At 43.3% G+C, this 72,089-nt stretch overlaps 1 protein-coding gene across 1 annotated transcript; it reads left to right on the forward strand.

Moving 5' to 3' along the window:
* Positions 1 to 15,094: 15,094 nt before the first annotated feature.
* Positions 15,095 to 31,667, forward strand: LOC140848600 (WD repeat and SOCS box-containing protein 1-like). Its single transcript, XM_073232870.1, is given in 9 exon segments — positions 15,095 to 15,316; positions 15,456 to 15,556; positions 15,775 to 15,912; positions 22,197 to 22,465; positions 23,617 to 23,748; positions 25,367 to 25,467; positions 27,690 to 27,862; positions 29,471 to 29,578; positions 29,897 to 31,667. Coding segments are annotated over 9 exon segments (1,401 nt in total). The 3' UTR covers positions 30,054 to 31,667.
* The last annotated feature ends 40,422 nt before the right edge of the window (positions 31,668 to 72,089 follow it).

Here is a 72,089-nt window from a genome sequence, read left to right on the forward strand (position 1 = left end):
ACTGCCAGGCATTTGCAGGGGCATAGGAAACAAGAGGGAGTGACTGGCTTTGCAAGTGAGGCAGGGGGTGATCAGGAACACTTCCCAGAGGAGGCAGTTTGAGGGGTGAGTGCCCTGGGAATAGCTGGGAGGGGCCGTTCCAGGCAAAGGGCGCAGCAAGTGAAAAGCAGTTAAACAGCATGATGTGTTCAGAGAACACAGTCCTCTGTGGCTAAAGCATAAGGTCAAACATGGAGGAAAGGAGTGAGGGAGGGAAATGAGGGTACAAAGCCAGCAGGGGACATGTGTTTCACGGTTGCTCTGCTGTGTCCCTCCCTCCACCAATGGAGGTGTTCTTGGTATGAAAACATGAGAGACAGGTTGTCTTGCTTGGGAGCTAGAGATCTTGGGAGCTCCCCTAGCAGAGCCCGGGTCCAACCAGGCCTCCCACCTGCAGCCTCTGCTCCCTCCTAGCTTCATGCTTCCTCGTAGCTTGTGCTTGCCATGACCCCTTAAGGCTCTGACTCTGCCTCATTTTTCTGGACTCTTTCATGTACTCTAGGCCCCTGTAGCCTTGATTTGCCTACCCTTATGTTAGCAGAAACCTAGGGGGGGTGCCTGTGGCTGCCTCTTCAGCAGGGACTTTGCTGGGATGAGGTGCATGAGGGCTGCGGGTGGGTCGGGGTGATGTGAGCAGCCCAGCACCTTCAGGTCTAGTGCTGAAGCAGCTCCACGGGGCCTTTGTGGAAGCACCTGGACTCTATTCAGAGGAATGGGAAGCCACAGAGGGCCCTAAAGAGGGAAGTGATCATGTTGGATGTGTGAATTAAACAGATGATTGGAGGAGGTGAGTGATGGCCCCATGAGCGCTTGGCCCTGCAGGGCCTGCTGGGACACCCAGCAGGGGGGAGAACCTAGCCCTCCTGCACATAAGGCAGGGGCTTTGGGGCACAGAGAGCACCGATGGGAGCCAGTTGTTGAGGAGGTCCATTTCCCAGACTCACAGGAGGTAGAGCTCACCCATTCCCACCTCTTCATGTGCACAAGGAGCCAGGGTCTTGCTCGAGGTCATTGTGTGGATTGGTGCCCGAGCCCAGCTTGAGCACAACCTCCAGTCCACTGCTGCAGAGCCTCTGTGGCTGACAGCTGACAAGGAAGCCTTGCAGGAGGAAAGAAGCCATCTCCAATTCTCTGCAAGGGAGTGGGGAGCCCCAGTAGGCCCCCACCCCAGCTCCCTTATGAACATAAGCTAAACCTATAACCCCACTTCCACCATATCCGCTTTTCTGGGCTTTCTGTGCCAGGTAGAGGCAGCCAAACCAGCAATCCCACTGCCGCAAGGACCAGACTATAAGGAGGTAGAAAGACCCAAGAAGAGTCCCAAAAATCCTTCCCAGTGTCCAAACAAAAGAATTCTGAAACCTGCAACTCAGTGCATGGAGACACCCACACAAACACATAACACCCAGGAGCTGCTGAGGCTGCACGGACTGTCTCTTCTTTAGGCAGCTGTGCCTCTGATGCAGGTCAAGGGCCCTGGGAGAGACCACCAGCAGAGCAGTAGCCACCTTATCCTGCTCTTCAACCAGGTTTTGGCCTCTTAAGTCTCCTCTGACACTTTCTCAGTCCCTTTTCTGCTTTCTGTCTCTGTCCCTATTTCTGGTATCTTCTTGGATTTTACTGAGTCTTTCAGCTAGGTCTTCCTAGGTCTCTCTGGGTCTCTCTCTTAGTCTGTGTGTGTCTGTCTCCATGTCCTCTCTTTTTCTATCTCTTCCATTTCCATAACTTTTTCTGTGACAGCATCACAGACTAAAAGACTAGAAAGAACCCTTAGATTTCATCAGGCCCAAAATGTACTTGTGGAAATGAGATTGGAGCTTGACAAAGGGAAGGGACGTGCCCCTGGGCATACATCAAGGCTTGAACTTCTATGGCTAAAGCCTCCTTGGCTTATTAAAGCTAGAGCCAGTTCATGCTGGTGGCAAGTGGAAGAGGAGAAGCAGGAGACAGGAATGGTGACTCCACAGCAGCAAGGGGGAGTAGGAAGAGCTTTGGGACAGGGGACAAAAGCTCAGCCCTAGTAATAGCTGGTCCGTGAGCAGCTGTTTAACCTAGGGCTTGTCGCTTACCGTCAAGGAGCCTCAGTTTCCTCTGCTATGAAATGGAGATAATCAGAGCAACCCCACCTGCTTCACAAGACTCTGATTAATTTATTAGACAATGGATATGGAACTGCTTTGAAATAAATTATAAGACATCAGGCAAGAATGGAGGGCAGGATGAGGACAATGACTGATGACTGGTGATAATGATGACTTTGATGATGATAGTGATAATGGTGGTGGTGGTGGTGATGGTGGTAGTGGTGGTGGTGGTGGTGATGGTAACATGATGTGATGATGGTGGTAGTGAGAGTGGTGACAATGATGGCAATGAAAGTGATGATAGTGGTGGTGATGGTGATGCTGTGATTGTGTTCACTGTAGCAAAATGGAAAGCCCTGGGTGTAGCCTTCTGAGGCTGATGTAGAACAGTGGATATACCTTGGAGACAGCGGCCCCGGGGACTTCTCTCCACCCCCTGCCAGCCTTCCCCTTCAAGTTACTCCAAACCCCAGATCCAGACTTCAGACCCCCCATTTCCTCCAGCCCTTCCCCTGCGGCTGTCACCCTATCCCAAGTCCATGTGCCACACCTCTCTCTGCACCCTTAGCTCCCTTTGCCACCCACCTCCCCAGCCTGTTCTTTCCCTCAACTCACTCCTACAGCCAGGCAAGGAGCGTGAGCACACTCACCAGAGCGATGTATACCCAGGAACACCTCACATTCCCCTGCCTTGGCCCCCTTCCACCCAGCACTGCGCTGCAGTCCGCTTTCTACAACAGGAGGATGGATGGGGCTGTCCCTCCCTGCTCACCTACCCCTTCCTCAACTCCTAGGACAGGACCACTGTGGAAGGTAAGAGGGCTGCTCATGGCATGGCACCAAGCACAGCTCTCTGCCTCAGTTTCCCCCACATGGTAGTGACCTCTTAGGCACTGGAGACTATGGGAAGAGTTTCCTGCCCAGCACAGATAAGGGTAAGTGACTTCTAAACTCTATTGCTACGTGCCCGCCCTCAGCAGGCTGGAGCCGGAGGCAGAAGGGAGCCCAGAGCCTGGGCCGTTTCCTGTCTGTTTCATGGGGCAACCCCACCCTCTTCCACAGCCCTCCTCTCAACATGGGGAGGAGTCAGGGCTGGTCACAGGAAGCCAAGGGTTTGAGAGCGGGTGGGAAACAGAGCTGTCAGCCAGAATTGAAGACCGAGGTTTGTGGCTCTGGCATCCCAAACTCATCCCAGCAATGCCTTTCATCACAGCACTCTCCCTCCTTGTGCCTCAGTTTCCACAGCAGGAGGCATAGCCACTGACAGCTACAGAGGCCTGTTGGGTACTCTCACTGCAGAAGTGGACAAAGGCTGCCAGCCTTCCAATCCACTGGCCTCCCCAGGGTCACTCAGCATCTCCCGCACACCTCCTCCCCACCAGGCTGCGCTTGGACAAGCTCCACGGGGGAATCAATCACCCCAGCAGAGCCAGGCCCTGGCCCCAAACATTCCAATTAAACACTTTTTCTGATCTTGCTTGCATCATCTGGGCTTGGAATAATGTCATCTATCTTCCCCAGATGGGGGGGACCAGAAGCCCCCCACTACAGGGACCCATTTCAATCAAGAGCAACTGAGGCACTCAGGAAGAAAAGCCATCAGCCTTCCCAGGGACAAGCATTCATCTCCATGGGAGGAGAAACACAGCCTTGGTCCCCGCCAAGGGGAGACCCCTGTTTATGCCTCTGCCCTTCCCATTAGTCAGCTGTTGCCGGCCAGCCAGGAACTCTGGAATCCCAGGGAAACAGCAAACAGGGGTAAGGGAGATCAAGGGCAGGGTCTGCTGAGACTGGATCTGAGGAGGGTGAGGGCCCTAGTCGGGGAGCCCTCATCTAATGGAACAGTGTGAGCCCTTCCGTGAGGAAGCTCCCAGTCAGAGAGGAGAGAAAGGAGCCTCTTCCAGATTGTGGGGGGAGGTCGTCTTACTTGGGGAAAGTCCCAGGCTGAGGGGGTTCTTGTCCTTGGGAATCCCCTTTCTGATGGAGGAGAAGCCCTGACTTCGATGAAGTCCAGTCTGAGAGGCACAGTCCCTGCCTAGGGAACCCCCAGGGCTTAATGGGGAGTCAGCCCCTCCCTGCCGGCAGAGACACCGCACTTTGGGAAACATCATCTGAAGAGCGACCATGGCCTCCATCACGTGCTGAGCATCCCCCCGGCACCCTCGCCATACCGGTCCTGGGGAAGAAAGACCCCTCAACTCAGGGCTTCCTAAAGGAATGTCTGTAACCTTGAGCATCAGGCAGATCTGACCTGAGTTCAAATTCCTGCCTTGCTTTCTTCCTGTGTCTCCTTGAACCAGTGACTTAGACTCTCAGCACCTCCTTCCTTTACCTGGAAAATGGGACCTTCCTGAAGGAGGAAGCGGTGAGGGTGTGCATGTGAAGCACCTAGCAGAGCGTCTGGCACACAGAGACCCCCTGTGGAGGGCAGCGGCTTCCCAGTGAGGCAGACTCACAGGATGGGGCAGAGGGGTAGCCCGCCAGCTCAGGGATCCTAGCCCTCAGGAGGCAAAAGGGAGCTCAGGTCGCACAGGGTGGTAACCAAGCCGGCAGGGGGACCGGGAGGGGCACTCCAGGCTGCCCCAGCCCTTCTTGGGTGACCAGAAGATGGCACCAGGCCAGATGCCCAGGGGGCATACTGCAGATGAACTAGGAGCCTAGACTGTGGGGACAGGGGATGAGACCCACCTCCCAAAGCAACTCCAGCTTTAAAAATCATAATCAATGGCCCCAGAACAACAGAAGAGGTTCCTTGGATCCCCTACCTCCAAAGAACTGCTTCTGAGAGGGCACTGCTTCCTTTGGGGTTATTTTTAGCTTGTTTTCCCAGCAATGATTCTTCTGGGTGGATTTCAGGGTTGTAGCTATGAGCTCTCTGGGAGACAGGAGCATTATCTATACCAAAAGAAAAAAAGAGTGCTGTTATTCATAGTAATTCAACTGGATTTGTAAAGTTCTTATTAAGCATTTGTCACCACAGAAGTAACTTGGATTTGGCTTTCCTTGGAGCTGTTCTCCCTGCCCAATTTTGCTTCCTTATCATATACAGGAGGCCTAGAGAGGGTAGAAGGCCCATCAGAAACCAACAGAACAACTTGGAGACCACCCTTCTCAGAGAGACAAGGGGGAAGGTCACCCCTTTGGGGCTTGCATGTCAGAGGAGAAGCATGATGTGGACAATAATGAGAGCAAACTCACACAGGGTATCTACCGTGCACCAGTCACTGCCCCAAAGTGCTTTGCAACAATTTGAGGTAGGTACAACTGATAGCCACATTTTACACAAAAGGAGCTGGGCATAGAGAGGTCAAGTAAGCTGCCCTAGATCACACAGATAGTAGATAGCAGAGCTGGGATTTGAACCCAGGCAGTCCAGCTCCAGGAATTAGATTTCCAAACCACCCACTGGACAGCCCCTGGTAACTGCTTGTGAGGGTCTGAGAGACAGGTGGTGAGGTAGAAACAAGGATGTGCCCATTTATGGTGAGGAGGAGAGTGGGATCTCCAGGTGAGGAAGACACGGTAGTCACCCCAGACTCTCTGAGTATCCTCTGCTGAGGGACTTGGAGGTGGGCATGAGAAGTCTTGGGAAGGTCAGCCTCAAAAGGAATGTATACTCAGAGGTTCTCTGGGCAGGTGAAATGAACGAAGGCTTTAGAGGTAGACAGACCTGGAATTAAATCCCAGATCTACCACTTTCTAGCTGTGTAACTTAAAAGGAAATTACTTTGCCTCTCTGAGCCTCAGCTTCCACATCACTAAGTGGAGATCACATGTAAATACCACTCAGGATTATAGTGAAGATTGAAAAGGTAATAGATATGGAGTACCTGAGACACTGGTGTCCAAACAATGGCCTCCTCTGTCCTTTAGTCATTCATTCATTTGTTCAACAAGCGGTTATTGAACACTAAAATGCACATACAGAACTGTGTTCAGTGTTGAGGGAGATTTAAAGATGAATAAGATATAATCTTTGTTCTTAAGGATTTTACAAGTGAATAGGGGCAGCTGAAAGATCAGGTGAATTCTAGCTAGAAGGCAGGCAGTGACTGATTCTAGGGTGATGAATAAGACTTCGCAGAGAAGGCTTCACATGGAGGTGGGGAAAGAGGAACAAGTCTTCCAAGCAGAGAGAACAGCAGGCAAAAGGCACCAAGGCAGAGAATTGTACAGCCTGTTAGGCAGAGAGTGGCTAAAGGTGGGGGGAGAAAGTATGTCAAGCACTAAATGCTAGTCTGGGAAATTTGGAATGAATCCTGTAGGCAGTGGGGCACCATAGATGATTTATAGCAAGAGTGCTATCTCAGAAAGCTGAGAATCAGATTTGGGAGGTGCATGGAAAACTAAGGAAGGAGAAGATGGGTTTTGATTCCAGCTGGGAAATGAGCTCCCTGTTTTCAATCAGTCAAATTGCCCACTGCTCTGGGTCTCACATTCCCACCTGTACCACTCATGGATTTCCCAGATGCCCTCTTATGGTCATACAAGTGCATGTTGTAAGGGCTTCCCAGGCCTTAGCATCCCTGGCTTCCCCCTCTCCCCATCTTCCCAAAGCAGGAATCCCAGGCATTGCCAACCCCAGGAGCCAGGCAGAGCTGGGTGGACACCTCTGGGGTCACAGGCGGCAGCTGGGAGGCTCTGGGGAGAAGTTGAGCTCCAAGCTCTTCCCTTCCACCTGCACCTGGGAGCCAAGCTGGCTAACAAAAGAAAAGCTGAGTAAGTCATAGGATCAAGAGTTTACTGCCATTGAGCCGCTGGGCTGTGGCAATGGGAGCATCCTTGTTCACTGCATTTCTCTGGCTCTAGCTCTCTATTCCCTTGCTTTGCATTTGACCAGAGCTTTGCCCTGGAATTAAGTGAAGCTGTGGGGCGGGGGGGGGGAGGGGAGGGAAAGACAGGAGAGTAGAGCCCAGCACCAGCCTGCATGGCCCGAGTTCAAATCCTCCCTTGGCTGGGTGCCCGGGGGTGGTCCTAGCTCACTCTCCTCTCTTCTGGGGATGTGCCAGAGGGAGGAAGGGAGGGGGAACAGCTAGAGTCAGGGTCGGCAGAGGGTGGGGGTGGGAGGGAGTGCGCTGCCTGATGAGGAATTAAAGGTGAACTGCTCTAGGAAAATGAGAGTGGGGAGACGGTAAACAGATGGTTCAGGGGGCAACTCATTTTGCAGAGAGTAGGTGTGTGTGTGCACGTGTGTGTGACTGTGCATACACATACGCTGATAAGATTCTTTATAAGCATCTCAGTGTCTTTGATCATGCATGTGTGAAGCTGTGTGTAACTGAGTATAATAACCCTGGGAGCGGATGTCACCACAGACATATACCTGTGTGCATAGGGGTAGATGCCTGCTGGCCTCTCCAGCCTCCCTTCCCAGCACCACCCCAGCTCTCGGGGCTCCAGCCACACTCTTCCCTGATCACACTCTAGCCCCACTGGCTCCAGGCCTTTTTAAAAGCTGCTCCCTCTTCCTGCAACAGCCTCCTCTCCTCTCTCTTCTCCACACTTCCCTGGCCCATACCATCTTGTCTTTCATTCTGTGCAGCTCAAAGCTCACCTCCTCCAGGAAGTGCTCCTTTTTCCTGCAACACCCATGACCTAGACTGAACTAGGTGCCCCTCTTTCCATCCCCCACAGCCCCTCTATGTCAGCACTCACACCCTACATCATAGTTCCGTGTGTCTGCCCACTTACCTCTTCCACACAATCAGGAGCTCCTTGAGGGCAGAAACTATTTTATTGTGCTAGCATAGCTCCAGACACATAGCAGGTGATTTATAATTCATTTATTCAATAACCATTAACTGAGCACCCAACAGATGTCAGGCAAGGAGCATACAGTGGGAACAACACAGATAGTGCCTGCCTTCCTGCATCTCCCCTTTTTAGTAGGAGACAGCAAATCACCACAATTGGATGCAGTCTTAGATGCCGGAAACAGGGTCTTCTAGGTGCACAGAATAGGGACAGGGTACAGACAGCGTTGGGGAAGGCTTCACAAAGGAAGAAATGTCCAAAGTGAAACAGAATGAGTGAATGAGAACATAAAGTGCATGAGTGAATGGACTCAAACTGAGCTGAACCAGTGGGTACACCAAATCAGGGCTGAACCCCAAATTGATGACCTGGGGAGACTCATTCCCTTCATCAAAGAGAAAATTGGTTCCAAGTCCACTGTAGGACTGAGCCAGATGGTGAAACTTTGGAGATGGGCAAACTGTGGGGCCAGGAGCCAGGCCCATCTTACATGGGGTTATATTCTTGTCTGTGTCAGTAACTGACTGTGTGACCTTGAGCCAGTCTCTAGCTGTCCCTGGGCCTTGGGTTTCTTATCTATACAATACGAATGGGATGGATTCTGATCTGTAACCCTAATTGAGAACATGACCCCATCCCAGCGAGGATTTACTGTGTAGTGATGACTGCATGTTCAAGATGCAGTCAGAAACTGAGAAGAGGCTCATGTGAACCCTGACTTATTCCCTTATTTCAGCTGGGTCTTTTCTTCCATGAGGCCAGGTAACAGTATCACATTGAAGAAATCTGGGAAGACTTCATAGAGGAGACCCTTGAGCAGGAGTTTAATGGTGGTGAGGAACATTAATGAAGCAGGGGTAGAGTACGAGCAAAGGTGTCGGGGAGAAGAATGAGCCTGGCATGAAGGGGACACCCCGGGACTGGGAGTGGCTGGCCTGGCTTGCTTGGTGCAGAGCATTCACACTGGGGAAGAGTCGGAGTACTGATGGCTCTGTCCTGCAGGCTGTTGGGTCCCAGCCCAAGTCCTGCCAGTTAGGGTGAGGTTGGCACGGCAGCTGAAGGAGCTCAAGCTTCCATGAGGAATAGGGCCCAGTAAGAACTGAGACAACCAAGACAAGCATCAGGGGTGAAGGTGGCCTCGGCAGTAGCCTCCCAGACTCTGGGAGTTCAGGGCAGTGAGGTACCAGGTAGGGCCTTTACGTGAACTCAGACTCAAGACCTGATTATAAAGGACTGGGTAAAATCAATGACCTAATCACCAACATAAATGAATATGGACAGGTAATCCTGTGAGTCTATTTTATGGAGCACATGTGCCAGGCACCAGTCTGGGCACTGAGGACACCCTGGGGAATGGCTCATATAGAAGAATCCTGGCGTCCAGGAATCTTACATTCTATCAGTGGACACAGATTAAATGGAAATTATAAAATTCAACATCGACTGCTATGAATGAAATTAAACATGGGTAAGAGGCTAGAGCAATGGGGCAGGGATAGTTGTGTTACGTTAAATCAGGCAGTCAGGAAGGTGGTACAGTGACCTGAATGAAGTAAAGGAACAAGACTCACAGTCTAGGGGAAAAGCACGCCAAGTGGAGGGAACAGCAAATACAAAGCCCAAAAGCAGGGACATGTTTGACATATTACTGCAGAGAGGACTTTGTGTCTCCAGTGGAGTCAAATAGAAGGAAATGATAAAAAAAAAATTAGTTTGGAAATACAGCTAGGGGTCAAACCATCTAAGGACCTGGTAGATCACAGTGAGCAGTTTGGTTTCAATAACAGTAATACTCAATACTACAGAGTACGCATTTGTGGCCAGAACTATTGGACAATCAATATACATTACTGGGTATTTTAAAAGTGACCAAGAGGTTGGTGCGATTATCCACATTTAACAGATGAAGCAACTGAGGCTCGAAGAAGTGAGGCCCTGAGCACCTGCCCTTTACTGCTGACATTCTCCTGGCTTGAGAAGCAGTACTGATCCTGGAATCTGAGCTGGGAGATCAGCCTGCAGGGGGAGCAAAGTGGTCCAGCTCAGGGTGGAGACCGGTGGTTATTGTAATAGCTGCATGTATGCATAACTGTATTAGCCTGGGTGTATAACTAACATCACATAGGTGTGAATCTGGAGGCTGAGGAAGGGGAGGCAAAAGACTGAGCTGCTCAGGATGGTGCTGCAGAGAAAACACTACCCTCTCATCAGAGGCCTGTGCCCCCAGGTCCCCTGCACTGGCCTCCACAGCATTGCCCTCCCTGCACTGAATGACCTGTTTATGCCTGGTGCCCCCACTGACCGGGAGCTTCTCCAGCCAGAGACAGTAGCTCTGTCATGTGTAATCCTGAGAACTTACATCTCATAGTAAACGTGGTTAAGTAGGTTAGACGCTGAATGGTGGTCTGCTACTTTCTAGCTATGTGATCCTAGGCAAGAAACTTACTTTCTCTGAACCTCAATTTTCTCATCTAGAAAATAGTAATAATAATAGTATCTATTTAACAGGAATGTAGTGGGGATGCAGATAAGGCATGCAAAATGCCCAGCACAGTGCCTGGGACATAAAAAGCACTCAAAAAATGTCACCTATTAATATTACTAGGCACTTAGTAGGGGTTTGGGGAACTAAGCTCTTGAACTTTCCCATCAGGGTCTTGTCTGTCTTATTCAAACCTCTGTATTTTAGTACCTAGCTTCACATGTAATTAGAGTTTAAAAAATTAGAGTTAAAAAAAAAAAGTCAAAGCACCTAATAAAATAGCTGAATTAATAGGCCTCAGTTTTTATAGCTGTGAAATGAGAGGGCTAGCTTAGGTTATCTCTGAGTCCCTTCCAGCCAAGCCAGACTAGGATTCCAAGGGAATCCCAGGAGCCCCCCAAGTGGTGAACTCCCCTTAGTGAAGCCCACATTGGCCTGTCCTATCTTCTGCTGTTGACAGACATCCTGAAAAACAGGGACATGCTGACAGAGCAGGTGTCACCATGTCCACCGTGGTGGCAGGGTCAGACAGAAATGTGTGTCCCTTATGGGCATCCATGTAGGGTACAGGGGCCTGCAACAGAGCCCAACTTGCCCCCACCTTTGCCTGGCAGGAGGATGGGCTATTCCAGGCATCACCCAGCTGGAGATCAAAAGAACCCCCAACCATTGCCAGTGTCCTACCTAGAAAGACACCTGGTCCTAAACAAAATGGAAATGACAGAAAGGAGATGTCACTATTTTGGTGAATAAGATGCCTTTTCGGAGCAGTAGAGTATATACATGCCAGGTCCTCTCTTCAGTCTGGGCTGGCCCTGCGCTGGCTCCTCTGATCTCATAGCCTGGTCCCATCTCGCATTGCTAGTTGGAGTCCATGCCAATGCCTCACAGGTGAGGTCAGGGCAGTCTGTGGGTATGGTAGGAAAGGCCTGAGGGAAGGTATGTCAGTAAATGACATGCGAATTGGAATGTTGGAACAGCTGGCTGTCTACCTCATGCCATTTGCTATCTCCCCAAGCCCTGGAACTGGTACTGCCAAGAGGAACAGGCCCATGGGGCAATGGAGTTGGAGCAACTTGGGCATTTTATTCCCTAATCAGCAGCCCTTTGCCTCCATGGGGCATGGAGAGAGATCTGCCGTTTGGAGGAGCAGATGATGATTGGACATGCCAACCCAGTGGAAGGCTCTGGGTCCATGATGGGAAGAACCTGAGGCTGAAATGACATTCTTTAAAGGTAGCAGACTATATCCCATTCCAGACCCTGGACCTCTGTCTTCTTCATAAGATTAGCAAAAATGCGTGATGCTACATAACCTATCACAACTGTAGTCAGTCATAAGCTCAGTGCCTGTCTTCCTCTCTAGAATGTAAGTGCCATGAAGACAGTTGAGGTCTGTCTTGCTCACTGTTGGGAGCAGTGGCTTATACTTGTGTGAGAGAGAAGGAGGAAGGGGGTTAGGAGGACAACTGAATGGGCAAAGTTAGGCTCATTTTCCTACCACTTAAGAGGGATGGGGTGGTAGTGGGAAGGGCAGTGGGAGAAGAACTAGAATTCTATGTTCAGTTTCCAGAGACGGCTCCGAGAGTGGGCTGGGATGCAGGTCCATGTCAGCTGCAAACATCTGTGGAGCAGGGCAGTTTGGTCCATATCACTGGGGCAGTGGGTCCTCAGCTATGAAAAGCAAACTGAGTCTCTCCTCTGGCCTTACCTCTCTACAAGCCCTATTGCCTTCCATCTGGGGAGGTGGGCAGGGGTAGAAGACTTCCTTCCTCCTCTTCTTGGATCCCTCCTGTCTCAGGAGGTGGCTTCTTTCCTGCCGCCTTTCTCCCACATACACAGGGCCTGATTGCTGGCTTGCCTCTCAATGGGATGGTTAATAAGCCCTTGGGTGACATTAATTGCCATCAGGCATTAGAAGCCTAATGAGAATTATCTTCCTTGACGACTCCAGCACCTTCTGTCCCCAGGGCCTCCAAGAACTCGGCTAGGCCAGCCATCTCCCCTGCACCTCCCAGCTCCAGACATGTGGTAGTGGGGGAAGGGTGAGAGCCACTCTCTGCAGGCCCCAGCATCAAGCTGAGGCAGCTACAGCCAGCAGCCATGGGGGAAGGGAGGCTTCCAGGAATGGTCTAAACCCATTTTCCAAAGAGAAAATGTCACTTTTCTGGATGAATAGAAAATCCACAGGGTCAAGAGGTCTAGGACCAAGTCAGGCAAATGGGGGATGGAGACTGAGCACCCCAGCTGGCCTTGCTCTGACCTACCTTGCCCCACACTTTCCCTCTGGTTGAGTACAGAGGTATCAGTGCAGGGTGGCCCTCAAGATCCATGACCCCTACCCCACCCCCATAACAGCTACATCCATAGGATTGAAGACCCTGTCACCCCAGAGTAGAATGGGATTGCGAACCGTACCGCGGGGTGGGGGGGGTTGCTGGAGGGTGATTCCTACCCAAGAATGCTATAAAATCATTGCCATTGATCGAATGCCTGGCTGACGGCTGATGGTTGACTTGTCGGGTCTGATCTAGATTGCGCTCTAATGGAACCGGCCTGACGGTGGGGAAGAACACCGCCCAGCCACCCCTCCCCCTCGTCAGCAGGTGCCTGGGTGAGTGTGCAAGAGGGGCAGTTCCCCATCCCCCCTCCAGGTCCCTTTAAAGGCTTACAAAACAACCTGTAGGAAGAAAAGTCCCTTCCTCTCCATCCCCCAACCCCAGCAGCGCCCTGACAAATCCCCAAACGAAGCTGAGCTGGCGAGCTTCGCCGCGGCTCGAGAGCGCCTGGGTACGCCAGGTAGGCTGATTCCCACCCAGTGCCCCCCTCCCCTAGAGTACCCCGGGACTATGGGGCTGGGAATAGGGTACCCCCTACCCGCGCCTCTGGCAGAGCGGTTGTAAAGGACAGCCCAGCGGGGAGCGTGCATCCTTTGAAAAGGGACATTGGTGGCTGCGGTGGCGTCTGCCCGAGGGAAATGCAGCCGCTGTAGCCGCTGCACCGGGCCGTCCGCACTCGGGCCCCGGCGCTAGCCTGCACTGGGATGGAAAAATAAAACATAAAACACGGGCGAGCAGAATCGCGAGGTCGGCCCTTGCCCGAGTTTCATTAAGGAGCCACGCGCGCCCCCAGGCTGGGAATGCGGAATGGACACGTGGACAGGGGAGGGATGCTGTGGAGCTGGGGCGCTGGGCGGGGGCGGGGGGTGGTCTCCGTGGCGCGCGAGTAGTGGGCCGCGCGCTCCGGGACCACGGGGAAACCGCGAAGGGAGGGGAAGGGAGTGAGTGCGCCAGGCTCAGCGCCCGCTACCGCTGGGGTGGGCGCTGAATCCCGGACGGGGGGGGAGGGCGGGCGAGCGCGAGTGTGTGTGTGTGTGTCTCGAGTCATTTACGACGGAGCAGCCGGCGCGAGCGCCGAGGAGGCGGCGGCAGCGGCGGCGGCTGCTTCGTGCAGCTGTGGCTCCCCCCACCTCCTCTTCCTTTTGCTCCTGGATTCTTCTTCTCCCCCGACATATGTCCATGGGGAGCCGGCGCCCCTGCCGGCACCTCCAGTCGTCTTGGCCCCGTAGGCACCAGCTGCCGCCTCCCTGGCCGCGGGCTGCGCGGGCGCCGGGTGCCGCGGCCCCTGGCTTGGCGCCAGGGTCTCGCCGCCAGCAGCCCGGGCTGGCGCAGCGCTCCACTCGCCCAAACTGACTCCGAGAGAGAGACAGAGACAGAGAGACAGAGAGAGCCGATGCCCGGCTGCACCGAGGGCAGGGCGCAGGTCCGCTGGAAGAAGGAGACGTCGGAGACTCTGAACCCCGGCAGAGTTCAAGCGTTGTGCGGGCCCCCCCGGGGAAGGCGAGGAGCGAGGCAGAACAGCGGGCACCTCTGCTGAGACAGCGAGACCTCGGAAGAGAGGGGGGCAGCACGGAGCCACGGCAGGCTGGCCGAGCTCCTCTCGGTCCTACAGGCTTAAGGCCGGAGGCTGGAGTCGACGCCCGGGGCAGGGAAGACCCGCGTCAGGCGCATTAGCCGGCTTCCCAGTCACCTTGCTTCTCCGAGCCCCATGCGCACGGGGCAGCCCCTGCCGGCCGCACCGCGCTAGTCCCAGCAGCAGAGCCGCTGCTCGGGCAAACGGCGCTGAGCCGGCCTGTGCGGAGCCCCGGCCCTGGTCGAGACTGGAGAGAGCGCACTGGAGCCGAACCGCCAGCTCTGCGAGGGGACAAGCCGCGGGCCGCCCGCCTCGGGCATTCCGTCCAGGCGTCGCCTAGGGTGGTGGCGACCCGCGTCGCCGGTTTCAGCACTGCACGGAAACTTTTCCTACTCTGGATGGATTAAAGTTGCCTGGATTTTCTCTTTCTTTGCAAACGAAATTATTCATTTGCACCGAACCTGGGATTTTTTCTGTAACAAGGATTTGGAAAAGGATGATGAACTTTCTTCCTGCGATAGATCACCTTAAGTTGTTTATTAGGGCTTTTCACAGCTTGTCCAACTATTTACGTCAGCAGCCAACTGTTTTGGAGATTTCTTAACCTCCTTCATGTTCTTATTAGTGAAATTAGAGATCCTCTTTCTAGGAAGATCAATGGAATGATCCTCAATATTATTACAAAAGTTACGTTTTTTAACATTGTGAGTTTCAGACGCCATAATCTCTTAAATACCACGGCCGGGCCCAGGCAGCTCTCAGGAAAGCCTCTCCTCAAACAGATCCTCTCGGGCGCGTTCCGTCCTCCCTTTCCCGGGCGCAGATGTCGGCTCCACCAGAAGGTAAATACCTGACAGCAGGTTCCGTCCGCGCTCTCCCGGCCCGGGCCCCCGGCGTCCCCCCGGCGGCCTCCAGCACCCCGGCCGCGACCCTCCCCGCGCGGGCGGGCGGCGGACGGACGGGGCTCGTCCGGGGAACGCAGGCCTCCCGCCCCGCCCTCGCTCCCGGCAGCCCGGCCAAGCGGAGGCCGCCGCGGGGCCTGCAGGTGGGCCCATGGCCCGAACCTGGGATTTTTATGCTGGAGCTGCTGCAGGGCTCTTGCAAGAACGAAGCCGCGCTGTCCATGTGGGGTTGCTACCGAAACAGAAGAAATTGAGGCTTGTGTTGGAAATCTCGCACCCTAGAGAGAGTTCGGATTCGAGCTGGGCCGCGTAGCTGGAAGACACAGCACTTGGCTCCAGGCAGCCCCAGAGACGCGGGTGGCCGCCGGGTCCCAGGACCGCACGTACGGCTCCCGCTGGCCGCACAGATTCTGCAGTGGGGGCACCAGTCGGGGGTGGTGGAGGCTCCTCCCGCCCGGAGCTGCGCCCCCTCCAGCTCCGAGGATGTAACCGGCGACGCCTGGGACGCCCCCTCCCCTCTAAGTGTCCCAGAATTGCACTCTCTGGCACCCAGAGCCTCAGCAGAGAAGCCGGGTGCCACGGCCACCCTGAGTTGGATGTGACCAAGCCCAGCCTGGGGCCAAGTCGACGTCGACTGTTGCCCCTCGGCCCCAGCCCGCTCGCGCCTCGGCCATGGCCCCTGGGATGTCGGGCCGCGGTGGAGCCGCCCTGCTCTGCCTCTCGGCGCTGTTCGCCCACGGTAAGTGTCGCGGCGCGGATTCGAGAGTGAAGATGCGGCGGGCGCCGTGGAGGGGGCACAGAGGAGATTGGAAAAAGGCGAACCCCCCAACCCCCCGACTCGCAGCCCCCGCTCCCAGCTTGGCATCTCTGACTGCAGCGTAAGTTGGCGCCAGCCCCCAAGCCCTTTGGAGGGGGCAGAGCCTGCGAGCCCCGCCCTGGGGACCTAGAGCAGCCCAGGAAAAGGGCGACGGATGGGGGAGGCGTGAGGGGGCTCCTATCCTCTCCTGGTTAGAAAGGGTCCAAAGCTCAGTCTGGGGGCGTAACCACCCAGGAAATCTATAGGGATACGAGAGATCTCCTAGATGGCGTCCCGGCCGCTCCTTCTGCCACTCCCACCCCAGTAACCGGCGGGGCTGGGGGCTGTTGGGGCCCACGGGGATCGGGTCTTCCCCCGGCCCTGGCGCGCAGTTCGGTGGGGGGCCGCGCCGCCTGCTGCCTCGCTTCCTGCGGCGGTCCTCCAGAAGGGAAGTGGACTGACAGGGGCCTGGGGAGCCGGCGGCTCGCCCGCCCGCCGTCCTGTGAGCTGCATCTAAATGGCCGGCTTAGCCGAGCCCGGAGGGCGGGGGTCTGGGCAGCGGGCGCAGGCCGGGCGACGGGCGGCGAGCGGAGGAAGCGGCTCAGCGCTCTAGCGTTCTGCAATCTGTTGGGTCTGCTCCCTAGGCTCGCCCCGGGCTCCGCTGCAAAGGGGGTAGGAGAGGGAGGGGCCCGGGCTGGGGCGCTTAGGCAGTGGAACAGCAGGGATGGGGCGGTGGACAGAGGGTCTCTAAACAGCCCCCCGGACTGGGATATCAGATCCGACGGAAGGAAGCTGCAGCAGGCCTTCCGCAAGCTCCAGGAGGCGAGGGGCCCTGATGGAGGGGATGGGAGAGAGCTGCGTGACGGGGAGAATGGAGAAGAGAGGTCTTCTGCCCCGCGCACAACATGGAACCCGCAGGCCTGGGACACATTTTCCCGACCAGCAAAGGGTTGGTCGGCTTCGTTGTCCCACACTGAGGGGTGAGCCTGGACAGTCTGGTGAGGGGCTTAGATGGAGGGGCGGCTGCTCTCTCCGCACAGGTGGAGGTCCCGCGATGTGTCGTGCTCAGCTTTTGCCCACATCAGCACAGTCCCTGGGACCTGCCCAAGCCCACCAAGGGCGCACCTTTGGTCTCTAACCAGCGGCCTCTCTCTCCCTGACCAAGGCGCCTTCTCCAGGTTGAAAGAATAAGGAAAGGGATCTGCTCTGGGAATCGGGGGTCCTGAGACTAGGATGGTGTGGGCAACGGGCAGGCCTCCCTCTAGGGTATACTGGTTCTTCCCAGCTGGGGGCGACTCCCGAGGGGCAGGAGGTGGAGGGGTGTGTTTGCTTTCAGTTCTTTATCAGAAGAATGGGCAGGGAAGGGGGGGGTGGGAGGACAGAGGAGTGCCGCTGGGAACCAGAAGTCTCCCCTGCCTGCGCAAGGGCACTGAGGGTAGGGAGGGTGTGGAGGGGCGGGCTGTGTACATGTGTGCCCTGGAACGTCAGGGGCTCTGCGTTTGTGACCCAGCCCTGGTGAGCAGGGAGTTTGGGCACCTAGCAGGAGGAAACCCAGCCTGGCTGGTTCTAGGCAGGGTTCTGCCACTCCTGCACTTTGCTGCCAGAATTCCAGTCTGAAAGCCCAATGGCCCCACCTCAGGGCAGCTCAGATGCTCTCATTAGCTTTCCACTGCCCAGCTTCCTGACCCCTCAGCCTGGTATTAAACATCCTTTCTCCTCCTTCACCTGCTTGAATCCTGCCTGCTTCCTACGACCCAGCTCTGGTCAGGCCTTGCTGTCCTGGCACTGCTTCTCTGGAGGGTTAGCAATCTGCCTCCTTCTCTTCTTAGATGTCAGTGTCTTCTCTGAGCCCTGTTAGGCCTGGAGTGGTGGAGACAGAACCGCGGGCTTATTCATCACTGTCCTTGTACACAGCCTGTGATTAGCACAGCTCCCAGTACATGCACAGCCCAGGGCTGGCTGGTGATCAGAAAGAAGCTATTTGAGGTCATCATGCCCACTGAGCAGGCATTTCCCCTCCTGATTGTCCCTCTGGCACCCTTTCCAGGATCCTTCCCTGAGTCCCCATCCCATGCCTCAGTGCCTCAGTCTCCCCTTCTCCAGGGAAGGGTGCCAACAGATGCTCAAAGCTTAGGAAACCACCCCCCCTGCCACCCCGAAGATGGATAAGGCCAGAATCAAGGAAATTCCTCCCCCCTAAGTCCCATCTCTCCTAGACCTTCCTCCTTCAGAGCTGCCAACACCCACCCTCCCTCTATCAAGAAAAGGGTACATGGTTTAGGCCCACTGCCAGCTGACTCCTGGTTGGGATTTCTGGGCTCTTTGAAGATGCTGGCATGGGGGAACAGTTGCTGTTTTTTTATGCCTGGCAGTCTCCTGAGGCCACAGGTTCCGACCACACAGCCAGACTGGAAGCCAAATAGCCTGGGTTTCTATCTGACTCCGGCGCCATCGGGCAGGGTGACCTTGGGCTCCCTCCCTCTTGTTCCCTGTCTTCCACAAGCAGTGTGGCCTCTGGCCCATCCCACCCCTTCTCACTTTCTGCCAGGACTGCCGGCAGATACCATGTGTGAACAGAACCCCACTCCACTGCAGGGCCCAGCACAGCCTGTGGGATGGCAGCCCCTGCACTGGTCCCAGACTTGAGGCTTCTGCCAGAGAACACCTCAGAAGACCACCTTCCTGCATGTCATCTTTGGGGAGGCTTTCTGCTGCATTTTTATTTTATATAGGAGTTTCGGAGGGTAGGTGGGTGGTTAATCTGTTGGAGAATTGATATGTCAACTGTCTAGTCACCTACTAGGTCACCTGTACTGGCTCCCCATTGCCTATAGGATCAAGGATGCACCCTCCACTCCCCGGTGCCAAAGGCCCTTTATGATCTTGTCTCAATCTGTATCTTCACTTCTGTGGTACTGCCCTCCCTCCATCCTCCATGCCTCTTATGAAGTACTGCCTGTCTCATTTTCATGCCTTTCTGCTTCAGCACCTACCAGCCTCTCCATCTGGAATTGCTGGCCTCCAGAAATCCTTACTCAGCTTCAAAGCCCAACCCAAACACCACCTCCTCCAGGGAGTCTGCCTAGATTATCCCTTGGCCTCTCACCATCCTCCAGCCTCCGACAGAAGTAATTGATTTCCTTCCGGTGCTACCTTGGCCCTTCATGCTGTCTTTCTAGCAAACCTCATGGGCTGTAGTGCATGTGTATGAAGGGTTTGCATGGCATGTTTATACGTGCATTCCTCCTGATACCCGCCTACTTGCATTTAGGGCAAGAGCCATGTCTTCTTGATTTTGTCCCCCTCCTCAGTGCTTGACACATAATAAGTGCTCAGGAGAAATGAATGGGGTGGGAATGCAATTCTATATTGGGGGGGCCCTCTCAGTTTCAATTGAAAAGGGAGCTCTTGAAAAGGCCCTTGCTGGGGGCTGTCTGGAGCTGACAGACCCCAGGCTTCAGACTGGTAGTGAGTGCTGGCAATGCCGCAGAAACGGAGACCCTGAGAGGCACCAGCTCTGATCACCAGAAAGGTGATTGTGTGTTGGGGGAAGGCGCTTGCTTGGCTGCCTTACACGAAATGATGTCCACCCGCAGCGCTGAAACTAAAAGAGATCACAGATCACGGAATCCAGCCTTCATGGGGAGAAGGAAATAGACACTCAGAGAGGGAAAGGGACTGGCCACGGTCATCCTGCCACTTGGTTCTGGAGTCAGGACCAGCACCAGCGCCCAAAGGGGGTTCCTGGTCGGCAGTCTGCTCCAGGGCCCTCAGCAGAGATTCACCAGGTCTGTTACCTGCTGTCTTTATGGCTTCATCCAGAAGTGTGCTTCTGGCTTAACACTAGCCTTGGGTCCCTGGCTGTCAAGACAGTCAGTCACCACTAGCACGAATAAACCTTGCCAAGCACTACAGAGAGAATGTGGAGGGGGTTCGGGACCTGATCTTCAGCTCCCTTTCATGTGCTCAAGTCTAGTTCAGGAGATGAGAAAAAGGCCCAGATTCTGAAATTTAAGGCAGTTTGAATCAGAGGCCCCAGGATGCAGGATTTGGACTCCCATCTCCTGTATCCCGGGGACTCTAAATCCTGACTTTGTCTTCGGCCTGCTGCACAGCCACAGTAATGCCACCTCCCTCTCTAAGTCTTTTCCTCCTCTGCCAAGTGAGAGACGGTGATGCTCGCCAAGCCCCCTCCAGCTCTCCTGTTTTATGATGGAGAAGCCCTGGGTTCCTCACTTATGTTCTCCGTCCCACGCCTCCCTCCACCGATGCCCACAGCAGATGCCAACAAGTGGATACAATTCTCCCTCCCCAGAGTCTCCTTACTTCTTCCTTGCCAGTACTCAGTATGGAATTTTAATAAGAGATTAGACAACCAGTTGTGGGGTTTTTTTTAAAGAAAATTAATTTTTTTCTGTTTTCCTTCTCTGTCTTTTTAAATGAAAAGTGGGGTTTATTTTTTTAAGAAAATAAATTTTTTTCTGTTTTCCTTCTCTGTCTTTTTAAATGAAAAGTGGGCCTCCTTATCATCAATTCAGCTGGCCATGCCATACTCCTGCATTCCCCAAGGATGGGGCGGTATAATCAGAGAGTGCCAACACTCTGCTAGCCCCTGTACCAAGCAGATCTCGGGGAGGGGGTGCTGAGACAGGTGCAGCCAGGACAAGCCCCTGTCAGAACACAGGCTGAGTCTCAAGGTCGTTATCTCCTGTCCCCTGTGGTGTTTGCGCCTCTCATTCCTCCCCTGCCCCAACACACACACACCCCTCCACCCCAGGCCCTGATGGCTGGCAGAGGACCCAGCAGGATGAAGTGGAAAATGGAAGCAATTAGCTGGATTACTCAATGCTTGTGCAAATGAATGAAGGCAAAAATGAATAATTCAATGTGAAAAGGGGAAGAAAAGGTAATTGAAGAAAATCCCTTTTTGACTAAATTATCTGCCTTTGGAAAGTTCTTCTTTTCAAACTCACAGCCTTCTTGCTGCATTCTTGCCCACCCTTTTGGCCTGTGAGGATGGGAAACTGGTCACTCTCTTCTCTTGAATGACTTTTCCTGCTCTGTTCCCATGGGAGGTAGTGGGCAGGGTGTGTGCTTGCTGGCAGAATTCCTCAGCTTACCTCTGTTTCCTGGGCGCATCTCTTAGGGTCCTTAGGGTTGAAAGAGTGTTAGGCCCAAGGTCACCTGGATAAATGGTATGACACTCAAAAGGGTCCAGATTCCACCCAAGAATCCAGGTCTGAACAGCATCAGACCCTACAGGACAGGCCCCTGGGCCTGCGAGAGAACAGGCAGCCAGGACACGGTTCACCACAGGCCCTCCCAAGGGACACAGCCTCAGAAGTGGCCAACCCTTAAACAGAATCCATCAGTTATTTTGAGTGACAACCTCCAAGCTTTTCTGAAAAAGAGAAGCACCTGGGGGAGTGACCTGTATGACAAGGGAGAACAGTCTCACCTTCAGAGGCCCCTTTCTAAGGAAGGAGACACCGCCCCAGGGTCTGACAGTTAGAGGCAGGATGGCCACCTCTGCCCAGACGTTGTAGGACTCACCTTGCAGGCCTTCCCACAGCCCTGGGGGCTGCTGGGGAGCCTGGCCCTGGGCCAGAAGCAAGTGTATTTTTGGTGCATTGATCATGTAACTTTTTTATCTATTTATAGACCCTCTTTTTTTATTTGAGTGTCAATATTTGTTGAAAAGTTTTAGTAAAATGTATTGAACACTAAATTTAATCTTTCCCAGCTCTTTTGAATGTAATCGACTTTCATGGTTAGATTCATAAAAGTCCTCATAATGTATTATGTTAGGCCTAGAAAGTATGTTAAACTACTGATTATTATTATTATTTTTTTTAAAGGTAATGTTCTGGTGTCAGCCTCACATATGTTGTTACTGGATTTTTATTGTTTTTATTTTTATTTTTGCTTTTTTATCCTTATATTAATTAAGAGCTCTAATATAGTGGTTTTGAGGAAAAATTTTAAAAAAATAAATTATAAATCATTTTATTGTGAAACTTTTTCTCAGCCAGAGAATTTCTTTTGATCTGAATTTATTCTATCATGCCCTTCTGATCTGACTTTATTTTGTCATAGCTAAAAGCAACTTTTCCTCTTCCCATCTATAGGATTCTGTTATTTTAACAAACATTTGTTATCATTTAGTATCCATAGGAGTCCAGAGTAAATAGTACCTAGATTTCAATCTGACCTTTTTTCCATTCTAGTCTTCTGCATGGCACCAAGAATATCATCAATTCAAGCAGTTTAAGATTGTCAAGACAAAATAGTGATGGTGGTCAAAAAAATAAGCCTCGTGAACATATCATAGACTGTGGTGATACAGTCTGGAGTCTTGCTTTTGGATCTTCAGTTCCAGAAAAACAGAGTTGCTGTGTAAATATAGAATGGCATCGATTCAGATTTGGACAAGATCAGCGACTCCTTGCCACAGGGTTAAACAATGGGCATATCAAAATATGGGATGTATATACAGGTATAGAGTCATAGTTTTAAAAGCAAACCTGTTTTATGATGCAGGACATTGCTCATAGCACTAGAATATATGATTTGAGGATTTTAACTTACTGAAAAGGAAGAATTGGTGCTGTGAATATTTATAATTGGCCTGAATAGCATCTTCAGCTCACGGTTTTAATTCAGGAAAATAGAGTTCTTGCTGCTTAATCACTCTTTAGAGTGTGTTATAGCAGGAAGGGCATGTAGGAGTGCTTAGATAATTATCACCTATAAACTAGCAATTTAGTTTATGACTCAAATAGCAAGGTGTTCTCTTAAGTGCTTTTTCAAAGATTGTTATTGTGGAGGTTTTCAAGGCAAATCTGGTTTTCAGCAGTCACTATCTAACCTTTGGAAGGTTTTAGTGACATTGTACCTAAAGTTTAACTGGATAGGTTGAGAAGTTAAATTCTTTGGGCAATTAAAATAAATGTTATTCACCACCTAAAACAGCTTCTGGCTGATAGCATGCAGTATGAAATTTGAAGGACAGTTTGAAATGAGCAATATAGCAATATGTGCATTACAGTACAGCAAGTGATACTAACATTGAGTGTGGATAGAGTCAGTAAATTTGATTGGATTCTTGAAAAATACTTAACGTAAGCACATAGATCTTCATAGAATATAAAATGTACAATATTAGATGACTAAAGTACACTTTGCAGAAATTATGTTGAAATTTTAGGTTATTGTGATATCTTTTGGGGAGTTTCACAGTCCATTAGTAATCCAGGCCAAAGAAAAGAAAAAAGGAAAAAAATTGTTTTTTTTTAAGTCATACTATGTAATTAGAAAATGATCATTTGTTTTCTTGATATAAAATGGACTTGATCCAGGAATTTGTTTACATTACCATAATTCCATTTTAACTTTTCTAATAAATTTAGGCTTTACTATCCTGGAAACAATCCATTTTAAAATAGTGTAAATAGAGAATCTTCAAAGGTAATAATAAAAGTACTAACAATAAGTCATGTAATACTTGATAAACTAAGGAGATGCCCAAGTGGAGATGCCCAAGTATTCCTACTCATTTCTTTTTAATGGTGAGGAACCCTGTTTTTAAGAAATAGAAGCTGATGAAAATGATTAACATTGTCTTCTCTCCCCTTCTATTGCATTTAGGAAAACTCCTTCTTAACTTGGTAGATCATACTGAAGTGGTGAGAGATTAAACTTTTGCTCCAGATGGGAGCTTGATCCTAGTGTCAGCCTCAAGAGGCAAAACTCTGAGAGTGTGGGACCTGAAAGATGATGGTATGTCTTTTTTTCCAGGCTTTGAAAAAGAATGAGTTTCTTCATATAACTGCTGAGAGGTATCTGGGATCGTCTGGGGCATTTGATTTTAAAAGTGGTATATGATCAAAGTTTCATTTTCTATGCTTAATCCTTTAGTCCCATTCCCTGTATAGATCAGATGAAACCATAAAGGTGACCCAGAATAGGAGCCAGGGGTTAAACAGCCTGATATTATTCAGAAACTAATGACACAGATGTATATAAACCATTTAAGGACAAAATCTGGATCAGTTTGGGGTTTCATATGAACTGGTCTCTGTTAATTTATCTCCTTTTATCTAGGGAGGGTTATTAACTTTTGTCATTTTGCTTAGTGAAAATTTAAGTAGATCTTGAAGTAACAAACTATAATTTAGTACTCTAATAAAATTTAGATTAAAACGGTTTACACACCAGAATTTGTAACATGTAAATGCTAATAAACATAACAGTAAGTTGGATAGGTTAAACAACAAATTATCTTATAAAAAGTAAAAGAATTTGCCCTCCAGTATAATTAAAGGTACATTAGTGTGTCAAGTACTCAGGTTTTTCTTTTTAATTGTGATGCTTACAAAGTTTTTGGGAGTGTCCCTTGTTTGAGAGGACCAAGGTGAGCATTGCTTCCACCTTCTCAGCCTCTAATGAAAAAATTCATAGTTTTAACTAAAACTGTATGTTTAAATAAAATCAGCTACTACTCTAACAGCCTCAGGGTGGAGATGGACAGGCCTGCTTAAGGGTAATGTAGCTTAAATGGAATGTAGCAGGGAATAAAATCCTCAGATTTGGAGACTTGTTACAGCTGATGGGTAGTGACATTGCCTGATAAAACAATGCACTAATATATTACCAAACCATGAGGTGCCTCAACTACATTTTATCCATTCTCTGATTGCTCAGCTGCGAAGGGGTGAAGAGATTCCAACAGTTAAAACAGTTTGATAATTAAAATTTTATTTTCTTTTACATATCAAGTGGTACTTTCTTTCTCCACATGTTTTTAGCTGTGTGCATGTCTTTTAAGAATGTAGGCTCAGTAAACTTTTAGCTCCAAAAGAGTAGGGAGCTTTTCCTTATTCACAAGCTGTGTGCTCAGTCCCTGGCATATAGTAGGCAGTCAGTAAGTATTTAAAAATTCTTAGACATAATTGTGTGCTTTGGAGTGGAATGTAGGTTATCAAAAAAGAAAAAGGATAAAAAGGCATTTTGAAGATGTTCATAAAGTCTCAGCCTTGTGGTGTTCCAGATCGTTCATTTGTAGAATAAGGGGATTAGACTAAAAGAATCCTGTCTTCTGTAGATGAAGGGTTAGTGAACTTTATCTTAAAGGACCAAATGGTAAATATTTCAGGCTTGTGGACCAGCCTATCTCTGCCATAGTTACCCTAATCTGCCATCGTAGCACAACATGAATAAACTGGCATGATTATATTCCAATAAAACTTTGGTTAAAAAATTAATCAACTAGCATATATTGCCAACCCCTGTTTTCATTAGATCATTGCCTCTATTGAAATTTGTGTTTCTATGATTCTGCCACTTTTGAAATGCCACTTATTTAATGTGGATTCTATTTGGTATTCATTTTTGTCAGGAAACGTGATGAAAATATTGAGGGGCCACCAGAACTGGGTGTATAGCTGCGTATTCTCTCCTGACTCTTCTATGCTGTGTTCAGTGGGAGCCAGTAAAGCAGTATGTGCCAGAGTTCTTGTACATTCATTGTGAATTGAATTACAATAATGTGTGCATAATCACTTTAAATCTAAGTAACCTATTAAGTCTGTGCTCGGTGTCATGAATATCTTAAATGTTTTATTTCATGATGGGGGAGAATTTGCCTAAGAGAAATACAGTTATGGATTGTGAAGTGAGAAGTTGGATTGCCTTTAGTTAGAGATGATATTCATAAAATAAGGGACATGTCAAATTAATTTTTTTCTAAGATCTAGGAAAAGTTTATGTGCTCTATAAGAGATCTAGTCCTAATGTTAAGACATCCCTTGCTAATTATTTTCTTCTCTGTTGTTCTATTTTTTTTTGTCCAGTTTGCTCTTTAAAAGTTTTGAGTCCCAGCTGGTCCTGGACATTTAGCTGAAGAGTAACTTAAAAATGCAGTAAGAATAAAAATAGCACTCATGTATGTCCTAGAGTGAATTATAGATGAAATTAATAGGGTCTGTCATACATAGCATACCTGTAGATAAGGTATAAAGTGACTCCTATGAAGAGTATGCTTATTGATGAACTCTAGTTGTCTAGCAGCTCTGAATTAATATAAAGAGATCTTACTAGCATAAGGTATTTATGAAAATGGTTAAGTCCAAATACATGTGATGATCACAATACACTTGGAATTAATGGGGGGTGGACGCTGGTTAAAATGCATTTTATTTAGCCAAGAAGTATGTTAAAGTGATAGTTGCAAATGCTGGAAGTTTAGAAAAAAAAACAGTTCTTTAAAATCGTAAGAACAGCAAAGCTAGATGTTGACATTGCTATTTTAGGCTGTGTGTTTTCCATATGCTTCTTGCTTTCCCTGTCACAGGTGGTGGCAGCAATATTGGTATGATTGAGGTTATGCTGGCACCACTTGCACACAGGCGCACAATGGTGTTAGCCGGGCAGAAAGAGTGGCATCTCTGGCTACCGGGCTGGGGCGACCTTTACCGTAGGATGAAGTAACCTTGCATTCGGCTGCAAGGTATACTGTACGTACACAGGTGCTGGTTGATGTCCACTTCCTGCTTTTCTTTCTTTCCTTTTTTCTTTTTAAAAATAATTTGCCCCACAGTGAAACCTACTGATTCCTCCGAGTAAATTGATCTCCAGTCTGATAGAATTGGGAGTCTGAAATGTGAAACCAATTTAATTTAATGTAATTGGCTTTCAGATGGTTTCTCTGTGCTGTTTTTTGGAATTCTCTGAGATGCTAGAGATACCTTAAGTCTTTGATCCACTTTAAAATTTGTGTTTATTTTTCTTTGGAAATAATGTATATTGTATCTGTGCAGAAAAAAGTAGCAAAATGGATTGCTTTACTCCAAGGGGAGAGACTGTCTTTATTAGGATTGTTCTAAACCTCAAAGCTCACATTTAATATAACAGACTGAAGTAAACATTAGAATCCTATTTAGAGCTATTCTGCACAGTCTAACTAACTACTGATATTTAGAATCTAAATCTATATGAACTTGTACTAAAGTTATTTAAATGTTTTATACTTACAATGACTAATGACTGTGGTCAGTTTGGGAAAAATAAGATTGGCAAATCTTGACACACAGAATGTTAATTGTGTTATTTTCATAAATTAGCATGTTCATTTTGTAATGTGGTTTAAACATCCTTGTTGTTTGCCAGAGAAATTTCATTCGGCTGTGAAAATTCTCTTTGCTTGCAGTATCTGTTTCTCTTCCTAGGCTCACGTTGGTGACCCAAGCCTACTGTAAACAAGTGATTATCTCAAAGGGAGATGCCAATGGAGTAACAATTTGTTAACCTTACATTTTCTGTCTGTATATTTTTTAAAAATTTGGTAGTTTCTGGAAAAACAAAAGAAGGGGGTTTGCAGTACTTTAACCCTATTTATTTCTGTATATTTTAGTTAATTAGTTTTTGGAATAAATGGATTTCAGTATAACTTTGTGGTTAAATTGCATTGCCTTTTTTATGTTTAGGCTTATTTTTTAAATTAACATTTAACAGAAACACTTGAAATAGAATTTGCATGTCTATTTAATTAACTTAAAGACTGATTTTTTAAATCTATGACATTGAGCATATTTTAAAATTATTCATAATTTGTAATGTTTAATTTAATATCTTAATTAAATTTAGCCATTTTAGTTTAAGATGTGCCATTTTTGTCCTCTGTGTGTCTGAATGGAGCTGTAACATTTGTTTTTTTATTGCAGGTCTTCCTGTGGAATATGGAGAAATACACCATGATACGGAAACTTGAAGGACACCACCATGATGTGGTAGCTTGCGACTTTTCTCCTGACGGAGCATTGCTGGCTACTGCATCTTATGATACTCGAGTGTATATCTGGAATCCACACACTGGAGACATTCTGATGGAATTGGGGTGGGCACAGCACAAATTGTTTTTGTCTGTAACTCATCTTTTCCTATCAGTATAGCTTTTAAGAGGTCACATGAATGATGGAATCACATTTTGAAACCTAAAATTACATTCTCTCATAATTTAAAAGTTTTGGTATTATTTAAGCCTTTGTCTCTCTTGATACAGATCTTGTTATTTAACAATACACAACTGTGGAGGTGGTAATTAGAGTTACCTGTTGAGGAAAAATAGTTAAAACTAAAGTTGGACTTCATCTTAGTGTCTTAACACATTGTAAAAAGGAGATTAGTAATTCTTTGAAGTCCCATTCTTGTAATTCAACTCTAGTCAGTCTTCTCAGTTGTCTTCATTAAGGCCCCTTTAATTTAAGCATTATTCTAAGATAGATTCTTTGTACCTGGGTAGTTTTGTTTCTTGAAGTGGCTCTCATTTCACTGAAAACATTTGACCCCAGGCACCTGTTTCCTCCACCCACTCCAATATTTGCTGGAGGAGCAAATGACTGATAGGTGCTATCTGTATCTTTTAGTCATGATGGACTGTATATTGCAAGCCTTGCTGATGATAAGTAAGTGTGTAAATTATAGCTTGACATGTTTACTACTGTCTTCTAAAAGATTTCCTTTCATCCTTCTACTTAATGAAAACATTCTTTAGGCTAAAAAAACAAAGCCCTTCCTGCAGTTTCAGTTTTAATGTCTTTTCTCTAGACAAGACCTTGGGAGATGGTGTATCTTAAAGAATACCAGCCTCAGTAGTATCCATGTAAACAAAAGATAATGTATGCCTTTCCTGTGTTCCTTGTTTGTTAACTTGTTTAGGCAGGCTGGGGAAATTTTTAATTACTTCTACAGCAGCTCATAGGTTTTTTTTTCAGTAATATAAAGGTTGAAGCAGAAGGTCTTTTTCAAAATGAAATAAATGGTAAAATGGGAGTACATTGTATCCACTGCAATTGAAACTAAAAAATAAAATGTCACATGAGTGAGATTTGCTGCTTATTAACAAGAAGCAGAAGCTAGATGTAGCCTTTCCATTTTATGCTTTTATCATACAGCGTCCATGGATAAAGCATTAAGCAATTTGGTCACATCAGTTCTGAAAGTGACTCATTATCTTCTTTCCAGAATGTTAGCAAACATACAAGGGAGAGTTCTTATTTATTTACCAGTAGTGGTTGTTTTCCTGTTTGCTCAGATAGATTCTGAATTTCAGTTGTCTGCTGTTTCTAGACATACTCTACCTAGGTGAAAAAGCTTTATAAATGTCTTGATAAGAGAGTAAAACAGATCAGATACTGATTGTGTTTTAAGTGTAAGAAAGAAAGCTTCTGGTTGTGAGCATTATAGATCTGAGCACTGGGAAGGGAAGGCAGCCCTTCATTATAATCTCAGTTTGAATTGATCCAAATTATCAGTGTGTGTAGATGATAAAATGTTCTATAAAGCATGCTAGAGTAATTGCTTGCAGCAGTGATTCATGCATGTGTATGTGTGTGTGTGTGTTTTGGGACTCAGAACTGAGTGGCATTTCTTTATGAATTTTGAAAGTTGCTTTTACCTTAAATATCCTACTAGATACTCACTGGACAGTTGATTTCCTTTCTAGAATGGTGAGGTTCTGGAGAATTGGTGAAGATCATCCAGTGCAAGTTGCACCTTTGAGCAATGGTCTTTGCTGTGCCATTTCTACTAATGGCAGTGTTTTAGCTGCAGGGTAAGTTGATTTTTTTCTACTTTCTTCAAGAGGCAATTTAAGGTAGTTTTATTCAAAGTAACCAGTATTTTATTGTCTGTAGATCTTCCATAAGGGTTCTTTATAGTACTATTATTGTATGACATAATATCATATAGTGTTATAATATTACATAGTATCATATATAATAGGATTATAAAGGAGATCATTGGTTAGGTTTCCTTAATTAAGTCTTAATGTATAGTTTGTGACTCTAATTCCTAGCCTTAAATTGAGCTGCAGGATGTTGGAATACATGTAATTGGGTGACTGAGCTTGTGATTTTTTGTTTCTGTTTAGGACACATGATGGAAGCGTGTATTTTGGGGCAAGTCCCCAGCCTTCAACATTTATGTCGCATGTCAATCCGGAGAGTGATGTCCACTCAAGAAGTCCAGGGGCTGCCAATTCCTTCCAAAGTTTTGGAGTTTCTCTCCTATCATATTTAGAAGACTAGTCTTCTTCCCCAGTAGTAGGGACTGACAGGACATATTTTTCACAAACCTCAAGCTTTACTGACTTCAAATAACTTTTTCAAGGTTTAGAAGATGTATTTAATTGGATACTTTCTTGTACTGCATTTTGATCAGTTCAGCTTTTAAAATATTATTTATAGACTATAGGAGATATTCCTGAACATATCAACTGTAAATTTTTTTCTAAAATTTAACTGTGAAAACATATACATACATGTATATATTTAGGTATAAGCTGCTATGTGTTGAATGGACCCTTCTTTTGCTTTTCTAACTTTTAGTTCCAACATGGATATATTGCTTCAATAGAGCCACATATGTATCTTTGCTGTAAAATGCAAGAAAGTGTCCAAATGGAAGAAATTTTTTAATTTCATGGACACTGAGTGAGACAGTAAATACTGACGTAAGAACGCTGAATTGCCTCATATAAAATGCGTATTTGGTTGGAGGGGGTTCATTAGACAACTGACCTGCAAGAAAACACAGTTTTTGTGTAGGGAAAAGATAGTTTTCTATAGGAATGGCATCTGAGGGGTAGAGTTTGAATGTAACATTATTAAATAGAAAAGAGAGTCAAGATATACCTAGAAAAGGAGTTTCTCCCCCTACCCCACAACTACTGCTATGGACCTTAATTTTGGAAAGAGCTTGCTACTTTAATCCCAGTGGTATAAGGTATTACGAATTTAGTCAATTGGAAAAATCCATCTACTGCATTATTACTGCATATATTGTTTGTGCTAAGGGACAGTTATTTTAAGGCATTATTTTTTGCTTGTTACTTTTGTTTTTTTTACACATAAGAGATGTTTCTGAAGTGGATAATATTGGTGACTTGCCAAAGAGAAGCAATACAGTATATCTGTTTTTGCCTTCTGTTAATCTTACCTGCAGATACTAAGAATGTGCATTATGTAAATTGCTTGAGTACATATTTTTATTGAGTTTTTTAATTGAAGAGTTGTAAAAAAACAACCCCACTCTTGCAAATGTTCCTTAAATATGTTGGAAGGTTTAATGCTCTCTGTAAGACTGATGGAGCACCGCAAGCAAATTAAGTAAGGGTAATAAGTAGCACAAGTATAGCACACTCCTTCAGAGTTAATGCTTTATGAGTTCAACAACTTTACAGTGGTTCTGGGAGAACTGTTAATAATGCTTACCTTAAAAGCATAGAAAAGCTCTAGAAAGAAAGGAAAATAATGAGAAGAAAAAAGATTAAGGGACTCTCTTACCTGCTTACAATAAACCTATCTGGGTACAGCAGCCATAAGAAAAATCTAGTGGTGTGGGCCCTTTGGAGAGACAAAATAAGCAAAACTTTATTAGTCGTGCATGCTCTTGAAGACTTAACTTGTTTCCATTAAGGAGTTATTTGGCAGTTCTCATAATTGGCTCTGTTCAAGAGTTTAGGTCATAAATTTGAAAGCCAGTGGAAAATCTGCCTAAGTTGCTTCTAGGGAGTCACTTGTGTTTTACAAAAAGAAGCATAGAAGCATCTTGTCTTCAAACCTGATGTGATTTCTTTTTTGCATTTTACTTTATATCTGCTTTATAATTTTTAAGTGATAATAAAATACCATTACTCTACACACCATTAAATTATTTACTCTTCAACATATCTGATCAAGTTAAAAAAGCATTTTTGGAAGATAACATTCTCTGAGGCCAGACTTGCTTGGTACCTTTCCCATGAAAACTAGTATGAAGATGAAAGAAAGATCACAGAATTTGTAAAGTAGAAACACACTTAAAAATTTCCATTTGTTGAGAAGAAAATGGTAGCAATAACATTTTAGACTGACCAAAGGAAGGAAGGGAATGTGTGGTTGGTGACTGACAGTCAGATTCTAGCTCAGTGATTTTTAAAAGACTGGCTGCTCCCTCTCTTATTCTTTGCCACAAGCGTATCATTTGGGGAACCAGCAAGATACTATTTATGTTCTAATTTGATTTCCTATTTTAGTTTCCCATGTGAACATAGAAAATGCCACTCACACTCAGCAGCTAAGCTCTTTCCACAATTTCAAATGACTTAAAGTGATTGAAAATGACTTTAAGACCTGTAACTAGATCTTAGGTTGGCAAAAAAATTTTGATCCTTGAAATCCCCTACCTGCTTATGAGTGAGGTGAAGTTTGGATTCAACTGGTTTGCATTGTCCTCAGGGCAGCAAGACCAAGAAGGCTGGACTACACCTTAGCCTGCCTATGGGCTGAGGCAATGGCTTGAAAGTACAGAGGACTCGGCTGTCATCATCTGGCACAGGGATAAGAAAAAGTATGTGAGGTAAAACACTGTCTCAAAAGCCAGAAGCCATAGACTGAATCCAACCTTCAGGTTAATCCAAGTGAAGGTTTGTGGGTGACAAACATTTTATCCCAGTAATTCTGACCAGGTTCTGGCCTAAGAATACATTTTAACTATAGGATTATAGATTATAAAACAAAAATAGTATCTATAGTAAGAGTTAAGGTTCACTACTGTATGTCAGTTTCAAAATCAGTTAGTGCAGCCATTCAGAATGTATTGGTTTTTTTTTTTCTTAAATCTTTGTCCTCAGAGGTAAAAGTTGTTGGTAGTAAACTACAACCTGGAGAAAGAGTCATCATAACCTTGACTTATATATATGGTAAGATGTTTAGGAGGAATGAAGATGAGTAGGCAATCTCAACCTGCCCATTGCTCTGTAAAGCTTGTTTTTAACCAAAAGTAAAATACCTGGTCTTAATTGGGTATAAAGTGATCTATTTCTATTGTCGATTGCTGAGCAGTTTTGTGTAGTGGTGATTTGGCATTTACATATGCCTGTTATTTTAACAGCTTAGGATTTGGGAAAAAATGATTGAGGCTGGTGTTAGGGAAGGAAGAACAATTAATTCAATTTTGATTAAGTCCAGCATTATTTTCCCTATTTGAGACTACAACTATGACTATCCTTGCTTCTCCTTTACAGATGGTGAGAGAGTTCTAGGAATTTTCTCTGTCTAATACCAGAGAGAAATTGCTCTTTTGGTCTGAGAGTAAAGCCTAGACTTTGTCTAGGAAAACTTAAAATACAGTGAGAATGGTGATAATTTTTGTTTTGTTGTAAATGAGACTGAAGCACAAATGACTTTAAAAATTGTTTTCCAAAAATAAAGTATGAACCACAAAAATCATTTATTGTAGGTCAGAAATAGGCTTGAAATGCCTTGAAGTGAAGACGGATGAAGTGGTGCCTCCCAACAAGTTGTTTTGTGTTTATGTTTCCCAATTGTTCAGTTCTTACGGGAAAAAAAAAGGATGATAAATATTTAGAAATACCTGAGAAAGAGTGATAGATACATAAACAAGCCAAGATGAGGTTAATATAAAATGTAAACCATAAAGGCATATACATTTGCACTAAACCTAACTGGCTCTAAACTAATACAAAATGGGATGCTCATCCATTAAGTCGTGACTCAGTGTCCGTTTAATACTGTCATTCATCCTCAGTTGTTGAGGAAAAGCACGGGTGAAGCTTACTAGAGAACCAGCAGTGATGCCTCCTAAATACTTCTTACATAGATGGAAGTTCTGCTAGAGTCTGCAGATAGCCATTTCTTTATGTTCCCAACTGTTTCCCTATCCCTAAGACCCCTAGGATGTTTTCACAAAAGTTACATAGGTTTCAAGTACTCTCTTGAAGGATACCAGCTGTGCTTAGAAGAGAAACAGCAAACATTCTATGGACCTTCTATGTGGAAGGGTCTGCAGTCCCCAAGTCAAATGCTGTTCCCACCATCCCCTATTTGTGACATAAGCATGGTTCCCTATTTTATGCAGTCAAATGACATCCCAATTCTTGTAGATATTTGGGTTTAGGGCCCATTACGTGTATGGCCTCTTTGGTGATCACAGGTAAGCTGCCCCAGCCCAGTGTGGTCTTGCCCCTTTTTCTTAATTCCTGTCAGTCTTCATTTCCACACCACTTTCTTGGCCTTTCAAATATGCCCTGCTCCTTGCATATTGGTGCCTTATTTAAAAGGCAAGTGCCTTAGACCTGAGGGGGTCCAGCAGCCTTCTTCCATGGGTTCTGCCCTTGGCTGGCACTTGGGTCACATGACTGTTGCAGCCATGGCAAGATGAGTGATTGGCTCCTGGCAGCCCACATGGAAGTATCCCTGGGTTGGGGAGTTTGGATGAGAGGCCCAGAGTGAGCCCAGCCAGCTTGTGCTGCCTGGAGAAACAGCTCCCTGAGACAGTCTAGGTCACTCTGCTCCAAACTGGCAAAGACCCAGCCTTCTAGGCTTGGCCCGTCTGGCCTGAGATCAGGAGAACATTCACTAGTAGGTTGGCCCAGTTTCTCACACCAGGGCCTGCTGCCCAGAGGACTTTGCAGAAGTGCTGGCTGAGGCTGCAGTCCCAGGAAAGATTTGGGTGATTGCTGCCATGGTTGCTTAATAGCTTGTAACATCTAGAGCTTTGATATAAAAATTGCTGTAATAATGCCACCCCTACATGAGTAGTGTTTAGCTTTCCTTTAGGATCTGTACAGTGTCGGGTAGGTGGTGGGCATTCAACTTCTGTTACTACCATTTGTTGAGCACTAGCCGAGTTCCCATCGCTATTCCTGGTGCTTGCCAACAACTCAAGCAATACCCCCAGTTTATAACTGGAGGTTCAGAGAGATCAACTTATTCCTCAAGATCATATAGCTAAGAAATAACATTCAGGATTTCAATTCTGGTTACTGTGTCTCCAGAGCCTGGTTACTCTTTCTAATGGCCACGGATCAGCACTATTATTTAGGAAAAGCATTTAGTCAACGTCAGGCACCTAAGTTAGTCCTTGCCTGAATCTGCCAGCCCCCTGACTTCATCTTGATATCAGGCTTAACCTTTCTCAACATAGCCTACCTATCACTAAATTGTGGAAAAACCATAGAAGGGATGCCTCCAGATAGAATCTGGTGATTGAAATGAACACAAAGAAAATGACTACTGAGCCCTGTCTTTTGCCCTCTGCCTGGGGAAATCACACCAGGCATTGGTTAGTGTTTTCCTCCACACTGCTCTCCTTAGGAACCTAACTCAAGCATAGCATTTTTATTACCCACTTGAACAGTGTCACTGGCATCATATAAGCTGAAACAGGAAGAGGTAAAACAGCCCCTGGAGGTGAGAAAGTCAGCTGAGCTCAAGCCCCTGTCTTTACAGATCGACACCAGGCCAGGTTACAAACTGCCAAATCCAGAAGAAACCTGAGCCCCTTGCACCAGCTGTGCAGACAAGGTTAGACTCACTTGCCTGGATGTGACCTGGGTGGCTCTGTGCCCAGTAAAGAATGACCCAGGTCAGCTGAGACAGATGCCAATCAGCGGAGGAGGGGCAGCTCATACACAGGAAGGGCCCTTGTCAGGAATAAAGGACTATATTCATGGATTAGAAAGTTGCTATTTGATCCCTTCACATTTGAACATCTCTGAAACTAGCATTTATTTTCATTTCAGCATGTAATTTAGCATAGTATTTAGAAGAGATGGACTCTTCAGATGTTTTTCTTTCTGAAGTGGCACAAACTCCAGTACAGGTTATAATCACTGGCATCTAGGCTTTGATGAAATCCAAAGTCAGTGAAATTTATGTACAATAAAAAGGTTGGCAGGATGTTGTAGATAATGTCAGGAGTAGAAGATATCAGAAAGAAGTGGTAAATGAAGTGTGAGGTAAGATGAGACAAGTGAAGAGATAGAATGTCCTTGAGCCCTTCCTGAAAAATGGCTTGACAATGAAATCCAGAAAATAAAAATCTGTTAAAATTAAAGCATAGCTAACATCTGTAAACATTTACTGTTTAAGTGCTTCACCTGTATAATTTAGTCTTCACAACTACCCTATGAAGCAGATACTGTTATCCCTACTTCAAGACTGAGGAAACTGAAGCACAGAGGGTACCTTGCCAAAGAGCTGCCTGATAGTACATGGTAGAGCCAGGATTCAAACCCCGGTTTTCTGACTCCAGGCCCTGCAATAGTGAAATAACCAATGTGCAACTGAGCACAAAGTTCAACTTTGAGTTTCCTAGCAGAGCAAAAGAGGATCTTAAATTAAATACATGCTCAATAAATATAAATCTCCACATACATTTTTAAAGTGACATCTTCATGACTACTGTTTTTAAAGATAAATGCTCAAAAACTGCGTACTATTTATTTTCCCAGAGAGATCCCATCCCTGGTATCTCATTTTGCAAGGGGAGAGAGATTGTCAGAAAGAGAGAAAGAGAGAGAGATCTAGAACTTTTCTGTGGAAAGTGGGTCACTTTGGCCTGTTTTCTAGGCACTAAATAAATACTGAGAGGCCTTGGACACAATCTCAGATGAGGCCAAGGCAGAGTATGGTTATGCATCTATAAGACCATTAGCTTCAGAGTCAAGAAATACTTGGTTTATAATTTTTGCTCTACTTGCTAAGCTTCAGCAAGTCTCTGAACCTTGTCTTCCTCACCTGTGAATTTAGACATCATCATAGTACCTAAGGCCCAGGGTTAACCATCAAGATTAAATGAGATCAAGCCTCTTAGCATAGTGTCTAGCTTGAGGTAGGGAGCTGTTACTAGTATTCCTAAAAGAGCACATCTCCACAGCAACAGGGGCCTTGGTGTGCATGATTATCCCCTTACCTCATACAAATTTGAAGCAAATGAGAGAAGTTTTTTTTGTGAGTTGAGCTGTTGTTTTTTTTTCTCCCTGAAATAAATGCCAAAGGCCTTAGAAACAGCCACACCCAACTCTGGGCCTCATGTGAGCAGTCAGATGATCAGGGAGGGATGAGGGGAGAAGAGAGAACTGGATGGAAACCAAAGTTGGCTTCCTGCCCCCAAGATGCAAGCCCTGGGCTCCCGCTGGAGCCTCCTTCCACCAGAGGGAAAGGCAGAGAGCTTGGCGGGACTTGGGGCGGGAATACAGCCCAGGGTGGGTGGGGGGTTTCTGCTGGAACCAGTACCAGCTGCATGTTCTTGAGGTTGCACTAGGGTTCTAGAACCACCCCACCCCAAGTTCACAGCGAGTGAGCTCCATGGCACTCACCGGAGAATGCATAATTTAAGGCCAGTGTTGACCATGAGAGTTATTTGTGAATTTCTGAAACATACTTGCCAGGCCTCTTCCCTGGAGAGGGGAGTCTCAACCACAACCCAGGCCACACAGAAGTATGTTTCTAGTTGAAAATCTCTGGTCTGGTTCAAACCCCCTAATTTCACTGAAGTCAATCAACTTGATCAAGGCAAGGTGAAATTAGTAGCAGAGTCCCGACTGAAAAACTGGGATGCTGTTTTCTTTCACTCATATTGTTGGAGCCACTGCCCCAGGAATACCCCCCCAGCAAATGGGGTCTTCGATCGGAAGGGACAATGAGGGAGGGCACCAGAGAGGACACTGGGCAACTCCACGTGGGGTGGTACCACTGTCCTTCCATGGTCTCCCTTCCTGGCTGCCTCTTCCAAAGCACATGGTATAGCCCTCTTCTGCAGCTCACACCTCACCAGACTCATTCCTGAGAGCAGTGGTGCCTGCCCTGGGGCAGAGCAAGGCCTCAAGAGAAGGGGCAGCTGCCTTGCAATGGCCGAAGGAGGGAAGGGAGATATCAAGGGATCAGAAAAGCATTGGCAGTATTTGTATACATGGCTGGAGCCCCAGACCTCGAGGGCAGGCAGGACCAGTAGCCTGTTCTCTCTCATTCCAATTGGTATGATTCAGAAAAACTGAGAAGTTCAGCCTTGTCAAGGAAGGGAGGCATTAGATGCAATGCTAAGTTTGGAGGGTGGGTAGGCATCTGCCAAGTTGGGTGAGGGGGCAGGAGAGGTAAAGAACTGTGGAGCCACTTGTCGGCATTTTAGGGAGCTGAAGCAGGGAAGGCAAGGCCCAGCAGGCACAGGGTTAGTTTTGCCCTTCAGTTGTGTGACAGCTGAGAAAAAATGTACCAGAGAGGGCAAGGGAAGAGGCAGGCAGAATGAAGAGGGCACAATGATGTCATTAATATTTTGTCCATAGTGCTCCCTCATATGAGTTATCATTTATAATCACCACAAGGTATTTCAGAATGTTGTAGTTTATTCCGTAATAGTAATAATAGCTAATATTTATCCTCATTTCATCTTCACATATTCTATGTTCTTTAATTCTTAATACCATGAGACTGGTCCTGCTCTAATCATCACCCTCATTTTACAGAAGAGGAAATGGAGACACGGAGAAGAGAGACAACTTTTCAGGCTGTATAGCTAGTCAGTGGCAGATCTAGGACTTGAATGAGGCAGGCTGGCTCTTGGAGCAGCACCTTTAACCACTACAGTGCATTCCTCAGCCCTGTAGGCTTTAATTTATGTATGGCCTACTATGAGCCACTGCCTAGGCTTGACTTTGCATGTAGGAAAAAGTCATTGAATCAAAGGAGCTTTCAGTTTAATGAACAATTTCCCTCTGGTTAGACATTTAAGGAGGAGCAAAGGTTTTATAATCCCAAAGATGGACCAGTGGGTCCAAAGTTACTCTCTGTAGCTCTTGTGCTGTCCCAAGATTGCTTTCCAAAAGTGTGGAGTCCGCTTAAACCGTAAGCAGCAGCAAGACCACGTGTCTGCTGCATTTTAAAAATAAATGCGAACATCTGGCCTTCCCCTTTTGTGAGCTGCCTATTCATATCGTCTGTCCATTTTCCTATTTCCTTTTTCCTCTTACTGATTTTTAGAAGCTCTTAAGAATGTCAAGTCTGTCCTATGTGCTGCAAATATTTTTAAAGCTTAGAATTTACCTCTTGATTTTGCTTTAGGTGGTTGTTGACACATATGCTTTACATTTCTATGTGGTCTCACCTTTCGATGTTTTCCTTTATTCTTTCTCCCTTTGCTTTCTGCTTATAGGACTGTTCCCATCTGAGAACCAAAAATGTCTGTAATTGTGTCCTAGGTCTCTTTCTTTTCTCCCCCTTCCTCACTTCTCCTCTTCCTCCTCCTCGCCCGTCTTCTTCATTAGCTTTTAAATCCGTCTGGAACTTACTTTGTTATAAGGTATCTAAGCTCATTTTTTACAAATAGCCAACTTCCCAAATACCATTATTTAGCTTTTCTCTTTCAGTCAAAGATTTCCTCGCTGATTGGAAATACCGCCTCAGTTACAGACTAAGTGCTTGGACCTGTTTCTGGCCAGGGAAGGGTATGAACTTCTATTAAAAAATAATAAAATAAAATAAGAAATATATATTACACCACTGATCATGAGTTTAGGACATATTCACATTCTTTTTTAAGGTCCAGCTAAAAATGCAGTCTTGAGTGATGCATCTGCACATAAAAACTGGACAGGAAATATTTCATTTAAAAAGGCATGAGCATTTAACATTCTTAAAACCCAAAATGCAAACCTACCTCCAGAATGTCTAGAGTAATTTGTATCTCACCAGAAGGCCATGCAAATGCTTTTTTCACTATAGTCATGCCAAGGTTGAGTATTATTTGTAAAGATGCATCCCAATTTCGGAGACAAGAAATACCACTTCATGGCGCTGTCTTAATTTGTAATTCTTTGACACTAGGGGATCCCTTCTGATAGAACTGTCTGGACAGAGAAGGTCATTCTCCTGTTTCATGTGTGGCTCACCTCAGACCTGCCTTTGGCTCCTTTCCCTTTCTGGATAACATATTATCTGTGAGATATTATTTTTAATTGAGATGAAATTCACATAACATAAAATTAACCATTAAAGCAAAATTCATTGGCATTTAGTATATTCACAGTGTTGTGCAACTATCACCTCTTTCTCATTCCAAAGCATTTTCATCATCCCCAAATGAGACTCCATATCCATCAAGCAATTATTCTCCATTGTTCTCTCCCCACAGCCTAGCAACTCAGAGTTTGCTTTCTGTCTCTATGGATGTAACTATTCTGGACATTTCATATAAATGTAATCATACATTTTATGGTCTTTTGTTATTGGCTTCTTTTACTTACCATAATGTTTTAAGGCTCATACATGTTGTAGCATGTATCAATACTTCATTCCTTTTTATAGCCTAACAATATTCCTTTATATGGATATACTAGTGTTTGTTTATTCATTCATCCACTGATGGACATTTGGGTTGTTTCCACCTTTTGGCTGTTATGAATAGTGCAACTATGAACATTCCTAGAGACTGACTTTTTTAAAATCAAATGTACATCATAATGGTTTAACAGTCCCTCTCTCCGTCCTCCCCACCCTCTACCCTGCTCCCCTCACCTTTGGTAACCACTAGTCACTTCTCAGTGTCTATGAATTTAATGCTGTGTTTTTGTATTTTATTTTTTATTCTATGTATTTTTTATTAAGGTATTATTGATATATATTCTTATGAAGGTTTCACATGAAAAACAATGTGGTTACTACATTCACCCATATTATTAAGTCCCCCCCACCCATACCCCATTGCAGTCACTGTCCATCAGTGTAGTAAGATGCCTCAGAGTCACTACTTGTCTTTTCTGTGCTAAACTGTCGTTCCCATGATCCCCCCAACACCATGTGCACTAATAATACCCCTCAATCCTCCTCTCCGTCCCTCCACACCTGCCCTCCCCCACATCTCCCCTTTGGTAATCGCTAGTCCCTTCTTGGAGTTTGTGAGTCTGCTGCTGTTTTGTTCCTTCACTTTTGCTTCATTGTTATACTCCACAAATGAGGGAAATAATTTGGACTTGTCTTTCTTTGCCCGGCTTATTTCACTGAGCATAATACTCTCCAGCTCCATCCATGTTGTTCCAAAATGGTAGGATTTGTTTCTTTCTTATGGCTGAATAGTATTCCATTGTGTATATGTACCACTTCTTCTTTATCTATTCATTTACTGATGGACACTTAGGTTGTTTCCATATCTTGGCTATTGTTAATAGTGCTATGATAAACATAGGGGTGCATATGTCTTTTTGAATCTGCGAGGGTGTTTTCTTTGGGTAAATTCCTAGGAGTGAAATTCCTGGGTCAAATGGTATTTCTATTTTTTGTTTTTTGAGGAACCTCCATATTGCCTTCCACAGTGGTTGAACTAGTTTACATTCCCACCAGCGGTGCAGGAGGGTTCCCGTTTCTCCACATCCTCGCCAGCATTTGTTGTTCATAGTCTTTTCTATGTTGGCCATCCTAATTTATGTGAGGTGATAATCTCATTGTGGTTTTAATTTGCATTTCCCTGATAATTAGTGATATGGAGCATCTTTTCATGTGGCTGTTGGCCATCTGAATTTCTTCTTTGGGGAAGTGTCTGTTCATATCCTATACCCATTTTTTAATAGGGTTATTTGCTTTTTGGTTGTTGAGACATGTGAGTTCTTTATATATTTTGGATGTTAACCCCTTATTGTATATGTTGTTTACAAATATATTCTCCCATACTGTAGGATGCCTTTTTGTCCTGCTAATGGTGTCCTTTGCTGTACAGAAGCTTTTTAGTTTGTCCCATGTATTCATTTTTGCTTTCCCTTGCTCGAGGAGATCGTTCAGGAAAGAGTTGCTCATGTTTATATTCAGGATATTTTTGCTTATGCTGTCTTCTAAGAGTTTTATGGTTTCATGACTTACATTCATGTCTTTGATCTATTTCAAGTTTACTTTTGTGTATGGGGTTTGACAATAATCCAGTTTCATTCTATTACACGTAGCTGTCCAGTTTTGCCAACATCAGTTGTTGAAGAGGCTGTCATTTCCCCATTGTATATCCATGGCTCCTTTATTGTATATTAATTGACCATATATGCTTGGGTTTATATCTGGGCTCTCTAGTCTGTTCCATTGGTCTATGGTACTGTTTGTGCCAGTAGCAAATTGTCTTGATTACTGTGGTTTTGTAGTAGAGCTTGAAGTTAGGAGTGTAATCTGCACCCCCCTCCCACACACACACTTTATTCTTCCTTTTTAGGATTGCTTTGGCTATTTGGGGTCTTTTGTGGCTCCATATGAATTTTAGAACTATTTTCTCTAGTTCATTGAAGAATGCTGTTGGTATTTTGATAGGAATTGCACTGAATCTGTACATTGCTTTAGGCAGGATGGCCATTTTGACAATATTAATACTTCCAATCCATGAGCATGGGATGTACTTCCATTTATTGGTATCTTCTTTAATTCTTTCATGAGTGTCTTGTAGTTTTCAGAGTATAGGTGTTTCACTTTGTTAGGTTTATTCTTAGGTATTTTACTCTTTTTGATGTAATTGTGAATGGAACTGTTTTCCTGATTTCTCTTTCTGTTGGTTCATTGTTAATGTATAGGAATGCAACAGATTTGTGTATTAATTTTCTATCCTGTAAATTTGCTGAATTCAGATACTAAATCTAGTAGTCTTGGAGTGGATTCTTTAGGGTTTTTTATGTACAATATCATGCCATCTGCAAACAGTGACACATTAGCTTCTTCCTTACCAATCTGAATGCCTTTTATTTTTTGTTTTGTCTGATTGCCATGGCTAAGACCTCAAGTACTATTCTAATGCTGTTTTGTTCCTTCTGTTTTGCTTTGTTTTTATGTTCCACAAATAAAAGAAATCATATGGCATTTGTCTTTTTCTGCCTGGAGACTATCATTTTTATGAAGCAATAATTGGGTAGTGACCTGACAGTTTTCTAATCTGTGAGTTTTTTTTAATATGAAAATTCCATGGTGCTATAGAAACAGATCACATTATGACATACACTAATGAAATCAATTGTACCGACTTCCAGGAATGTCTGGGTAAAAAAAAAGAGATACCTGTAGAAAATATGAGTATTTGTTGAACACCCATGAATTGGACCTAATTCATGGTAGTAGATATTGCCATCCCTCATCCCCTGGGTCACCTTGAGTCACTTGCAAACTCTACCTTGTGAAGGTGGCTTGTTGCATCTGTGCCTCAGGACATTGCCTGAATGCAGAGCCCAGAAGTGCCAAGTAGTTTCTAATGCTTCAGCTGTGACCCTCACCCAACAAAGACCCTGCTCACCACCCTGCTGAGTCCTGGGTGTGTGTTCTAAGCAGCTTTCCAGTGGGTCCCCTGGGGCCCATGCTAAATTGCTTATTAATGCAGACTTCAAGGGCTTCTTCCCTTCCCTGTGTCACTTCTCCCCTTCACCCAGTGTTGGATTTCTGACTTCTCCCCTTGCTATTTTTTTCTCTTACATTGGGCAAATTACTTAAACCCTGTGCCTTAGGGCCCCTGTTTATAACATGTGTAGTACTAGTACCTGCCACAATGAAGAAAAAATTTGCTAACTTAAGCAAAGTGCTTAGAACAGTGCTTGGCACATAACATGAGCTCCAAAATATAAATCAGAGACAAGATGGTGGTGTGAGTAGGGTAGCAGAAATCTCCTCCCAAAACCATATATATTTTGAAAATACCGCAAATACAACTATTCCTAAAAGAGAGACCAGAAGATACAGTACAATAGCCAGGCTACATCTACATGTGCGAGACCTCAGCATCTCATTAAAAGGGTAAGATACAAAGCTGTGACCTGGTAGGACCCAAGCACTCCCACCACCCCAGCCCACCAGTGGGAGGAAAAGAGTCAGAGCAGGGACGGAGTGGAAGCAGAGGACTGCTAAATAACCAGCCCTAGTAATCTGCACCTGAGCACAGACACACATTGCATGGTGTACTGGATATTAGAGAAATGGAAGAGTAAAATCTGAGACAGAGACTGTGAACAGGTCCCCACAGCTGGCTCCTGGGGATGAAAGAAAAATGGGCCCTTTAAAAGTCTTAAAGGGACAAGGGTTTAACAGGTGGATAAAATTGTCCTGGCACACTCAGCCCATCAGGCTGGAATTTTAAGGAACTTCAGGCGCCCTAACCCCCTGGGTGGTAATGTAGCTCCAAAGCCCCTCATGGCAATAAGCAGCCTGCCATTCGTTACCTGCTGCCGGCACTGCAAGCAAACTAGCTGACCACCATAAATATCTGAATTAAGCCAGGGAGCACTCCTGCCCACAGCAACCACACAGAGCCTTTGCTCAGTGTGCAGTTAACTGGGCCAGACTCAGAGGCTGCTGCCAGCATGCAGCTGCCTGGAACAGAGAGAGAAAGCTGGCACAAAGTTCAGAAGGCACAAAGGGGCACTGTTCTCACAGGAGAACACATGCTGCATGCCTGAGACCCCCAGCAGTGCCCTAGGCCATCAAGAGGGCCACCCCACCCACAGCAGCTCAAAGAATTAACCCAGAGACTGCTCCCTGTGTGCGGGTAACTGGCATAGGCAGTGGAGAAGGGCAAGGTAACCAGCAAGCAGGAAGGGACTTTCTTCTCGAAGCTGACACACGCACCACTCACCAGCAATCACTTCTATCACCATGAAAAGGCAGAAGAGCCTGGTCCAGTCCAAAATCACTCAAATGCCAGAGAGAGGGCCTGGTGAGGCAGATACAACCAATCTTCCTGAAAAAGAATTCAAAATAAAAGTCATAACCATGCTGATGGAGCTGCAGAGAAATATGCAAGAGCTAAGGGATGATGTCCAACAGGAAATAACAGAAATGAAACAAGCAATGTAAGGACTTAAGAGCAGACTGCATGAAGTGCAAGAGACTGTTAATGGAATAGAAATCAGAGAACAAGAATACAGAGAAGCTGAGTCAGAGAGAGATAAAAGGATCTCCAGGAATGAAAGAATATTAAGAGAACTGTGTGACCAATCCATAATAGGGGTACCAGAAGAAGAAGAAGAGTGAAAAAGGGATAGAAAGTGTCTTTTAGAAATAAAAGCTGAAAACTTCCCCAAGCTGGGAAAGGAAATAGTCTCTCAGACTATGGAAGCCCACAGATCTCCCAACACAAGGGACACAAGGAGGACACCACCAATACATTTAATAATTAAAATGGCAAAGATCAAAGACAAGAATAGGGTATTAAAAGCAGCCAGAGAGAGGAAAAAGATCACATGTAAAGGAAAACCCATCAAGCTATCATCAGACTTCTCAACAGAAACCTTACAGGCCAGAAGAAAATGGCATGATATATTTAATGCAATGAAACAGAAGGGCCTTGATCCAAGAATACTGTATCCAGCAAGGTTATCATTTAAATTTGAAGAAGGGATTAAACAATTTCCAAATAAGCAAAAGCTGAGGGAATTTACCTCCCACAAACCACCTCTACAGGGTGTTTTAAAGGGACTGCTCCAGATGGAAGTACTCCTAAGACTAAATAGATGTCACCACAGTAAAGAAAGCAGACCAACAAAATACTAACTAAAGGCAAAAATGTGAAATGAGATATCCACAAAAGCAGTCAAGGGAAACACAAAAGAGTAAAGAATAAAACACCTAACATATAAAGAGTGGAGGAGGAAGAATAAGAAGAAAGAGAAATAAAGAATCATCAAACTGTGTTTATAATAGCAAAATAAGTGAGTTAAAGTTAGATGGTTAGATAGTAAAGAAGCTACCTTTGAGCCTTTGGAAACCATGAATCCAAAGCCTGGAATGGCAATAAGTACATATTTATCGTTAATCACCCTTAATGTAAATGGGCTGAATGCACCAATCAAAAGACAAAGTAATAGAATGGATAAAAAAGCAAGACCCATTTATATGCTGCTTACAGGAGATTCACCTCAAACCCAAAGACACACAGACTAATAGTGAAAGGATGGGAAAAGATATTTCATGCAAACATTAGGGAGAATAAAGCAGGTGCTTCAGTACTTCTATCAGATAAAATAGACTTCAAAACAAAGAAAGTAACAAGAGATAATAAAGCAGGGCATTACATAATGATAAAGGGGTAAGTCCAACAAAAGGATATAACCACTATAAATATCTATGTATCCAACACAGGAGCACCAACATATGTGAAACAAATACTAACACAATTAAAGGAGGAAATAGAATGCAATGTATTCATTTTAGGAGACTTGAACACACCACTCAGTACAAAGGACAGATCTACCAGACAGAAAATAAGTAAGGACACAGAGGCACTGAACAACACACTAGAACAGATGGACCTAACAGACTACAGAAATCTACACCCAATAGCAGCAGGATGCACATTCTTCTCAAGTGCACATGGACATTTTCCAGAATAGTCCGCATACTAGGCAACAAACAGAGCTACAGTAAATTCAAAAAGACTGAAATTCTACCAACCAACTTCTCAGATCACAAAGGTATAAAACTAGAAATAAATTGTACAAAAAAACAAAAAATCTCACAAACACATGGAGGCTTAGCAACATGCTCCTAAATAATCAATGGATCAATGACCAAACTAAAACAGAGCTCAAGCAATATCTGGAGACAAATGAAAACAACAGCACAATGCCCCAACTTCTGTGGGATGCAGCAAAGGCCGTTCTAAGAGGGAAGTATAAAGCAATCCAGGACCTTATTTAAAGAAGGAAGAACAATCCTAAATGAATAGTCAAAATTCACAATTACTGAAACTGGAAAAAGAAGAACAAATGAAGCCCAAAGTCAGCAGAAGGAGGGACATAATAAAGATCAGAGAAGAAATAAATAAAATTGAGAAGAATAAAACAATAGAAAAAATCAATGAAACCAAAACTGGTTCTTTGAGAAAATAAACAAAATAGATAAACCCCTAGCCAGACATGTTAAGAGTAAAAGAGAATCTACACATATAAACAGAATCAGAAATGAGAAAGGCAAAATCAGAATGGACACCACAGAAATACAAAGAATTATTAGAGAATACTAGGAAAATCTATATGCTAACAAGCTGGAAAACCTAGAAGAAATGGACAACTTTCTAGAAAAATACAACCGTCCAAGATTGACCAAGAAAGAAACAGAAAATCTAAACAGACCAATTACCAGCAATGAAACTGAATCACCAATCAAAAAACCACCCAAGAATAAAAACCCCCAGACCTGACAGATTCACTGCTGAATTTTATCAGATATTTGGAGAATACATAATACCCATTTTCCTTAAAGTTTTCCAAAAAGTAGAAGAGGAGGGAATACTCCCAAAGTTATTCTATGAAACCAGCAACACTCTAATACCAAAACCAGGCAAAGACACCACAAAAAAGAGAAACCTACAGACCACTATTCCTGATGAACATAGGTACACAAATACTCAACAAAGTATTAGCAAACCGAATTCAAAAATACGTTAAGAGGATCATACAGCATGATCAAGTGGGATTCATCCCAGAGATTCAAGGATGGTACAACATTAGAAAATCCATCAACGTCATCCACCACATCAACAAAAAGGACAAAAACCACATGAGCATCTCTATAGATGCTGAAAAAGCATTCAACAAAATTCAACATCCATTCATGATAAAAACTCTCAACAAAATGGATGTAGAGGCCAAGTACCTCAACATAATAAAGGCCATATATAACAAACCCACAGCCAACATCATACTTTACTTAACAGTGAGAGGCTGAAAGCTTTTCCTCTAAGATTTGGAACAAGACAAGGATGCCCACTCCCCCTGCTTTTATTCAATGTCATACTGGAGGTCTTAGCCACAGCAATCAGACAACACAAAGAAATACCAACAATGAAACTGAATCACCAATCAACAAACTACCCAAGAACAAAACCCCCATACCTGATGGATTCACTGCTGAATTTTATCAGATATTTGAAGAATACATAATACCCATTCTCCTTAAAGTTTTCCAAAAATTAGAAGAGGGAATGCTCCCAAACTCATTCTATGAAGCCAGCAACACTCTAATACCAAAACCAGGCAAAGACACCACAAAAAAGAGAAACCTAAACAAAAAAGGCATCCAGATTGGTAAGGAACAAGTCAAACTGTCACTGTTTGCAGATGACATTATATTGTATGTAAAAAACCCTAAAGAATCCACTCTAAAACTACTAGAACTAACATCTGCATTCAACAAAGTTACAGGATACAAAATTAATACACAGAAATCTGTTGCATTCCTATACACTAATGATGAAGTACAAAAAAGAGAAATCAGGAAAACAATTCCATTCACAATTGCATCAAAAGGTACAAAATACCTAGGAATAAACCTAATCAAGTGGATGAAAGACCTATACCCTGAAAACAAGACACTCTTAAGAGAAATTAAAGAGGACACTAAGAAATGGAAATTCATCCCATGCTCTTCAGTAGGAAGAATAATATTGTCAAAATGGCCATCCTGCATAAAGCAATCTACAGATTCAGTGCAATCCCTATCAAAATACCATCAGCATTCTTCAACGAACTAGAGCAAATAGTTCTAAAATTCATATGGAACCACAAAAGACCCCGAATAGCCAAAGCAATCCTGACAAGGAAGAATAAAGCAGGGGGAATTACACTCAGTGACTTCAAGCTCTACTACAAAGCCACAGTAAGGAAGACAATTTGGTACTGGCACAAGAACAGACCCACAGACCAGTGGAACAGAATAGAGTCCAGATATTAACCCAAACATATATGGTCAATTAATATATGATAAAGGAGCCATGGATACACAATGGGGAAATGACAGCCCTTCAACAGCTGGTGTTGGCAAAACTGGACAGTTATATGTAAGAGAATGAAACTGGATCATTGTCTAACCCCATACACAAAGTCAATTCAAAACAGATCAAAGACCTGAATGTAAGTCATGAAACCATAAAACTCTTAGAAAAAACATGGGCAAAAATCTCTTGCACATAAACATGAGCAACTTCTTCATGAACATATCTCCCTGGCCAAGGGAAACAAAAACAAAAATGAACAAGTGGGACTATGTCAAGCTGAAAGGCTTCCATACAGCATAGGACACCATCAGTAGAAAAAAACGGCATCCTACAGTATGGTAGATTATATTCATAAATGACATATCCGATAAAGTGTTGACATCCAAAATATATAAAGAGCTCACACACCTCAAGAAACAAAAGGCAAATAACTCAATTAAAAAATGGGCAGAGGAGCTGAACAGACACTTCTCCACAGAAGAAATTCAGATGGCCAACAGCCACATGAAAAGATGTTCCATATCATTAAACATCAGAAAAATGCAAATTAAAACCACAATGAGATATCATCTCACACCAGTTAGGATGGCCATTATTCAAATGACAACCAACCACAAATGTTGGCAAGGATGTGGAGAAAGGGAAACCACCCTACACTGCTAGTGGGAATGTAAATTAGTTCAGCCATTGTGGAAAGCACTATGGAGGTTCCTCAAAATGCTCAAAATAGACATACCATTTGACCCGGGAATTCCACTCCTAGGAATTTACCCTAAGAATGCAGGAGCTCAGTTTGAAAAAGACATATGCACCCCTATGTTTATCACAGCACTACTTACAATAGCCAAGATATGGAAGCAACGTAAGTGTCCATCAGTAGATGAATGGATAAAGAAGATGTGATACATATACACAATGGAATATTATTCAGCCATAGAAGAAAACAGATCCTACCATTTGCAACAACATGGATGGAGCTAGAGGGTATTATGCTCAGTGAAATAAGCCAAGCAGACAAAGACAAGTACCAAATGATTTCACTCATATGTAGAGTATAAGAACAAAGCAAAAACTGAAGGAACAAAACAGCAGCAGACTCACAGAACCCAAGAATGGACTAACAGTTACCAAAGGGAAAGGAACTGGGGAGGGGAGGGATAAGGGGGGAAAGCAGGCATTACAATTAGCACACATCATGTGGAGGGGGCACAGGGAAGGCAGTATAGCACAGAGAAGACAAGTAGTGACTCTACAGCAAGTTCCTACACTGATGGACTGTGACTGTAAATGGGATATGTGGTGGGAACTTGAAAAGGGGGGGGGGATCTAGAAACCACAGTATTGCTCATGTAATTGTATATTAATGATACCAAAATAAAAAATAAAAATAACAAAAAAGGAAGCTAATCCACTCCTATTACTCTGCCCTTTGGCCATCTCTGACTGGGTTTAAGTGCCACATCATTATAATCCTCAAACATCCTTCTTCCTACAGCAACACCTAGAGTAAAGATCCAAAAATTCAGTTGTTCAGCTAATGAGTATATGAAAAATAACCAACTATGTGATAAATATAAGAAATAAAATGAGAATTTTGTTTTGGCCCAAAAGCTACAGAGTCAGTGAAGACAGCAATACGTAGCACCACCAGGATGCAGGGACACAAGCGCACTCACACACTGCTGGAAGGACTGCAAGTGCGTCCAGGAGCACAGCCAGCCAGTGGGTGTGCCCTAACAGGCACTAGCCCGAGAGACAGAGGATAAGCCCTATGTCAACAAAGAGGGTCACGGCACAGCTCGACTTGTCAGGAATAAGAAAAGAGAAACGAGGCTTTATCAAGTCATGGCAAAGAAGGGTTTTTGATACAGAAATATATTCTTTACTACACAAATCCTAAAATAGCTGTGATCATCTCTCAAAATGAAACTCATAACTTGAATAGTCCTATATCTATTAGAGACACTAAAAGTCTTTCATCCAAGAAAATTCTAGGATGGCAAATTCATTGATCAATTCTACCAAACATTCAAGGAAGAAATAATACCAATTCTACACAAACAGGTCTGGAAATTAAAGAGGAGGAACACTTTCCACCTCACTTGATGAGGCCAGTCATTACTTATACCAAAATCAAAGACATCATAAGAAAATCGACAAATATCCCTCTTGTAAAGACACATAAAATTCCTCAACAAACTATTTAAAATCAAATTTAGCCATATATATATATATATATATAAAGAATTATGCATGACCAAGTGGAGTTTCTCTTGGGACTGCAAATCTGGTCCATTGTTAAAAAAACCTACCATAAGTCACCATATCAGCAGAAGAAAAACTATGTGATTATCTTATTAGATGTATAAAAATAATTTGACAACATTACATATCCATTTATGGAAAAACTCTTAGCAAATTAGAACTAGGAGGGAACTTCCTTAACCCGATAGAGGGTATCTACAAAACACCCTCACTAACATCATACTTAATGTGAAAGAGTGAATGCTTTCCTGCTAAAATCTGGAATAAGACAAGGATGTCTGCTTTCAACAGTCCTGTTCAGAAGGAACCATATTGCCTAGCCAGTGTAATAAGACCAGAAGAAGAAAAAATTACAAAACACTGATTAAAGATTTTTTTAATTAAATGAAAAAATATTCATAGATTAGAACACTAAAACTATTAAAATATCAATTACTCCCAAACCAATCTATAGATTCAAGGCAATCTCTTCAAAATTCCTGCAGAATTTTTTAATGGACAATTTGAATCTAAAAGTTATAAGGAAAGACAGAGTAACCAGAATAACTAAAACAAAAAGAAAATAGAAAAATTACACTACTTGATTTGAAGGCCTACTATAAAGCTACAGTAATTAAGGTAGTGTGGTTCTGGCAAAGGAAAGACACACAGATCAATGAAATAGAGTCCAGAAATAGATCCACCACACATATAGACCAACTGATTTTTGACAAATGTGAAAAGGCAATTCAGTGAAGAAAGGATAGTCTTCTCCACAAATAGTGCTGGAATTATTGAACATCCAGAAGCAAGCAAAACAAAATTCAACCCATATTTCACACATTACACTAAAAGTAACTCAAAATGGCTTATAGATCTACATATAAGTTTTTAAAAGTTTGCAAAACAAAATTCAACCCATATTTCACATATTTCACTACAAGTAACTCAAAATGGCTTATAGATCTACATGTAAGTTTTTAAAACATGAAGCTTCTAGAAGAAAACACAGGAGAAATTCTTGTGACCTTGCATTAGGTAAAGGTTTCTTAGATACAACACCAAAAGCATTAGATAAAATTGCAATTTTAGAAAAGTAGTTTAAGACAGAGAATATGGACAGGAAAACAGTCTAGGAAGTATTCCTTAAATTATCTGGGAGGAATAGCTATCTGTGAACACCCCAAAGCACATATGCCTTCATGATTTCATACAATCCTCCCTCTACCAACAAACTAAAAGCTAAGGTATAGAATCCTAAAGATGTGCTTAGGAAACCAGCTGTCCCATCCCACACAAGTCTATAATAAAGGGCCTGTGGGGGGAACTCTTCTAATATTCCTCACACCTATAAGAGCTAAACTTCAACCTGAAAGGACTGCATACCACATCCCTAGAGGGGGTCCTTTGGCAAAATATAAAACCCTAGCAAGGCTGTATTCCTCCTGGACAATGCATTCTGTCTCAATAAAAAGAGGAACTGACAGGGGGCGGAGCCAGGATGGTGGCGTGAGTAGAGCAGTAGAAATCTCCTCCCAAAAACACATAGAGCTATGAAAATATAACAAAGAAAAATCTTCCTGAAATAGAGACCACAGGACACAGGACAACATCCAGACCACATCCACACCTGCAAGAACCCAGCGCCTTGCGAAGGGGGTAAGATACAAGCCCCAGCCCGGCGGGACCCGAGTGCCCCTCCCCCCGGCTCCCGGCGGGTGGAAAGAAACTGGAGCAGTTTTTTTTTTGGCGAGTGCTTTTTGGAAGCCTTAAAGGGACAGGGACCCCGGTGCTAGGGAGGCAGGGTGGTGGGACTGGTGAGCAGGTGCCTGGGACCAGCGCCAGAGGACAAAGAATATCCCGCATTTCTCCCTGCGGGACCGGCGGGCGGGTGCCTGAGACCTGCGCAAGAGGACGGATGAAATCGTGCGTTTCCCCCTTTATTTTTTCTCTTTTTGGCGAGCGCTTTTTGGAAGCCTTAACGGGAAAGGGACCCCGGTGCTAGGGAGGCAGGGCGGCGGGACTGGTGAGCGGGTGCCTGGGACCAGCGCCTGAGGACAAAGAACATCGAGCATTCCTTCCCTGCGGGACCGGTGGGTGGGTGCTTTTTGGAAGCCTTGAAAGGACAGGGACCCTGGTGCTAGGGAGACAGGGCAGCAGGACCAGTGAGCGGATGCCTGGGACCGGCACCTGAGGACAAAAAAAAAAAAAAAAAAAAAATCGCGTGTTTTTTCCTTTTTTTTTCTTTCTGTTCCCTCTCTCATTGTTGCTGTTGTTGTTTTGGTTTGGAGAGTGCTTTTTGGAAATCTTAAAGGGGCAGGACAGGTCACTTAGACCAGAGGCAGGGAATCTGGGGATCTCTGGGCACTCTAACACCCTGGGTAGCAGGGAGCACAGAGGCCCCTTACGGAGATAAATGGCCCCCCGGCCGCTCCTCCTCCAACGGGGCTCCACCATTTTGGAGGAACAGCCCCAGCCAGGCCAAGCCCACAGCAACAGCGGAGATAAACCCCAAAGAAACTGGGCAGGAAGCAGAAGCCCTGTCTGCGCACAGCTGCCCAGCACAAGCCACTAGAGGTCGCTATTCTCACAGAAAAAGGCCACAAACCAACAAGAAGGGAAGCTCTTCCAGCAGTCACTTGTACCAGCTCTGCAAACTATCTCTATCACCATGAAAAGGCACAACTACAGGCAGACAAAGATCACAGAGACAACACCTGAGAGGGAGACAGACCTAACTAGTCCTCCTGAAAAAGAATTCAAAATAAAAATCATGAACATGCTGACAGAGATGCAGAGAAAAATGCAAGAGCAATGGGATGAGATGCAGAGAAAAATGCAAGAGCAGTGGGATGAGATGCAGAGAAAAATGCAAGAGCAGTGGGATGAAGTCCGGAAGGAGTTCACAGAGGTCAGGAAGGAGATCACAGAAGTGAAACAATCCCTGGAAGGATTTATAAGCAGAATGGATAAGATGCAAGAGGCCATTGAAGGAATAGAAGCCAGAGAACAGGAACGTATAGAAGCTGACATAGAGAGAGATAAAAGGATCTCCAGGAATGAAACAACACTAAGAGAAATATGTGACCAAGCCAAAAGGAATAATATTTGTATTATAGGGGTAACAGAAGAAGAAGAAAGAGGAAAAGGGATAGAAAGTCTCTTTGAAGAAATAATTGCTGAAAACTTCCCCAAACTGGGGGAGGAAATAATCGAACAGACCATGGAATTACACAGAACTCCCAACAGAAAGGATCCAAGGAGGACAACACCAAGACGCATAGTAATTAAAATGGCAAGGATCAAGGACAAGGAAAGAGTTTTAAAGGCAGCTAGAGAGAAAAAGGTCACCTATAAAGGAAAACCCATCAGGCTAACATCAGACTTCTCAACAGAAACCCTACAGGCCAGAAGAGAATGGCATGATATACTTAATGCAATGAAACAGAAGGGCCTTGAACCAAGGATACTGTATCCAGCACGACTATCATTTAAATATGATGGCGGGATTAAACAATTCCCAGACAAGCAAAAGCTGAGGGAATTTGCTTCCCACAAACCACCTCTACAGGGCATCCTACAGGGACTGCTCTAGATGGGAGCACCCCTAAAAAGAGCACAGAACAAAACACACAACATATGAAGAATGGAGGAGGAGGAATAAGAAGGGAGAGAAGAAAAGACTCTCCAGACAGTGTATATAACAGCTCAATAAGCGAGCTAAGTTAGGCAGTAAGATACTAAAGAGGCTAACCTTGAACCTTTGGTAACCATGAATCTAAAGCCTGCAATGGCAATAAGTACATATCTCTCAATAGTCACCGTAAATGTAAATGGACTTAATGCACCAATCAAAAGACATAGAGTAACAGAATGGATAAAAAAGCAAGACCCATCTATATGCTGCTTACAAGAAACTCACCTTAAACCCAAAGATAAGCATAGACTAAAAGTCAAGGGATGGAAAAACATACTTCAGGCAAACAACAGTGAGAAGAAAGCAGGGGTTGCAGTACTAATATCAGACAAAATAGACTTCAAAACAAAGAAAGTAACAAGAGATAAAGAAGGATACTACATAATGATAAAGGGATTAGTCCAACAAGAGGATATAACCATTCTAAATATATATGCACCCAATACAGGAGCACCAGCATATGTGAAGCAAATACTAACAGAACTAAAGAGGGAAATAGACTGCAATGCATTCATTGTAGGAGACTTCAACACACCACTCACCCCAAAGGATAGATCCACCGGGCAGAAAATAAGTAAGGACACAGAGGCACTGAACAACACACTAGAACAGGTGGACCTAATAGACATCTATAGAACTCTACATCCAAAAGCAACAGGATATACATTCTTCTCAAGTGCACATGGAACATTCTCCAGAATAGACCACATACTAGCTCACAAAAAGAGCCTCAGTGAATTCCAAAATATTGAAATTCTACCAACCAATTTTTCAGACCACAAAGGTATGAAAGTAGAAATAAATTCTACAAAGAAAACAAAAAGGCTCACAAACACATGGAGGCTTAACAACATGCTACTAAATAATCAATGGATCAATGAACAAATCAAAATAGAGATCAAGGAATATATAGAAACAAATGACAACAACAACACTAAGCCCCAACTTCTGTGGGATGCAGCGAAAGCAGTCTTAAGAGGAAAGTATATAGCAATCCAGGCACACTTGAAGAAGGAAGAACAATCCCAAATGAATAGTCTAACATCACAATTATTAAAACTGGAAAAAGAAGAACAAATGAGGCCTAAAGTCAGCAGAAGGAGGGACATAATAAAGATCAGAGAAGAAATAAACAAAATTGAGAAGAATAAAACAATAGCAAAAATCAACGAAACCAAGAGCTGGTTCTTTGAGAAAATAAACAAAATAGATAAGCCTCTAGCCCAGCTTATTAAGAGAAAAAGAGAGTCAACACAAATCAACATAATCAGAAATGAGAATGGAAAAATCATGACAGACTCCACAGAAATACAAAGAATTATTAAAGACTACTATGAAAACCTATATTCCAAAAAGCTGGAAAACCTAGAAGAAACGGACAACTTCCTAGAAAAATACAACCTCCCAAGACTGACCAAGGAAGAAACACAAAAGTTAAACAAACCAATTACAAGCAAAGAAATTGAAACGGTAATCAAAAAACTACCCAAGAACAAAACTCCGGGGCCGAACGGATTTACCTCGGAATTTTATCAGACACACAGAGAAGACATAATACCCATTCTCCTTAAAGTGTTCCACAAAATAGAAGAAGAGGGAATACTCCGAAACTCATTCTATGAGGCCAACATCACCCTAATACCAAAACCAGGCAAAGACCCCACCAAAAAAGAAAATTACAGACCAATATCCCTGATGAATGTAGATGCAAAAATACTCAATAAAATATTAGCAAACAGAATTCAACAGTATATCAAAAGGATCATACACCATGACCAAGTGGGGTTCATCCCAGGGATGCAAGGATGGTACAACATTCGAAAATCCATCAACATCATCCACCACATCAACAAAAAGAAAGACAAAAACCACATGATCATCTCCATAGATGCTGAAAAAGCATTTGACAAAATTCAACATCCATTCATGATAAAAACTCTCAGCAAAATGGGAATAGAGGGCAAGTACCTCAACATAATAAAGGCCATATATGATAAACCCACAGCCAGCATTATACTGAACAGCGAGAAGCTGAAAGCATTTCCACTGAGATCGGGAACAAGACAGGGATGCCCACTCTCCCCACTGTTATTTAACATAGTACTGGAGGTCCTAGCCACAGCAATCAGACAAAACAAAGAAATACAAGGAATCCAGATTGGTAAAGAAGAAGTTAAACTGTCACTATTTGCAGATGATATGATACTGTACATAAAAAACCCTAAAGACTCCACTCCAAAACTACTAGAACTGATATCGGAATACAGCAAAGTTGCAGGATACAAAATTAACCACAGAAATCTGTAGCTTTCCCATACACTAACAACGAATCAATAGAAAGAGAAATCAGGAAAACAATTCCATTCACCATTGCATCAAAAAGAACAAAATACCTAGGAATAAACCTAACCAAGGAAGTGAAAGACTTATACTCTGAAAACTACAAGTCACTCTTAAGAGAAATTAAAGGGGACACTAATAAATGGAAACTCATCCCATGCTCATGGCTAGGAAGAATTAATATCGTCAAAATGGCCATCCTGCCCAAAGCAATATACAGATTTGATGCAATCCCTCTCAAATTACCAGCAATATTGTTCAATGAATTGGAACAAATAATTCAAAAATTCATATGGAAACACCAAAGACCCCGAATAGCCAAAGCAATCCTGAAAAAGAAGAATAAAGTAGGGGGGATCTCACTCCCCAACTTCAAGCTCTACCACAAAGCCATAGTAATCAAGACAATTTGGTACTGGCACAAGAACAGAGCCACAGACCAGTGGAACAGATTAGAGACCCCAGAAATTAACCCAAACATATATGGTCAATTAATATTTGATAAAGGAGTCATGGACATACAATGGCAAAATGACAGTCTCTTCAACAGATGGTGCTGGCAAAACTGGACAGCTACATGTAGGACAATGAAACTGGACCATTGTCTAACCCCATATACAAAGGTAAACTCAAAATGGATCAAAGACCTGAATGTAAGTCATGAAACCATTAAACTCTTGGAAAAAAACATAGGCAAAAACCTCTTAGACATAAACATGAGTGACCTCTTCTTGAACATATCTCCCCGGGCAGGGAAAACAACAACAAAAATGAACAAGTGGGACTACATTAAGCTGAAAAGCTTCTGTACAGCGAAAGACACCATCAATAGAACAAAAAGGAACCCTACAGTATGGGAGAATATATTTGAAAATGACAGATCCGATAAAGGCTTGACGTCCAGAATATATAAAGAGCTCACACACCTCAACAAACAAAAAACAAATAACCCAATTAAAAAATGGGCAGAGGAACTGAACAGACAGTTCTCCAAAAAAGAAATACAGATGGCCAAGAGACACATGCAAAGATGCTCCACATCGCTAATTATCAGAGAAATGCAAATTAAAACTACAATGAGGTATCACCTCACACCAGTAAGGATAGCTGCCATCCAAAAGACAAACAACAACAAATGTTGGCGAGGCTGTGGAGAAAGGGGAACCCTCCTACACTGCTGGTGGGAATGTAAATTAGTTCAACCATTGTGGAAAGCAGTATGGAGGTGCATCAAAATGCTCAAAACAGACCTACCATTTGACCCAGGAATTCCACTCCTAGGAATTTACCCTAAGAATGCAGCAATCAAGTTTGAGAAAGACAGATGCACCCCTATGTTTATCGCAGCACTATTTACAATAGCCAAGAATTGGAAGCAGCCTAAATGTCCATAGGTAGATGAATGGATAAAGAAGATGTGGTACACATACACAATGGAATACTACTCAGCCATAAGAAGTGGAAAAATCCAACCATTTGCAGCAACATGGATGGAGCTGGAGAGTATTATGCTCAGTGAAATAAGCCAAGCGGTTAAAGAGAAATACCAAATGATTTCACTCATCTGAGGAGTATAGGAACAAAGGAAAAACTGAAGGAACAAAACAGCAATGGAATTACAGAACCCAAAAATGGACTAACAGGTACCAAAGGGAAAGGAACTGGGGAGGATGGGTGGGCAGGGAGGGATAAGGGGGGTGAAGAAGAAGGGGGGTATTAAGATTAGCATGCATGAGGGGGAGGGAGAAAGGGGAGGGTGGGCTGTACAACACAGAGAGGACAAGTAGTGACTCTACAACATTTTGCTAAGCTGATGGACAGTAACCGTAATGTGGTTGTTAGGGGGGACCTGATATAGGGGAGAGCATAGTAAACATAGTATTCTTCATGTAAGTGAGGATTAAAAAAAAAAAAAAAAGAAAGAAAGAAAGAAAGAAAGAAAGAAAGAAAGAAAGAAAGAAAGAAAGAAAGAAAGAAAGAAAGAAAGAAAGAAAGAAAGAAAAGGGGTATTACTCCTTAACAGGATAAAATTATTGGTAAAACAAAGATCAACGCATGCTTTAAATATCCTTAATGTTGATCACTTAAAGGGTGTCAGATGATCAGCTATGGAGGTACTCTTTTCTGATAATATTCCTTTCTCTTAATTAAAAAAAAAAAAAAAAAGCAGTTACTGTGTGCTGACCTCCAATGAGTTCTGCACAGTGGTATAGAGGGCATGTCAAAGTGTGGGCAAAGGGTCTGTTTGTTTCTATGCAGAAGATCAAGGCCTAGCTTGGATACCCAGAAAATGAACTAAGATATGATATGAGGAGGAGCTTCCGGCATCAGCACTCTCTGGAGGACTTGTGCCGGGGGATGATCATCAAAAAGCCTCCACAGGGATCCGGACGATGCTGCGGTTGTGGCTGCATCCAGCCCACCGTCTCCTGGACTTGCCATAGGAATGAGGAGGGAGATGTCTAGGCTTGCATGTGCATACAGTGAGACAACGAATTTGACCGGATCTGTACTGTTGGAACTCAACCAGGAGTTGGGAGGGGTGCAAGTTGTAGCACTCCAAAATCTCATGACTATAGATTATCTATGGTTAAAAGAACATATGGGATGTGAACAGATCCCAGAAATGGGCTGCTTTAATTTGTCTGATGGTTCAAGTACAGTTGGACAATATCCATCATATCATAGATAAATTTTCACAAATGCCTAGGGTGCCTAAATGGTTTTCTTGGCTTCACTGGAGATGGATGGTAATTATAGATTTGCTTTGTTTATGTCACCGTATTCCTATTATGTTAATATATGTGTGCAAATTAGTTAGTAGTTTAAAACCCATACATACTTAAGGTACTATACAAGAAGATATGTCAAAGAAATAATCAATCCTCCCATGTTTCCTTCATATGCTACATCTATAGCTTTTCTTCTTCCTTCCTAATTACAACCCTTAAATAGAATTCGTGCGTCATATCGAATTTACCGAGTATCATAATTCCTCCAGGTGGTAAAGATACCTCGAGACAAGTGCTGGGCATAGAAGCCACAGGGCATAAATCTGCAAAGAAGTAAAAAGCTAACCTTTGCAAACAATATGGCTTCTCTCTCACTTACCAACTTTACATTTCCCTGTATGGCCCCGGAAGATGACTGGTTAGCCAGAGACGGGTGAGATTCCTCAAGGGAGGAACAACCTAAGACAGGCACAGTCGCAGGGGGGCCATCAGGTGAGAATTTGGGGATCAACAGAGGTGAGGCTCAGAACCTCACCCCCCCTGCTTTGAGAGAAATCTTCTGCATCCGTGGATGTCTTGCTGCCCTTGTCTAGCCTGGATTAATACTTAGTCCATAGGCACACACCTGATCATCTGATCATTTACATTTGCCTTCTTACAGCACTAAACTATGTTTTCTACCTTTATCTTGCATCTACCTACCACTTCAGCATTTTATTAAAAATAATAATAATAATAATAATAGGAGAAATGTGGGATCAACATATAAATCAAGTACAAAAATCAAACGAATATTCATATTTGACCTGATTGTTTATAGGTCATAATGCATGATCAAAACCGAAAGTTTCTGTGATGAATGCCCTTGTACTGTTCACCATGTAAGAATTTATTCACTATGTAAGAATTCGTTCACCATGTAAGAACTTGTTCGTTATGCTTCAGAAGATTGGAGACTGACGAGAATTAGGCTTGAGATGGATTAATGATTGTACATTGAGTGTTGACCCCCCTATACTGAATTTTATTGTTGTTAACAACCATTTGATCAATAAATATGAGAGATGCCTCTAAAAAAAAAAAAAAAAAAGAGGAACTGACAAAATTTTAAAGACCCTAGTTAAAAACAAATTACTTAATCCTGGTAGAAACTATGCCCCGTTGGGATTTTTCAGGAAAGATTAAATTAAACTGCAGTTTTTAAAAAATATAAAGAGCTAACAATTGGCACTGAATGACAGAGGCCAGCTTGTACTGAAAAAGACCTCCTCAAGTTTAAATTCATTCAGAGAAAGTAATGCTAATGATTAACCAAAGGCAAAAGTAAACCAAATTCACATATCCAAAGAGACCCCTTTCTAAGAGCTATTGACCATGGCATTTCTAAGATAAAGGCCCCAAACTGTTTGATACTTCTCCCATCAAGAAGTGGGGCTATGTCCTTTCCCTGGGATCTGGGCTATGTGACTGGGTGAATAACAGAATGTGATGAAGTGATACCGTGTCAGTTCATAGGCCCAGGTCTAACAAACTGGAAGCTTTCACTTCCTTTCCCTTGGGAGGCCCATTCTTAGAAACCAGCCAGCACGCTGTGAGAAAGCACACACAGCCCAGGGAGAGGCACCGGGAACCAGAATCAGCCCGCGCGCTGTGTGAGTGAGCCACGTTTTGGAAGCAGGTCCACCTTTCCTAGGCAAACTACCCCCAGCTGATACCACATGAGCATTGATGAACTGCCCTTGCCAAGGTCTGCAAACTGCAGTTTCCTCAGCAGAATGACTATTGTTGCTCTAAGTCTCTGAGTTTTGGGGTGGTTTGTAACATGGCAATAGATTACTGGAATATTATCTTTTTTTTGTTATTCAAAATAAAAAGTTAATAATAAATAAAAAATAGCTAGCCTCTTGCCCTCTCATTTACAACCTCGTGTTACTTGTGAGAGGCAGGTTAAGAGCACAGACTGGGCTTAGGCTGCCAAGATTTGAATACTGACAAGTCACAGTCTCTGTGCTTTTGTTTCTTCATCTGTAAAAGGAAGACAATAAAATAACTTCCTAGTCTGTTAGGCTAAAGGTTGTTAGAAAGGAAGCTGTTTTAAAGAAAGGAGGGGTAAGAGAAGAGAAAGTAAAAATATGATTTAAAAAAATGGTAAGATCAGGAAATTTTAGAAGCAAGGAGGGGGAAAGCAGGAATGTTCAGACAGGAAATCAGGGAGAGGCCTAGAAGGAAAGGATTGCGAGCAGACCTGGGCACCAAACAAGACTGGATGCTAGACACTGTTAAGAGCAGCCAGTAACAAGTTTCTTCAGCTTCAGCAGCTCTAAACATTCTAGAAACTTCAGCAGGGATAGACTGGCCTGAGCAGCAGAGCAGTGCCTGCAGAGTATAATCTCCTTTCCAACTATGAGGCCCTCAAACACCCTCAGAAATGGAATCAAGTTTACCTTTATTCAAGGAGGCCCATCTGCTCCTCCCTCATGCACAGGGGTGCCCCCTCCCACCTCTCACATGTTCTGACTTAACTGCTGATGCCTGAAATTCCTTTAGGCAGGAGGTAAAACATTCTTATTATGCATTCAAAGGACAAAAGACAAAAATGCAAAGATCTGGCTAAGACAATACTGAGTTTAACTAAGTTTCAGGTAACCACCCTGCTAAGTGGGGCCCAGTCAGGCATCTTTGAAGGAGGAAGGAATTAATGGCTTATTGAGGCCCACTAAGTGTAAGGCCACAGTCCAGTGAGAGTAAGTGGATTTAAATCAATCTATGTAATTTCCAATGTCTTAATAAATATTTATTGAATGACTTATAAACAAAACTAAGTATGCCATCTATCAGACATTCCCATGTTCACAGAGGAAGAATTTAAAAGTAGGAGAACATCAGGCCACCACCATGGGGGGACAAAAGTCAAAGAAGAGGTAAGAATACTGTATAGCAGAGTAACTGCAGATTTCAATATTAACTATTATCACCATGAAAAAATCAACAAGAAGCAATACAACCAGTGGCTAAGATCACATACCCTTGAGCCAGACTGCCTGGATTTAAATCCTAGTTTTGCCATTTACTAGTTATATGAAACCAGGTAAGTGACTTACTTCTCTGTGCCTCAGTATCCTCATTCCTAAAATGGTTAACTACACTTACTTCATTGCATTATTGTGAGAACCAAATAGTTAATATAAGTAAAGTAATAGTACCTGCACATAGTAAATGCTAATTCTTTAAATATTAACTATAATTATTATTATTACGATTACCATTGTTATTATAGTCCAAGATATCTGGCCTGAATCTATCAACTCAGGAAGCCCTATCATTACACGCAAGTCCATTGTTGTCAGGAGATTCACTAATGGAAGTATTTCTGTAAACAGGGGACATCAGCAGAGAAGAGTTTTGTTAGTACAGAAAACTCATGATTACTTGGGGAATAATTAAGGAGACTTTAGGTACTAGACTCCTTATTTCTCTCTCTTTGTTGGTATTTTTCTGGCTATTAAGTCACTCTTCGTATCAAAAGGGGTGAGAGGAGGTGTCAAAAAGAGACAAAGCATAAACTACTGCATTCTGGTAACTGCTGAGAGTTCAACTACTTGGTTGGTAGAGAACATGCCAACATTTGCTTAAACTTTCCCATATTCTCCATGCTTTATATGACAAGGGCAGAGAAAAAGAGGTACTTGGAACATGCACTCATAATAAGATCTTATGATGTAAAGACTTAAAACTTACAGAGAAGAGTTTGCTGCACTGAAGTGAGTATGGTGAACATTAGGCAAACTTTAATTTTCTAAATCAAAACTGGGCTTTGGTTTCTAGGAAGAGCTATTTAGAAATATGACCACAGAGAATACATCCCATATAACATGAAAACAAGAAAAAGAACATTTTCCTAATACAGAAAGAAATGGATAAGAAATACAAATTAATTGGTGTCAGGAGAGCTTGCTTTCAGTTTTATCTTACAGAGCATTATACATATATAGTATGTTTACACTGATGGGTTGTCTCTCAGAGAAACCTGTTCTTATTAATTCACACACATGCAAAAGTTCTTGACCTCTGAATTTTTAAGACTGGCTTTTGAGAGATATTCTATTTGCCTCTATTTACCAGGAAGAAAAGAGACCTAAACATAAAGAGTACATACTATGTATCAGATCTAAGCAAGGCATTTTATATACATTATCTCAATTAATCTTCATAGTAAACCTATGAATACATATAAGAAAACTGAAACAAAAAGAAACAAGGGACTTTAGATTAAAGATGGTGGCGTGAGAGGAGAGACAGAGGCTTCCTCCTAAAACTGGATACAATTAGAAAATATAACTGGTGCAACTAATCCTGAGAGAGCAAAAGGAAAGAGGACTGTGTCAGACTGCACACACCTGGAGAAAAGCGCTGACCTCACCAAATGGGGTAACGTACCAGAGCTGTGGCTCTGTGGGACCCAAGCCCTTCTCCCACCCCAGCTCACCGACAGGAGGAAGAGAAACAGAGCAGGGAGGGAATGGAAGGTTTGGGACTGCTGAATACCTAGTTCTGGAGATCTGCTCTGGGAGCACAAACCTACATTTCATGGTGCTTTCATGAGACTCGCATGACTACTGGGTTGGAAAGTTAATACAGGCAGAGTTCCTGCTCTGGGACAAAAACTTATACCTGTGTGCCTGGCCCACTGGCTCAGGCAGTGGAGAAAGGCACAGCAGCCAGGAGGTGGGGAACAGCTCTTTCCTCCCCCCCAGGCACCAGTATCGCTCTCCTGGGACCCCTGACATTGCTTCAGGGTCTGAGCAGCTCCAGAATAGAGCTTCTGGACACAGGAGGGCGCCATATACAAACATGAAATGCCAAAGGTACCTTGTCCAGAGTAAAATAATTAATACAACTCCCGAGAAAGATTTAAATGATACGGACCTCGTGACTCTTCCTGAAAGGAAGTTCAAAATAAAAATCATCAACATTCTAATGGAGGTACAGAAAGACATCCAAGAACTCAGGAATGAATTCAGGTCAGAGATCCAATCGTTGAAGATCACCTTGGAGGGTATTAAAAGCAGGTTGGATATGGTGGAGGAGACAATAAATGAAATAGGAACTAGAGAAGATGAAAACAAAGAAGCTGAGGCACAGAGAGAAAAAAGGATCTCTAAGAATGAAAGAATATTGAGAGAACTGTGTGACCAATCCAAACAGAACAATATTCGCATTATAGGGATAACAGAAGAAGGAGAGAGAGAAAGGAATAGAAAGTGTCTTTGAGGAGGTTGTTGCTGAAAACTTCCCCAATCTGGGGAAGGAGATAGTGTCTCAGGCCATGGAGATACACAGATCTCCCAACACAAGGGACCCAAGGAAGACAACACCAAGACACATAGTAATTAAAATGGGAAAGATCAAGGATAAGGACAGACTGTTAAAAGCAGCCAGAGGCAGAAATAAGATCACATACAAAGGAAAGCCCATCAGGCTAACATCAGACTTCTCAGCAGAAACCTTACAGGCCAGAAGGGAGTGGCATGATGTATTTAATGCCATGAAGCAGAAGGGCCTGGAACCAAAATTACTTTATCCAGCAAGATTATCATTTAAATTTGAAGGATGGATTAAACAATTTCCAGATGAGCAAAAGCTGAGAGAATTTACCTCCCACAAACCATCTCTACAGTCTATTTGGAAGGACTGCTATAGATGGAAGTGTTCCTAAGGTTGAATAGCTGTCACAAGAGGTAATAAAACCACAGTAAAGAAAGTAGAACAGCTAATTACAAAGCAAATGCAAAATTAAATTAACTATCCTCAAAGTCAATCAAAGGATAGACAAAAAGTATAGAATTTGATACCTAATATATAAACAATGAAGGAAGAAGAAAAAGGAGGAAAAATAGAAAAGAACCTTTAGATTATGTTTGTAACAGCATACTAAGTGAGTTAAGTTAGACTCTTAGATAGTAAGGAAAGTAACCTGGAACCTTTGGTAACCACAAATCTAAAGCCTGAAATGGCAATAAGTACATATCTATTGATAATCACCCTAAATGTAAATGGACTGAATGCACCAATCAAAAGACATAGAGTCACTGAATGGATAAAAAAAACAAGACCCATCTATATGCTGCTTACAAGAGACTCACCTCAAACCCAAAGACATGCACAGTCTAAAAGTCAAGGGATGGAAAAAGATATTTTATGCAAACAACAGGGAGAAAAAAGCAGGTGTTGCAGTACTAGTATCAGACAAAATAGACTTCAAAACAAAGGAAGTAACAAGAGATAAAGAAGGGCATTACATAATGATAAAGGGCTCAGTCCAAGAAGAGGATATAACCATTATAAATATATATGCACCCAACACAGGATCAGCAGCATATGTGAAACAAATACTAACTAAATGAGGAAATAGAATGCAAGGCATTCATTTTAGGAGACTTCAACACACCATTCACTCCAAAGGACAGATCCACCAGACAGAAAATAAGTAAGGACACAGAGGCACTGAACAACACAGTAGAACAGATGGACCTAATAGACATCTATAGAACTCTACATCCAAAAGCAACAGGATACACATTCTTCTCAAGTGCACATGGAACATTCTCCAGCATAGACCACATACTAGGCCACAAAAAGAGCCTCAGTAAATTCCAAAAGATTGAAATCCTACCAACCAACTTTTCAGACCACAAAGGCATAAAACTAGAAATAAGTTGTACAAAGAAAGCAAAAAGGCTCACAAACACATGGAGGCTTAACAACACCCTCCAAAATAGTCAATGGATCAACGACCAAATTAAAATGGAGATCCAGCAATATATGGAAACAAATGACAACAACAACACAAAGCCCCAACTTCTGTGGGACGCAGCAAAAGCAGTCTTAAGATGAAAGTATATAGCAATCCAGGCATATTTAAAGAAGGAAGAACAAACCCAAATGAATAGTCTAACATCACAATTATCAAAATTGGAAAAAGAAGAACAAATGAGGCCTAAGGTCAGCAGAAGGAGGGACATAATAAAGATCAAAGAAGAAATAAATAAAATTGAGAAGAATAAAACAATAGAAAAAATAAATGAAACCAAGAGCTGGTTCTTTGAGAAAATAAACAAAATAGATAAGCCTCTAGTCAGACTTTTTAAGAGAAAAAGAGAATCAACACACAACAGAATCAGAAACGAGACAGTAAACATCACGACGGACCCAACAGAAATACAAAGAATTATTAGGAACTACTATGAAAACCTATATGCTAAGAAGCTGGAAAACCTAGAAGAAATGGACAACTTCCTAGAAAAATACAACCTTCAAAAACTGACCAAGGAAGAAACACAAAATCTAAACAAACCAATTACCAGCAAAGAAATTGAAGTGGTAATAAAAAAACTACCCAAGATAAAACACCCAGGCCAGATGGATTTACCTTGGAATTTTATCAGACATACAAAGAAGATATAATACCCATTCTCCTTAAAGTTTTCCAAACAATAGAAAAGGAGGGAATACTCCCAAACTCATTCTATGAAGCCAACATCACCCTAATACCAAAACCAGGCAAAGACCCCACCAAAAAAGAAAACTACAGACCAATATCCCTGATGAATGTAGATGCAAAAATACTCAACAAAATATTAGCAAACTGAACTCAAAACTACATCAGGAGGATCATACACCATGACCAAGTGGGATTCATCCCAGGGATGCAAGGATGGTACAACATTAGAAAATCCATCAACATCATCCACCACATCAACAAAAAGAAGGACAAAAACCACATGATCATCTCCATAGATGCTGAAAAAGCATTTAAACATTCATTCATGATAAAAACTCAACATTCATTCATGATAAAAACTCTCAGTAAAATGGGTATAGGGGGCAAGTACCTCAACATAATAAAGGCCATATATGATAAACCCACAGTCAACATCATACTGAACAGCAAGAAGCTGAAAGCATTTCCTTTGAGATCGGGAACAAGACAGGTATGTCCATTCTCCCCACTGTTATTTAACATGGTACTGGAGGTCCTAGCCACAGCAATCAGACAAAACAAAGACATACAAGGATTCCAGATTGGTAAAGAAGAAGTCAAACTGTCACTATTTGCAGATGACATGATATTGTACATAAAAAACCCTAAAGACTCCACTCCCAAACTACTAGAACTGATATCGGAATACAGCAAAGTTGCAGGATACAAAATTAACACACAGAAATCTGTGGCTTTCCTATACACCAACAATGAATCAATAGAAAGAGAAATCAGGAAAACAACTCCATTCACAATTGCATCAAAAAGAATAAAATACCTAGGAGTAAACCTAACCAAAGAAGTGAAAGACCTATACCCTGAAAACTACAAGACACTCTTAAGAGAAATTAAAGGGGACACTAACAAATGGAAACTCATCCCATGCTCTTGGTTACGAAGAATTAATATCGTCAAAATGGCCATCCTGCCCAAAGCAATATACAGATTTGATGCAATCCCTATCAAATTACCAGCAACATTCTTCAACAAAGTGGAATAGTTCAAAAATTCATATGGAAACACCAAAGACCCTGAATAGCCAAAGAAATCCAGAGAAAGAAGAATAAAGTGCGGGGGATCTCTCTCCCCAACGTCAAGCTCTACTACAAAGCCATAGTAATCAAGACAATTTGGTACTGGCACAAGAACAGAGCCACAGACCAGTGGAACAGATTAGAGACTCCAGATATTAACCCAAACATATATGGTCAATTAATATTTGATAAAGGAGCCATGGACATACAATGGCAAAATGACAGTCTCTTCAACAGACGCTGCTGGCAAAACTGGACAGCTACATGTAAGAGAATGAAACTGGACCATTGTCTAACCCCATATACAAAGATAAACTCAAAATGGATCAAAGACCTGAATGTAAGTCATGAAACCATAAAACTCTTAGAAAAAAACTTAGGCAAAAATCTCTTAGACATAAACATGAGTGACTTCTTCTTGAACATATCTCTCTGGGCAAGGAAAACAAAAGCAAAAATGAACAAGTGGGACTATATTAAGCTGAAAAGCTTCTGTACAGCAAAAGACACCATCAATAGAACAAAAAGGTACCCTACAGTATGGGAGAATATATTTTTAAGTGACAGATCCGATAAAGGCTTGACATCCAAAATATATAAAGAGCTCACCCACCTCAACAAACAAAAAACAAATAACCAAATTAAAAAATGGGCAGAGGAACTGAACAGACAGTTCTCCAAAAAAGAAATTCAGATGGCCAACAGACACATGAAAAGATGCTCCACATCGCTAATTATCAGAGTAAGGCAAATTAAAACCACAATGAGATATCACCTCACACCAGTAAGGATGGCTACCACCCAAAAGACAAACAACAACAAATGTTGGCGAGGTTGTGGAGAAAGGGGAACCCTCCTATACTGCTGGTGGGAATATAAATTAGTTCAACCATTGTGGAAAGCAGTAAGGAAGTTCCTCAAAATGCTCAAAATAGACTTACCATTTGACCCAGGAATTCCACTCCTAGGAATTTACCCTAAAAATGCAGCACTCCAGTTTGAAAAAGACAGATGCACCCCTATGTTTATCACAGCACTATTTACAATAGCCAAGAATTGGAAGCAACCTAAGTGTCCATCAGTAGATGAATGGATAAAGAAGATGTGATACATATACACAATGGAATATTATTCAGCCATAGGAAGAAAACAAATCCTACCATTTGCAACAACATGGATGGAGGTAGAGGGTATTATGCTCAGTGAAATAAGCCAGGCGGAGAAAGACAAGTACCAAATGATTCCACTCATCTGTGGAGTATAAGAACAAAGGAAAAACTGAAAGGAACAAAACAGCAGCAGAATCACAGAATCCAAGAATGGACTAACAGGTACCAAAAGGAAAGGGACTGAGGAGGATGGGTGGGTAGGGAGGGATAAGGGGGAGGAAGAAGAAAGGGGGTATTATGATTAGCATGCATAATGTGGGGGGTGGGAGAAAGGGGAGGGCTGTGCAACACAGAGAAGACAAGTAGTGATTCTACAACATTTTGCTATGCTGATGGACAGTGACCGAAATCGGGTATGTGGGGGGGACTTGGTGTAGGGGAGAGTCTAGTAAACATAATATTCTTCATGTAATTGTAGATTAATGATAACAAAAAAAAAACAGAAAGAAAATGGGTATTATTCCCTGATAGGATAAAACTAACTGCAAATCAATGATAATGCATGTTTTACATGTCCTTAGTTTTGATCTTTTAAAGGGTGTCAGATGATCAGCTGTGGAAGTACATTTTTCTGATAATATTCCTTTCTCTTAAAAAAAAAAGCAGTTCCTGTGCGGTGATCCCCAATAGGTTCTTCACAATGGTATAAAGGTCATATCAAAGTGTGGGCAAAGGGTTTTGTTGTGTTCATACAGAGGATCAAAGCCTAATTTGGCTACCCAGAAAATGAATTAAGATACGATATGAAGAAGAACTTCCAACATCAACATCCTCTGGAAGAGTCATTCCAGAAGATGATCATCAAAAAACTTCAACAAAGATCCTGGTGCTGTTGCAGTTGTTGCTGCATTCATCCCACTGGTTCCTGGACTTGCCATTGGAATGAAGAAGGAGATATCTAAGCTGGCCTGTGCATACAGTAAAACAACAAATTTGACTGGATCTATAGTGTCAGAACTCAACCAAGAATTAGGAGAAGTGCAAGTTGCAGTGCTCCAAAATAGTGTGACTATAGACTATCTACTGTTAAAAGAACACATGGGATGTGAACAGTTCCCAGGAATGTGTTGTTTTAATTTGTCTGATTTTTCTCAAACTATTCAAATTCAGTTAGACAATATCCATCATATCATTGATAAGTTTTCACAAATGCCTAGGGTACCTAACTGGTTTTCTTGGTTTCACTGGACATGGCTGGTAATTGTAGGTCTGCTTTTGTTATGTAGCTGTATTCCTATTATGTTAATGTGTGTATGCAATTTAATTAGTAATTTAAAACCTATACATGCTTATGTTACTCTACAAGAAGATATGTCAAAGAAATAATCAATCTTCCCATGTTTTCTTCCATCTGCTACTTCTATAGCTTTTTTTCTTCTTTCCTAATTACAACCCTTTAGTAGAATTCGTGCCTTATATCGAAAATTACTGAGTATCACAATTCTTCCAAGTGGTAAAGATACTTCAAGACAAATGCTGGGCATAGAAGCCACAGGGCATAAAACTGCAAAGAAGTAAAAAGCTAATCTTTTCAAACAATATTGCTTCTCTCTCACTTACCAACTTTACATTTCCCTGTATGGCCCCGGAAGATGACTGGTTAGCCAGAGATGGGTAAGATTCCTCAAGGGAGGAACAACCTAAGACAGGCACAGTCACAGGGGGGCCATCAGGTGAGAAATTGGGGATCAACAGAGGTGAGGCTTAGTACCTCACCCCCCATGTATTGAGAGAAATCTTCTGCGTCTGTGGATGTTTTGTTGCCCTTGCCTAGCTTGGATTAATACTTAGTCTATAGGCACAGACCTGATCATCTACATTTGCCCTCTTACAGCACTAAATTATGTTTTCTACCTTTATCTTGCATCTACCTACCACTTCAGCATTTTATTAAAATAATAATAATAATAATAATAAGGAGGAAATGTGGGATTCACACATGAATCAAGTATAAAAATCAAATGAATAATCATATCTGACTTGATTGTTTATAGTTCATGATGTGTGATCAAAACTGAAAGTTTCTGTGATATGACTGCCCTTGCACTGTTCACCATGTAAGAACTTATTCACTATGTAAGAACTTGTTCACCATGTAAGAACTTGTTCATTATGCTTCAGAAGATTGGAGACTGTTGAGAATTAGGCTTGGGGTTGATTAATGATTGTGCATTGAGTCCCCTATAAAGAATTTTATTGTTGATAACAACCATTTGATCAATAAATATGAGAGATGCCCTCTCAAAAAAAAAATACTGTGTCAGTTACTGTTCCAAACACTACAAATATCAGCTCCTCAAAAGCTCACAGCAGATCCTCCATTAGGGAACAAATAGACAAACCGAGGCCATCCTTATAAAGAGGACCACTCAGGAATACAGCTGACCCTTTAACAATGCAGGGTTTAGAGGCACCAACAGCCACCCTACACACACACACGCACACAGTCCAAAAACCGAGTACAACTTTTGACTCCCCCAAACTTAACTACTACTGGCCTACTGCTGACTGGAAGCCTCGCTGATAACAGAAACAGCTGGTAAACATGTAGTTCGTATGTTCTATGTGTTACTTACCATATTCTTACAATAAAGTAAGCTAGAGAAAAGAATGTGTTTGTCAAATTGTCACAAATCTACAACAAACTATCAAAATTAGAAGTCACCAACACATTATAATGATGAAAAAAAGCCAGATCCAAAGGCCACATGTATGATCCCATTTCTAGGATGTTCTAGAAAAGCCCACCCTATAGGGACAGCGCCGGTGGTTGGCAGCACCTGGGGATGAAGGGAGGGAGGGACACGAAAG

Source organism: Manis javanica, chromosome 4 (assembly GCF_040802235.1).
Source record: "Manis javanica isolate MJ-LG chromosome 4, MJ_LKY, whole genome shotgun sequence".
In the NCBI taxonomy this organism is placed as follows: domain Eukaryota; kingdom Metazoa; phylum Chordata; class Mammalia; order Pholidota; family Manidae; genus Manis; species Manis javanica.